Source organism: Phyllobates terribilis, unplaced genomic scaffold (assembly GCF_046119375.1).
Source record: "Phyllobates terribilis strain yellow unplaced genomic scaffold, ASM4611937v1 Scaffold_5__5_contigs__length_657084704, whole genome shotgun sequence".
Taxonomy (NCBI): Eukaryota; Metazoa; Chordata; class Amphibia; order Anura; family Dendrobatidae; genus Phyllobates; species Phyllobates terribilis.
In genome coordinates this window covers 132,366,871-132,438,959 of record NW_027362765.1, presented here as the reverse complement: position 1 = coordinate 132,438,959, position 72,089 = coordinate 132,366,871, and positions in this window count along the sequence as shown.

Here is a 72,089-nt window from a genome sequence, read left to right as displayed (position 1 = left end):
TACTGCTCACTGCTACGACGAACTGAGCACATCAAAGCCAGCTAAATGGAGCTCACTGACAAGACATGGGTGGTTTGCACACTGTGCCGGCAGAGACTGAAGTGAGGCATAAATGTTCTTAACCTGAGCACCACCTCCATGAAGAGGCATCTAAATGCAAGAGCTGCAGTGGAGTACACTCCTGAAAAACCAGGAAAGATCTGAGCCTTCTCCTGCTCCCTCGGCCTCTTTGTCATGCTCACAAGTGAATTATAAAAGGGTACCAATACATTGGGATTGCGGGAACCACAGTACATGATTTGCAGCCGCCACTACTTTTCCAGGCAGGCTATCCCTGCCCTGCACAAACATCTTGTGGACAAAATCAGGTGTGCACTGTGCAACGCCATCAGTGGCAAGGGTCTCATAACCGATACATCGAACAGTAAGCATGGGCACTGATGTTATATCTCCCTAATTGCCCACTGGGTAAATGTAGTGACAGCTAGGCCTGAGGCAGAAAGCAATTTGGCGCATGTTCTACCTTCACCGAAGATTGCTGGATGTTTCTCTGTCCATCTTGCCTCCTCCTCCAACTCCGCTTCCATCATCGCCTTCTCATCTGGTCAGCATAGCACCTGCACCACTTCAGCACAGCCAAGGGGAAACGGCAGCATGCTTTTCTGAAACTCATCTGTTTGGGGGAAAAATCCCACACCGCACAGAAGCTGTGGACAGGGATCAAACAACAGACCGATGAGTGGTTGGTGCTGCTGAACCTCAAGCCCGGCCAGGTGGTGTGCGATAACGGGCGAAATCTTGTAGCAGCTCTGGGCCTAGCCAGTTTGACTCATATCCCCTGCCTGCCGCATGTGCTGAATTTGGTGGTGCAGAGCTTCCTGAAAAATTACCCCAAGATGTAAGAGCTGCTGCAGAAAATGAGGGCCATTTGTGCGCGCTTTCAGTGTTCTCGTCTGTGCTACAGCATCACTTCTGCCTTCCCGCTTACCACCTCGTATGTGATATACCAAAAAGTTGGAACTCCACCTTGCCCATGCTGGAATGTGCATTACTATTTCACTCCTATGCCTCCTTGAAAAAACGCTTTAGGCTATGATGGATGAGGTGGTGGCACAGGAGGGAGAGAAGGAACAGGGACGATTCACAGCATTATCAGGTTAGTCGTCCACACATGGCTTGGAGGGTGGGTTCCTGTACCAAAAGAGGACAGGAACACAACTGTCTCGCAAGCGGACAGTTTTGGAGGAAGAGGAGGAGGAACCGTGTTTACGACAAGGTGGCACTTAAAGCAGTTCACGAGCATCACTGCAGCGTGGCTGGGGGGATACAGAAAATACAGACGATACAGAAGACATAGATGATACACCTACCACCGAAGACAGCTTGTTGTTGCCTCTGGGCAGCCTGGCACACATGATCCAATACATGCTGCTGTTACTGCGCAATGACTGCTGAGTTACCCTGATTGTTACCAGTGCTGATTACTGGGTGAGCTCCCGGCTGTATCCCTGCTACAAGGACAATATACAATCCTTACTTTGGTTACTGAAGCGGGATCGGAAAATGTGGGAATACAAGCTGGTGGATGCACTACTGATGGCGTTCCCTGACATTGGGGGCTCAGTGGAAGAACAAGGCAGAGGAGGAGGAGGAAGTCGCCAATGTAGCTGGGGCACCTGCACCACCTCGGAAGGGAGGATTAACCTGGGAAAAAAGTGGAAAACCTTCTTCAGCACACCACAACATCCAGCACCACCATCTGATACGGTACATATTAGCGAGAGGCAACGTTTCAACAACATAGTAGAACAGTTTGTGTCCATATGTCTCCACATACTGAATAATGGGTCTGCCCCATTTAACTTCTGTATCTTCAAATTTTTACAGATGGCCTGAGCTTGCCTTCTATGCCTTGGAGGTGCTGGCTTGTCCTGTGGCAAGTGTACTGTCAGAAACCTGTCCACAGCCAAGGTGGGCAAGCTCACATTTATTAAAATTAACCAGGCGTGGATCCCACAGGAATTGTCGGTATGTTTGGCTGAATAGGGAAGTATACCATCCGTAGCCACACATTGTTATATTCCACCACAGTTTATTCATTCTATTTGCCATTACCAATGTTTTGGTAATTGAAATTGAAAAAAAAAAATGCAACAAGAGGCTGTTTTAATGAGTACACCCACACAGTCTTTTTGACAGAGTACTCCCACAGAGACGGGTGCAGAGTACACACACAGAGACTTTTTGGCAAAGTACACACACAGAACATAAAACTGTCCTTCACTCGAGCTGGGTCCTGTCCCTACGCTAATCAAGGTAGAATGGCGGCGGCACCCGTGATCCGGCATTTATACAGTTAGGGTCACATGGTGCGCCGGCCAATCACAGCCTTGACAATATTTGATATGGCTGTTATAGCTCTGGAAGTAACCACAGCCTAAAATCTTGCTGGCTGGCTGCGATGCAGCCTTTCAACAAACTTTATTCAGCATCCAACAATAAACCAGCCTTCCGGTAAAAAGTCTGTGTTCTGGGTTCGGTACCGGACACTAGGTACTGTACCTTGTACGAACCCTGAACTTTAACGTTTGGGTTCGCTAATGCCTAGCCTTAAATCCTTTATTTATTTAATCCTATTTTTCATTTATTTATTTTTCATTTATTTCACACATTATACCTTCCATTAGGTCATAAAAGACGTTTGTGCAGTGTTGAGGGATATCATTTTAACATTTAAATTCAGTTATTTAAATCTGATTTCCCTGTAACTGGGTCTAGTATATTAGCCCCAGTTAGAGTGGAAATTCAGCATCCTGTCTCTGTAGTAGAGAACAGTGATCCATCAGGAGGATTCCGGCAGGATGTGCCAGAGATGAGGAAAGATTGCCATCTGCTGGCCAGGCGAAATCAGGCGGAACCAAGTGTTGAAGAGTTGAAGGGGGAGCAAATTTAGATACCGGACCTGATCAGGTGACCTCCAAGAAGAATTCCCTGGATATAAAAGTCCAGAGCGCCAAGACAAGGGGAGATTTGGTGCCAGGTTGCAGAGTGGAGCAGACGTGCTCCAGAGGGACTGCCGAGTCCAGCATGACAGGCCTCCTGCGCCGCACCAGAGCCAGACATCGCCTGAGAAGTTCAGGACTCCACACAGAAGCACCCTGAGCCCCGCGCATGTTGGTCAGAGTCAGGCCCTGTGCTCCACACTGATTAAGTTTCCGGAACCTGACGCCGTCTGTCAAGAGCCGAGGTCTGGATCCCCTTACCCCAAGCGTGAGAGACTACTATCGACGGTCAAGCTGAGAAGAGCTGAGAGAGGGCTGCAACAGGAGAGATGCACCAGCAACAGCGGAGGAATCGCACAAGTGAACAGGGCCGTCACTTCCAATTCTCACTCACAGTATCGGGGACAGTTGGGATTAGGATCTCAGGTTGGGTGGGGGTCGGTTGGTGCGTGGGAGGCTAAATGGGATCTGATAGACTTTATCCGGAAGAGACTTGCGGCCTAGCGGGAAGAACCAGTGACCCCCGCTAGGGCCATATAAAGAGAACTCACGTGGTAACTCCCATGACTGGGTGCATCACACTTTTGCAAGGAACTTACCGTTATTCACTGAAAATATTTCTTATTGTTTTTCCAAGTTGCTGTTTATTACCCCTGTTACTAACCCCCTTGCATAATAGTTGTTATACATATAAAGTGGTTATATCAATCCCCGACTGTTCCTGCCTTGTGTCTCTGTGTTGCATTGCGGCACCTGTATTACATCTCCATGACTGGGTCTCCAAGGACCTAGAAGTTCATGCACCCTTCCTACACCCAGCGATCACAAGGCTACTGGGTACAAAGGAGGAAGCAATGTGAGCACTTCCTATTACTGTATAAACAGCACTTGTTCATTGCTGCATTTAATAGGGATAATAAGGCAGAGATGGCAATAAACTATCTCTGCCTACTTTATCTGACAGCCGCCTTGCTCCATACTCCAGCAGCTACATGATCACATGCAGCTGCTTTACTATGCAATACCAACTTAGAATATCACTGCAGAGTATAGCATGGACCGCCCAGACATTTATAACTTAAGGGCATTTCGGAATTAGTTATGACCCCCATAAACTCTCACCGCTGAACCCGCTAAATTCGCCAAGATTGTTCATCCATCTACCTTTCCCTCAACTGATCAAGTTAGGGAAAAGGTTTCAGCCACTTGAATTTCAATGTCTGATTCTTGTGGTCCATAGAGAAATAAGCCACTGCCAGAGGAAACTGGCAGCAGCTCACCCATATAGAATACAAGACTCTTAACAGAACCAAATGTTCCTGTGTATGGGTTATTCAAAACAGAGAGCTTTCAACCAAATCATTAAATAATGGCAAGCTTTACTCTTAAGGAGACAGTTTTTTTGCCAGAGGGTTCACCTAAAAACTTTCTCTGTAAGGTAGGTGCCATCTCACGTATTACCGGCAAAAAAAGCTAAAAACACTGAAAAATAAGCTGATAAGTTATCTGGTTGCTTGGACGCTCAGTGAGAATCTGTAATCTGCAAGGGAACCATTCCGTGAGGCTATGTGCCCACGATGCAGAAATGAAGCAGAAAATTTCTGCAGCATTTCTGCATCTCCCTGGCAGAAAAAAACGCATGCAGATTGTGCATGCGTTTTTCCTGCAGAATACATGCGGATCCACATGCGGGTTCACATGCGTTTCCGCATGCAGATTGACAAGCACTTTCCAGGCGATAGCATCACTTGGAAAGTGCTTGACACCTAGGTCACACTATATAAATCCATGCAAACAGCATAGATTTATACAGTGTGAACCGTAAAAATTAAAACAAATAAAGCTATACTCACCCCCGATGCCCCGGCGTGGCTGCAGCGCTCGTTCCTCTCTGCTTCCTGGCTGCCGGCATATCGCGAGACAGAGCGGTGAAGGGCCTGCGGTCACATGACTGTGACGTCACCGCAGGTCCTCAAGCGATGCCGGCATTCAGAGAGAAGACGCCGGACAGGTGAGTATAAACTTTATTTGTTATTTTATTCTTTTTTTTACAGGTACAATGGTACCCAGGTCTGGATGAGAGTCTCCTCTCCTCCAGAACTGGGTACCATCCGCACTTAGAGACGCATAGAAGCCGCTTGTAAAAATGTACAGTCGCGGTTTCTGTGCGTCTCAATGCAAGTCAATGGCGGGAGTTCCGCTGCACTTCCGCAAAATTAAATGACATGCTGCGGATTTTTGTACGCAGCATAAACGCTGCGGAAAAATCCGCAGCATGTGCATAGAACATGCGGAATCCCCTTGGGGACCATGGGGTGCGGATTACCTAGCGGTTTACAAGAGTTTCCGCTGCGGAAATTCCGCAGCATAAACGCTTGAAAAACGCTACGTGGGCACACAGCCTGAGTGTTTAATTTTCCTGCAGCACCCCAACAGGAGAAATGAAGCAAAATGAAGCCCATTGACCTGAAAAGGCTCTCCATATAATGTACAAATTTGTTAAGTACTCCAAAATGAGAAGTGCTCTTTGTAGCTGCTCTTCATTTTAGATAATAATTAAGGATCCTTTCTATTAAGCTAATCTGTATATGGATTGTATTAACCAGAGAAGCTGCCTAAGGATCCAAATTATTCCAAAAATATTGGAAGCACGCTTTATGGTATCACAATTGTTCCCAAATTTTTTGCCCAAGCCTTCAGAACAATATACGGTAATTGAAAACTGATGCTACACACACCTCTATGAAGTGCATGATGGTGGGGTGTTTGGTTCACGAGTAAGAGAAAATAACTGAATTTCAGTCTCTCCAACCCTGCTACTATGCGTTTTATAAGTTAATATCCATGTAATTAGAACTTCCAGAATCTACGTCCTGCCCTTTGATCACAGTTGTGTAGAGCTTAAGTTTATCTATGCATTGCATGCAGATTGATAATGACATAAGTTTACATTACATATATGGTTTTATGTGTGAGTGCTATACATTTCCCTTAACTCATTAACAATATGTATAGAGATTTAATGCTGAGGCTGTGAACTATACTGATCATCAAATTAATATGAAATCATTATCACCTTAGATATTTGAGTGTTTCAGTTTGCAGTACATTAGCTAGATGGGAAATGCTGTATATTAAACAGGTAAAAGGCCCAACACATACACTTACCATTTTCTCTGATAGAGATGCATGTCATACTTTGACTCCAGTGGATTTTGTCAATTACACATTTAACTTTAATATGGTTCATCTATTTGTAAGATATAGAGGAGCCCCCGTGGTCCAGAAAACGAGCAAAAAAGCATTGAAAAATTGCAACATTTTTGCCCAACTCAGAGGTGCGTAAAAAATTTGTAATTTTTGAAGTTTTCACACCAGCTTTGCCAAGCTTCACCAAAACAAGTTGAGTTGTTTCTTATGCCAGAAAACGTACTCCAGTCACTGAGTGGAGTATGATTTGTGGCGCGGTGCACGGAGGCACCTGCCACTTGTCAGACTCTCCTGATTTATTAAGAAGCGAGCGCCACTTAATGAATCAGGAGCGTTTGATTCCACCCTATCTTCTTATCAGGACTGGTGTGAAAAACAGTGATTTTGATGAGTCAAGGCCTTAAAAATGCTTTCTTTGTGCACAGTGCCTTTACATGTTGCTCAAATAACAACTGTGTCATGTAGGGTGTGGTTACCTGACTATGTCTGGTACAGGGCAGCTTAGGCCTCATTCAGACATTGTGACTCACAGTCTAAGTATGGACTGCGATGCATGGACTGCCATTGGTTTACTGAGCCCAACTTGACAATCTCCTATATGCCTGTGATGCTATTAAGTTCAGATCGGGAGACCTATGGCCAGTCCGTACATGGACTTTGTTTCACAGACATCTGAATTCGGCCTTAGCTGAAAGATGACTCTCCCCCAGCTGAATCTACCTTATGGTCATGTACAATGCCCGGACAAGGTGCTTCGGTGTCCTTAGCTTAAAGATGGATGACTTTCTTCCAGCTGAAGCTACCTTATGGTCATATACAGGGTCCAGACAAGGTACTTCGGTGTCCTAGGCAGATGATAGAGGAGAGGCTCAACAGGGAGTGTGTTTTCATAGTTAGATATGGAATCATTCATTGCTTGCAGACCATTTACACAATACCAAGGAAAAATAGTGATATTCATCCCTGTCATCCTATATTTTAAATGTCAGACCCAAGGACAGTCATGGAAACTAATATTACTTAACTATAATGGGGGCTGTTTGGTTTCAATTAAGGTGTGCAGCATTTGGCGGGTACTCCAATTGAAGCTAAACAGACCACATTATAAAGGATTACGTATGATGTTTTTTATAGCCATCATGCAACAATTCAGTTGGCAATAACACTTATGGTGGTTCTGGTGCCATATTCCTATATGGATAGTGGTTCTGGTGACATATTCTTGTCCTGATGGTGGTTCTGGTCTCGTATTCTTGTACTGATGGTGGTTGTGGTGACATCTTCTTGTAGTGATGGTTGTTCTGGTGCTGTATTCATGTACTGTTTATAGCTCTGGTGATGTATTCATGTAGTGATGATAGTTCTGATGCTGCATTCATCATCAGAACCATCATTAGTACATGAATATAAAACCAAAATCATCACAGTACATGAATACATCAACAGAGCCATCAAGAGTACATAAAATGGCACCAGAACCATCATCAGTAAGTTAATAGGTCGCTAGAACCATCATCAGTACATGAATACATCACCAGAACCACCTCAGTAGATAAATGCATCATCAGAACCTCCATCAGAACATTAATACATCACAAGAACCACTGTCAGTAAATAAATACAACACCGGTACCATCGTCAGTACATGAATACATCACCAGAACCACCTCAGTAGATAAATGCATCATCAGAACCTCCATCAGAACATTAATACATCACAAGAACCACTGTCCGTAAATAAATACAACACCGGTACCATCATCAGTACATGAATACATCACCAGAACCACCATCACTATATGAATACATCACCAGAATCACCATCAGTACATGAATACATCACCAAGCTTAGTACAGCAATCAATTGTAATTTCAAGTCAGACCCAGATACATTTGTATCTCCTTAGCCTACAACTTCCAGAATGTCATTAACAATAGTAAGGAGATGCTGAGAATTGTTGTTATCAGTCTGTTATCAGACTGTGGACCATACAGGGACAACAGTACTGATGAGATATAGTCAGTATCAACAAGTAAGTATTTAAGTACCTTATAGACAACATCTTCTCTAATTGAGTAGTTTCTTTCTTTTCGTCTCCATCTTTTCCAGATGCCATAGTGACTTTTCACATGCACAGCTCTTCTCTGCAGACTTCCCTCTTCTCCGGTCTTCTGAAGCACATTCCATTATGGTGCTTTTAAAAATAAGAGTGTTATTAAAATGCCCTGTGCATAAAAGTATCTGTCCATATTATGACCTAAATAAGCCTCCTATGGTATATGGCCTCCACACTATCTGCCCTAGTGAGCTACACCCACCACACTGTCTGCCTTAATGAGGTATAACCGCCACACTGTCTGCTATTATCAGCTATAATTTCCCCACAGTCTGCCTCTGTGAACCGCGGCTTATACTATTGCGGTCCCCTCTTCACTGTTTTCCTTTACACTCTCTATAGCTTCACACTGTCGCCCCACCATGCTAATCTCTCTCCATACTGTTCTCCCAATTCACACTGCCCCCTCTCCATATTCATACTGTGCCTCTTTTTCACACTATGTCCTCATCCTGCCCACCACGTTGTCCTCTTCAAACTGTACCCCCTCTTCACACTGTCTTCCTACATGGTATGATGGTCACCACAGCTGCCCATACAGTAAAATATCAGCCCCAAATATACACTATGATGTCCATCACAGCCCATCCATGCAGTATGATGTCCACCATAGCCACCCATTATATAGTATAATGGTCCCCACAGCACCCCATACAGTATTATGGCCCCCCAGTCACTGATACAGCATAATGGCCCCACAGCCCCTTATATACAATATAAAGTCCCCCACAGCACCCTCTGCAGTATGATATCCACTGCAGCCCCCAATATATGGTATAATGTCCCGCACAGCCACCTATACAGTTTGTTCACCATAGCCCCCAATATAAAGTCCCCAACAGCACCCTCTAAAGTATGGTCACCCTCTTGTTATGTCCCCGCAGCCCCACTTGTAATTTCCCCATAGCCAGCCCCCTCTTGCAATGTCCTGGCAGCCAGCCCCCTCTTGTAATGTCCCCACAACCAACTCCTCTTGTAATGTTCCAACAGCCAGCCCCTCTTATGTCCCCATAACCAGCCCCTTATATCCCCATAGCCAGCACCTTATGTCCCCATAGCCAATCCCTCTTGCGATGTCCTCACAGCCCCTCTTATGTTGTGATAGCCAGCCCCTTATGTCCCCATAGCCAGCCCCTCCTGTGATGTCCTCAAAGCCCCTCTTATGTCCCCATAGCCAACCCCTTATGTCCCCATAGCCACTCCCTTATATCCTCATAGCCAGCCCTTCTTGAAATATCCCCATGGCAATGTCCCCATAGCCAGCCCTTCTTGTGATGTCCCAACAGCCCCTCTTATGTCTCCATAGCCAGTTCTAACCCCTCTTGGAATGTCCCCACAGGCCCTAGGTATAATAGCCTCCATTCATTAGGAAAATAATAGAATAAAAATAAAAAAGCTTATACTCACCTAATCCAAGCTCCCTGTCCAGCGCAGCTCTATTTCCTCTTCCATCTGGTGCAGCAGTGGGCGCTGAATGGCGCCATTACATCTCTGCATTGCGACATCCTCTGCATGTGCCAGAGTTCCCGGCAGAGCAGGGAGCTGATTACAGCTCTTCTCCTGTCCCGGGTGGCATCTACATAAATGAAATTAGCGTCTTACAGATGTGAATACAATTGAGTGCAGGGAAGGAGCGACGGCTCGGGCACAGGCAGAGAGAGGGTGAGCAGTCTCAGTGACTGACACTGCTCCACTGTGTGCCCGGGACCTGGCCATCACTGTGCTGAATGCATGAAGCCGGAGGAAGGTGATGGGAAGCTTCAGGCATTCAGCAATGCTTTCTCTGAAATGCGTCCCCCCTTGGGTAGGCAGAAGGTAGCCCCCTAGGCAGGTGCCAACCAGCCTAGCCCTCATTACGGTCCTGGTCATGTAAGGCAAGGCCAGTGTGGCCAAGGGTTTTGTATAATGCAAAGCAATGAAGAGGACAGGAGGTTAGGAGAGAATCCCTATGCTAAATGTGACAGAGAACTGTGTACAGCGAGGCAGAGGGCGGGTGACGCCTAAGAAGAGACAGGTGTTGTTTGGTGTAGTCAACATGACTCTCCTGTATGTAACTAGAAACATCTGATCTGTGTGAAGTTTTTCAACAACTGGAAATGTGACACTGTGAAGGTGGGGCTTCCATTGCCAGAAAGGAGATGCTGAATTGTGTCTGAGCTAAAGGGCTGTAGTGATAATCAGAAAGTCACAATACTGCTAGGCTGCAGTTTTACTTAGCGGATTAAAGTCAAACATTTACCTGGTGACACATTGACCAGTGGTGGGTGAGACACAAGGGGCTTACTAAAGACAGTGACCAATTGGAACTGGAATCAGTTCTGCCTCTGCTTTAGTCTCTGCATTACCACTGTAATGCATTGTACTATTATGAAGCGATTTGATTTCGACATTGGAGGGGATAAAAATAATCAAGTTTTGTTTTTCTCTTGCAACCGGCCTTTGTTTGCCTATATTTGCTACCTCCCTATCAAAAACTGGTGTCTCATCTGTGCTTTACATAATGGGGGGCTGGGAGTACCATCGATGGCCAATATGGATTTCATGGCCTGTGCAGAAAGAGTTCCTAGTTCATATTTCCATCATATCCATGGACATTATGAAGACGCACTTATCCATGTCTTACCTCAGATATTACAACATTAGCAAAGAAAACCCATAAGTATCCCACAGTAATTAGTGGCATAGCTCTACTGTAGTACATGTGGAGGTAGCAATAGCAGCTGGGTCATGGTGTCTGAGAATTCTGAACACGGGAAAAGTTAAAGAGTTCTATCCATCAATGCTGTGTCAGTAGGGTCTGACCTTTAGGACCCCCGGAGAGCAATACAAAAACATTATGATACTCCTCTGAGCTACTACAGCCGCTCATACTGATAGGGACGCAGTACCTTCATTGAGTATCCCAGAAGAAAGGTCATCAATATCATCCATCTCGTAAAAGTAATGCCAGAGCTATGGTGTCTAAGAAGTGGTGCCTTAGGAGGCGGCAAATACCCCACTGCCGCATAAGAAGCCACCAGTAGTACAAATGTCACATAGAAAGTAAAGAGCCTTTATGGTGGTTACCATTGATGGAATAAAACTGCTGGAAGCATTTGGGGCTACTCTAGCATTAGGTTCAACTAGTACCTCTGTAACCACCCTATTCTCATTAAACCCCTGCCTGCTATCAATGTTCTCTACATAAAAACTTATTGTCAGCACAATTTATGGTATATATGACAGGTATATCCTGAAAGTATTTCACATCTTGTGCCTTTAGTGCTTTCTGGGACATCTAGTTTGTCATAAGATTATTGTATAGTCCCTTGTGTAAACACAACTATCCTAAGGACTCAAATAAGCAAAGTAAGATTTTTGCAGATCCTGAACAAGCAGGGTTTGCTAGATAGCTTTTGTCATGGGTTTACCGCAACAGAAAAGAGCCAAAAGATCATAGCTTCTTAGTTCACGTACTGCATTGAATAGAAGCACTTCTCCCTCTTATTAAATGATGCTGGTTTCTTTGAGCAGTACAGAAGTTAAACTGTTCTGCTTTGATTCTCTGTAGCTTCCTTCTTGGAATTTCTCAGCTGTGCAGTATCAGCCACTCCCCTCTCCTACATAGTCACTGCTCTGGCAATCTGTATTGCCAGTGTGAAGTCTTGTACTGTCTAGTGAGGAGTGGAGGATTCAGTGTTCGGTAAAGGCTTTTAAGGAGAGTTGTTCTGTGATTGTTGTTTGGTGTTTTGGCTGTGTGCATAGTCCCTTCCTCTTCTATTTTTGTTTACCTTCCTAATCCCTTCAGTGTTTTACCTCTGTTATCTGTGAGTGCATATTTTGTATGTTTTAGGCTAAGTGCCCACGATGCAGAAACGCTGCATATTTTTTCCGCTTCTCCCTGGCAGGAAAAACGCATGCGGATTTTACATGCATTTTTCCTGCCAGGTAGAAGCATTTGTCAAGCGTTTTTGCATGCATTTCTGCATGCGGGTTATCAAGCACTTTTCCAAGCGATTTTAGCATCACTTGGAAAAGTGCTTGACAACTTGGTCACACTATATAAATCCATGCAACCGGCATGGATTTATATTGTGTGACCAAGTAATAGTTAAAAAAAAAGAATAAGAATGGTAAAAAATAAAGATTATACTTACCTTCCGATGGCCCCCGGTGTTTTCTCCGCTCCATCTGGTCTGTTGTATGGGTCGGGGTGGTGTGAAAGGACCTGCGATGATGTCATTGAGCCATGTGACAGGTCACGCGACCGCCGACGTCAGAGGTCGCATGACCTGTCAGATGACTAAATGACGTCATCGTCATTATCATTGGGGACCATGGGGCATGTATTACCAAGTGTTTTTTAAGCGCTTTCGCTGCGGAAATTCTATGGCAAAAACGCTTGGAAAACGCATAGTGGGCACGCAGTCTTATATTTTCATTTATCCCTGTACGTCCTTTCCTTGTTTGTCTGGTTTGTGTATTTACATACACTATTCCTCCCCATTTCCTTGTGTGGGGGAAGGAACAGAGAAGGGCTGATTCAGGAGAACAGCAAGGTACGTGACCTCAGCATCTTCACCATTAGAAGTAACCTTGGGATCAGGTATCGCTAGGGTGTCCCTAACATTAGGGACAGAGTAGGAGCCCCTGGTTCTGGGTTATCAGACAACAGTTTCATGATAGTAACACTGGCCCATACTATTTTTTGATTCATCAAGGATCCTATTACTGCTCTAACTGGGCAACTGCAGCAGCTCAGTCTAGAGGTGGCAGATCTTCGCTCTGTTGTTTTGCAGCAACTGAACTGTCCGGTTTTGGGACTGCGACTCCCGAACAGCCCCTGGTGTAGCCCAAGATCGCTTTGCCTGACAGGTTCTCTGGGGGCCGTGATAAGTTTGTTGTCTTCAGGGAAGCCTGTAAACTACACTTTAAGTTGCGGCCTCACTCCTCTAGTACTGAGGAGGTGGGTATCGTAATTTCACTCCACCAGGGTCACCCCCAAGACTGGGCATTTGCTCTTCTGGACGACTCTCAGTCGCTACGAATGGTTAAGTAATTTTTTCAGGTGCAAGGTCAAATATACAATGACCTCGACCATATCTCCCTGGCCGAGTCCACAGTACGACAGCTTCGGCATGGAGACTGGCCGACAGAGGAGAATAGCTCAAAGTTTTGCAGGTGGTCCACCAATACTAAGTGGAATGACCCCGCATTCTGTAGTCAGTTCATTCTAGGGTTATCGGTAAGGGTAAAAGATGCCTTTGCCCTGCATGAGACTCTGGTTTTTCTGGAGAAAGCCATGTCTCTTGGCATCCGGGTGGACCACCGTCTTCATCAGAGACATGAGACACTCTTATTTGCGGGGATCTGTGGTCAAAGGAACCTTGGTCTGAGGCTACCATGAAGCCCATGCAGTTGGGTGGGGCAGCAAGTTCTATGGGTGCAATGGTAGTTCGGCGTAAAGGGAGAGTATGCTTTTTCTGTCGTGGAAAGGGTCGTTTTGTGGATACGTGTCCTTCCATATCCCCGGTAAACAGTCACCGGAAAACTAAGGTGCCCGGGTTGCGAGGAGGTTGGCAATTCGGGTGTACTTATTTCCTCTGTTGGTAAATCTCAATTTTTTTCTACCAGCCAAGATCCATCTCGGCAAAGATAAGGTGATCATTTCTGCCTTTTTGGAAAATAGGGTGGGATTTAATTTGATCTACGCTGGGTTTGTCCAGGCCAAGGGCCTCAAACCACAAGTATTATATAAATCAATACCCATTATCGCTATTAACTGTGCACCCTTGAGCCAGTTTATTTTACTCAGGTCTTTTGGATGTTGCATCTACAGGTAGGGACTATGTGCTCCGAATTTATAGACTGTTATGTGCTAGAGGGCTTGCCATCTCCAGTGGTTCTATGATTACCCTGGCTTATGATACACAACCCTGCGGTAGACTGGCAGATTCAGGAGGTGGTTAAATGGAGCAAGTATTGCCAAGAACACTGCTTGGGCACCCGGCTAGCCAAGGTGGGTACCCAATCTCTGCCTGTATACCTGTCTGATTTCGAGGCTGTGTTTTCAGAACAGACGTGTCAGGAACTTCCTACACATCGTCTTTATGATGGCGCCGTTAACCTTATTCCTGTGGCTAAGCTGCCACAAAGCAGATTATACAACATCTCTGGTCCAGAGAGGCAGACCATAAAGGACTATATTGCTGAAAGTCTAGCAAAGAGTCATATCAGACCTAGTTCATCTCCCGTTGCTGCAGGGTTTTTCTTTGCCAAGAAAACAGACGGGGATTGACCCTTGCTTAGATTTTCGAGAACTCAATCTGATCACCATCCGGGATCCATATCCTCAACCTCTCATCCCAGACCTCTTTAATCAGATTGTGGGAGCCAAATGGTTCTCTAAACTAGGTGTCAGGGAGGCTTATAATTAGTGATGAGCGAATATGTTCGAAATCCGATCTCAAATGTTAAGTTCGACACGAATGTGGCACATTCGGATTCGTGATCGGAAAGGCGAGCAAAATTTGATAAATTCGGGAAAATCGGTAACGTTCGGTGAATTTACGTGGTTACGTGATTGCGGGGCAACTACTGCGTTTTTTACAGTTTTGCTAGCATAGTCCTTGCGTATGATGAGTGGAGAGACGTAGCAGGTGAGTGGGTGGGCTGGTGAAAGCTCAGAACAGGTCAGATGAGCAGCTCGCTGTTTTGTTTTTTTTTCCTTCCTGTAGGCGGTAATTTTAAGTCAGGAAAGTGCGGCTAGCCAATCAGAGCGCAGGAAGAACCCACAGTGTCCCAGACACTAGGGCTTCTGTAATTGGCTGCTGAAATCACATGTCCTCTCCATATAAAAACCGGCCATGTTCCCTCAGTGCCATTTTATGCATGTCACTGAAGGAGATAGACGCTGCTCAGTATGCTCTGTCCTGTGTAATGAGAGATATTAGCTAGATAGATGGGCGCTTCTGTGGAAGTCAGATAGTGTAGATAAGTCCTGTGCTGTGTACCTGTTCAATCGACCTTGCAGCCTTTTTTTTTTGTTTTTGTGCAATTACTGAGATTGTCACAGAAAGAGCAGGGTCTATGGCTCAGAACAGTGCTGTGCATCGGTTGTACTGTGCTCCATGCAGACCTTCAATCTATTTTTGCACTTGCTAATGTGATAAAGCAAGCAAGCCCTTGTAGGCCACTTTTTGTTTTTGTGGGGTTGAAATTCAACTATCTGCAAAGCTTGTCAATGCAGAGGTTCTGAGTGCAGAGCACAAAAAAATATTTTTTCATTTGATAATATGATAGTGCAAGCTGTATTAGCCCAGTTTATCATTTTTTTTTGGTGGATGAACTTCAGCTTTATGCACAGTAAAACAAATATTTTTTTGCTGTTGCTACCCACAGTCCACCAAAGATTTTTTTGTGTCACAGACGTGTTACACTCTGCTATAAGCCACCTAGTGCTTTTAGTGGCGGTGAAATTCAACTGTTTTCAGAGTGAAAAAATAGATTTTTTCTGTTGCTAGCCACAGTCCACCAAAGATTTTTTTTGTGTCACAGATGTGTTACACTCTGCTATAAGCCACCTAGTGCTTTTAGTGGCGGTGAAATTCAACTGTTTTCAGAGCTTGTGCAGAGTCAAAAAAATCTATTTTTTGCTGTTGCTAGTGTTATACAGCAGCCTAGATTAGAGTTTGAAATAGTTTGGAGAATATCTCCTATGTTATACAGGTGTCATCCACAGTTAAAAAATACTTTGTTCGGTTCCTAACGTTATACAGCAGGGACATCTCAGTTTGAAATAGATTGGAGAATATCTCCCATGTTATACAGGCCTCATCCATAGTAAAAAAAAATACTTTGTTTGGTTCCTAACGTTATAGAGCAGGGACATCTCAGTTTGAAATAGTTTGGAGAATATCTCCTATGTTATACAGGCATCATCCCCAGTAAAAAAATATACTTTGTTCGGCTTTTAACACTATACAGCAGGAACATCATAGTTTGAAATAATTTGGAGAAAATCTCCTATGTTATATAGGCGTCATCCACAGGAAAAAAAAATACTTTCTTCGGTTAGTAACGTTATACAGCAAGCCACATCTTACCTTGTCATTTAGTGCCGCTGAAATTCAGGTGTATGAAGAGCTGTTGCAGAGGAAAAAATCTATTTTTACTTTGCTAATAGCGTGCTCCTACTACAGTATTTGAGCAACATAAGTGGGAAAAAGAGAGGTCATGGTGGAAGGAGGAATAGGCTTGGTGTTCAAGGTATAAGTGGGGTAAGTGGTAATGTTAGTGAAAGCACTAGTGAACCAACACCATCATGTCCTATCCAAAGACAACTGACAACTTCTGTTACTGGACGGCTACTCCACTCCCTTTCTTTGGCAGCCACACAGCGATACGCCTTGTTGATAAGGGCCAGAAAGAGCAGGTGCTCCAGTGGATGGCAAACACTGCTTCAAGTGGCCTCTCCTCTTCTTCCTCCACCTCAACATCACACACAGTACAGTCCACAGAGGTGGCACCCCAATTACCCTTGCTTCCCCCCATGTCACAACTGTCCAAGTGCCCAACTGACTGTAGCGAACCACAGATGGGCGAGTCTGTAGAACTGTTCACCCATTCTATACAATGCGCATCAGAAGTGTACTCCAAACATTCACAGAGTCAAGAAGAGGAGGAAAGCATCTGCACCGATGCCCAAATTTTTTTTATGTTGGATTCGGGGCAGGATGGAGTAGGATCTGAGCAGGTTCCTGACCCTCGTCACCAGACGTTAACCACCGGGGAGGGAGGTGATCCTGATGAGACTAAGATACCCGAGGCTCATGCGGACTGTACTGTGCTGTCAGGGCAACAAGAGTAGAAGGGTCACTCTGAGGGCGAGGAATCGGATAACATATTGGATGATGACGAAGTTGAAGATCCTACTTGGTGTGAACCCAGAGTCACGCAGCTGAGTAGCTCATCTGAGGAGGTGAAAGAGGAAGATGAGGAGGTTACCTTTCGCCCTACGGTGCAGATACGGAGTGATGCAAGTATGAGGAGCACTGAATCCTTAGCCTCCACTATGGCTGTGGCCAGCAGCGGTCGCAAGTCTGCAGCTCGCAGGGGCGGCAAGAGTTGCCTAGCCTGGGCCTTTTTTGAGACTGCAAAGGATGAGCCAACTCATGTTATCTGCAAACTTTGCAAGAAAAAACTCAGTAGAGGGAAAAAGTGCAATCATTTGACTACTACATGCATGAACCTTCACATGCGCAATCAACATGCATTACGCTGGGAATCTCACTGCGCTAAAATGAAGACCAGCGGATCTCAACAACCATCAGCTGCCCCATCAACCGCATCCACTGCTTCTTCCTCCTCCTCTGTTACTGTGCCAAGTATTGGCATGCAGGTCTCCCACCACAAAACTTCTGGTTCTCTACCCGCTCCAGTCAGGCTGAGTGAGAGCCCGTCAGCTGTAACGGAAGTGGACATGCATGCTATGTTTGTTTCACCGAGCACACCACACGTTTCTCAATCCACCATAACATCTGTGCCTGCACCTCACTCACAGTCCAGCAGTTTGTCCATTTCACTGTACTCCACCCTTTTTCAGCACCTCAGCCAGCCCTCGGTACTGCAGTTGTGGTCATGTAAAAGATTGTTTCATCATACACATGACAAAGCTAAGAGGTTGAACTCCACCTTCTCAAATCTGTTGGCCACAGAAATGCTGCCTTTCTGCCTGGTAGATACAGACAGTTTCTGAAAACTGATGGCCGTCGCAGTCCCCCAGTATCAGTTGCCCAGTCGCCATTACTTCTCTAGGAAAGCTGTGCCTGCGCTACACCAGCATGTCGCAGACAACATCGCCCGTTCCTTGACTAAATCTGGTAGGGTGCATTTCACCACAGACACCTGGATGAGTAAGCATAGCCAAGAGCGTTACATCTCGCTGATTGGGCACTGGGTGACTCTGGTGGCCGTGGGTACAGGCGGGGAAGGGACTGCTCCACACATCTTGGAATCCCCAAAGCTTGCCAAAAAAACCTGTGTATTTCACACTTCCTCCACTGCTTCTGCATCCTCCAGCTCCTCTAGGGCCTCCGCCTGCGCAATCAACCTCTGCCTTAATGAGACATGCGTTCCAACAGTGCAGAGCGAATCCACACCATCTCTGTACTGCGCAGCCAGGGATCACCACAATCCGGCAGTCCTCAAATTAATATGCCTTGGAGATCACAGTCATACAGCTGAAGAGTTGTGGACAGCTCTTCAGGCTCAGTTTCAGCAATAGCTGTCTCCGCTGAACCTGGAGCCAGGGAAGGCCATGTGTGATAACGGTGCGAACCTGTTGGTGGCCCTACGCTGAGGCAAACTCACACACATGCCTTGCATGGCTCACATCCTCAACCTGGTGGTACAGCGATTTCTCCGCCACTATCCCGGCCTGGATGAGCTGCTTCAGAAAGTACAGAAGCTGTGTGCTCACTTCCACCGTTCGCATCCCTCATGTCATCGACTTGCATCCATACAGAGGTCTTTCTCCATGCCAGTTAACAGGTTGATATGCAATGTGCAGATGCGGTGGAATTCCACTCTGCACATATTGCAGCAACTGTGGCAGCAGCACGAGCCCTGACGCAGTATGTCATGTCATATAGCCTAAGCCAGCGCAGTATTGACGTGGGGCATATCACGTTTATGGAGTGGGAACAGATTAAGGACCTCTGCAAGCTTCTGCACAGTTTTGAAATGGCTACTAAACTAGTTAGCGCTGACAATGCCATCATCAGCATCACTATTTCGGTCATCTACATGCTGGAGAAGACTTTGAATAGCGTGCGGCAGGAGGTGGTTGTCCCAGAAGAAGAGGAGGACGCAGAAGGGATAAGAATGTCTCAAAGTTCCAGACTGTCGTCACACAGACGGATGTCAAGTGATGGTGGCTTCCTGCGATTGAGGGGGTTTGGTGATACCAGACACACTGTGAAGGTGCAAGAGCCTAGGAACAAATGGAGGAGGAAGAGGTGATTGGCGAGCAACAGTCAGAAGACAAAGAGGATATTAATCCCCTCTCTGTTGAACATGGTTGGCAGTAGGGGACAGAGGAATTATGCATCAGTGTTACGCAGCAAACAATAGAGTCTGGCCTTGGACCACCTGGAAGAGCCCAACATATGAGTGCCTTCTTGCTGCACTTTCTGTAACATGATCCCCGTATAGTTAGGATTCGAAATAATGCTGACTACTGGGTTGCCATTCTGTTAGATCCACGTTATAAGAGTCAATTTTGCCAGATGCTTCCCACCCTGGAAAGGGACATGCTAATGTTGGAGTATCGAAACAAGCTTTTAAGCAACCTTAATAGAGCTTTTCCCCAAGATAGGAGTGAGGCACACAGTGTGCATCACAGCTGTAGTCTTTAACCTCCGGCACATCAGTTCGTCAACGCCAAAACATTAGCAGCAGAGAACGTGGCAGAAGCAATTTCTGTGACTGTGAGTTCTTTCGCACATTTTTTAGACCAGCTCATACTCCAGCACAACAGAGTACAAGTCTGACATGTGGAGAACGACTGGAGAGGATGCGAGAGGACTATCTAGAGCTCAATACGAATACCATCAGTGAGGATTTTGACCCTTTTACATTTTGGTCTTCAAAAATGGATGAATGGCCTGAGCTCGCCCGTCACCCCTTGGAGCTTTTATCATGCCCGGCAGCCAGTGTTTTCTCAGAACGTGTGTTCAGCGCTGCTGGTGGTGTCCTGAGGGATAAGCACACCCGGCTGTCCCATGAAAGTGTTGACCGCCTAACTTTCATCAAGATGAACAAGTCATGAATCTCAAAGGACTTTTGCACCCCAATTGCAGACTGTACAGAGTAGGCTATGTTGTAGTTTTTAGTATGCTGCATTGATCTTGTGGAATTGCAGTCTGTGATATGGCTTGTGTGCCTGCTCTTGCTGCGGTTGCAGGTTTTAGGCCCTAGTTTTTGGAAATGTGGGGGATTCTGATTGGGTCTCCATCTATTGGGCTGGCTGTAGGGGAAGAGGTGTCGGTCCCCATTATACTACTTATACTCTAGTGAAATTGATGCCACTTTGGTGGTTTTAGGCCCAAATGTTTTCAAATGAGAGCAGTCCTGATTGGGTCTCCATCTACTGTGTTGGCTGTAGGGGAAGAAGTGTCGTTTCTAATTGTACAATTTCTTCTGTACTGAAATTGATGCCACTTCGGTGGTATTAGGCCCTAATTTAGGGAAATGTGAACACTCCTGATTGGGTCTCCATGTGCTGGGTTGGCTGCAGTGGAAGAGATTTTGGCCTACTTTACAATAGTTATACTCTAGTGAAAATATTTTTTTAGGGGTACACAGACCTGATAAACTCAACATGGCTATACAAAGCAGACTGCATCACAGCTTAAAATTGTTTGGGGCAGATATTCTTCTCCACACAGGGGAAAAAAAAAGGTTGGCTCTGAGCAGCTTCCTGACACTCGACTGTACTGTGCTGTCATGGCAAGAAGAAGAGGAGGGTGACTCTGAGGGCGAGAAATGGGATATCACATTGGATGATGATGAGGTTGCACATCCAACTTGGTGTGAACCCAGAGGCATGCAGCTGAGTAGCTCATCTGAGTAGGTGGAGGAGGAAGACAAGGAGGTTACGTTGCATCTTATGGCGCAGACATGGAGTGGTGCAAGCACGAGAAGCACTACATCCATAGGCACAACCGTGGCAGTGACCAGCAGCGGTCGCTGGTCTGCAGCTAGCAGGGGCAGCTAGGGTTGCCTAGCCTGGGCCTTTTTTGAGACCGTAAAGGATGAGCCAACTCACGTTATCTGAAAAGTTTGCAATAAAAATTCAGTAGAGGGAATAAGTGCAATAATTTGACTACTACATGCATGAACCTTCACATGCGCAAACAACATGCGTTACTCTGCAATCTCACTGCGATAAAATGCGGACCAGCTGACCTCAACAACTATCAGCTGCCCCATCAAATGCATCTGCTGCTTCTTCCTCCTCCTCTGTTACCATGCCAAGTATTGGCATGCAGGTCTCACACTGCAGAACCTCTGCTTCTCTACCTGCTCCAGTCAGGCTGAGTGAGAGCCCGTCAGCGGTAACGGAAGCGGACATGCATGCTGTGTTTGTTTCACCGAGCACACCACACGTTTCTCAATCCACTGTAACACGTCCCCCTGCACCTCACTCACTGTCCAGCAGTTTGTATGTTTCACTGTACTCGGCACTCTCTCAGCACCACAGCCAGCCCTCGGTCCCGCATTTGAGGTCACGTAAAAAATTGTTTCCTCCCACACATGACAAAGCTAAGAGGTGGAAGTCCACCATCTCCAATCTGCTGGCCACGGAAATGGTGGTGTCAGGCTCTAATTTTTGGATTTGTGAACACTCCTGTATGGCTGCTTTTTTTACTGAGGAGGTAACCGGAGAACCTGAAGGAAACCCCCGCAAACACTCGGAGAACATACAAACTACTTGCAGATGTTGTCCTCTATCATCATAAAGGAGTTAGCTCGTTGTCTAGGAGACCGACCACTGCTGCTGTCTACCTTGTGAACATTGTGTTGAAGCTTGCAAGGTGTCACGGGTTTACCGTAACAGAGAGGAGCCAGAAGACTGCAGCGTCTGATTCCTCCCACTCCTGCAGTCATAAAGAAGAAGCCTTTCGCCTTCATATTAGGGGTGAATCTTTTCAGTTGTGAGCTCCTGGAAGCTTAACTAGATTTAGGCTCTCGACAGATTTGTCCCATGCATCTCCCCTACTGTGATAACGCTGTACCCCAACACATCAGACTGTCGCCTACCGTGGAAACCTTGAAAAGGAAGCTGACGATCCACTTCTTGTGGCAAGCGTACAATCTGCGGTAACCCTCGCTCCAGCATACCGTTGCATGACTTGCTGTACCCTGACCTACTGTATCCTCACCCATCCCTTGTAGATTGTTTGTGCGCCCTGGCGGGCAGGGTCCTCTCTCTACTTGTACCAGTCTGTGACCCCTTTTGACATGTAACGTGCCACGGAATAAATGTCGCAGTAATAGTAATAATAATTATAGTGATAATAATTATAGTACTTGTACTCTGGGTCAATTTATGGCGCTTTCCAGCTATCTACGCTTAATTTGATGTGTTTTTGCAGCTTTTGGGCCTGTTTTAAGGTATTGTGTATGTGTTTTTTTTCCCCCCATTGAATCCTATGGCGTTCGGTAACATTCGACGAACATTCGACAAATAAATCGGCGAATATCGCAAATTCGGCAATTGTAATCCCAATCGAATGGTGAAACATTCGCTCATCTCTACTTATAATCTCATTTGCATCAAGGAGGGGGATGAGAGGAAGACAGCCTTCGATACCCCTGGGGGACATTATAAGAACCTAGTAATGCCATTTGGGTTGACTAATGCTTGTCTTTCAACACTTTGTAAATGACATCTTTAGTCACCTGGCAGGCAGGTTTGTTGTGATCTACCTGGATAACATTTTAATTTATTCACTTGACTTCGAGTCACATCAATTACATGTCAGACAGGTCCTTCAGATACTCAGAGACAATAAATTATTTGTCAAACCAGAGAAATGCATGTTTTCGGTTCAGCAGATCCCTTTTCTGGGTTATTTTTTAGCATCCACCGGCTTTCGCATGGATCTGGCTAAAGTCCAGGCGGTACTGGGCTGGGATTGTCCCAAGGACCTAAAAACCTTACAAAGGTTCTTGGGTTTCGCCAACTACTACCAAAAGTTTATCAAAGGTTTTTCGGTGGTGGACAAACCTTTGATGGATATGACGACCAGAAAAGGGAAGGACTTTTCCAATTGGTCCAGTCTGGCCCAGGATGTTTTTGATACATTGAAAAAATGTTTTGCGTCTGCGCCAATCCTTATACAGCCTGACGTCACTCAACCAATTATTGTTGAAGTTGATGCGTCTGAAGTTAGGGTGGTGGCTGTATTGTCGCAGGGTGCGTCTCCTAGTAAATTACGTCCTTGTGCATGTTTTTCTCAGAAACTATCATCTGCTGAGAAAAATTATGACATTGGTAACAGGGAACTCTTGGCAATTAAGTGGGCTTTTGATGAGTGGCCTCATTTTCTGAAAGGGGCAATACATCCAGTTATGGTAATCACTGATCATAAAAATGTATTGTATTTAGAATCTGCTAAGTGTCTGACTCCTAGACAGGCAAGGTGGTCTCTTTTCTTCGCCAGATTCAACTTTTTTGTGATGTATAGATCGGGGGATAAGAATGTTAAGGCGGATGCCTTATCCCATTGTTTTCCTTGGGGTGAAGATAATTGTGAACCGGTACCTGAACTACAGAAAGAAGTAGTTATTGCTGCTATAAGTTCTGACCTTGAAAAAGAGGTTATAGAGGCTCAGAAGGATGTTCCAGCTGCCTTTTCTTTAGGTAAACTGTTCATACCTGTGAATCTACATCTTAAAGTTATAAATGAACATCATGATTCGGTCTTAGCTGGACACCATGGAAGAAAAGCCACCTCAGATCTCCTTACCCGGCGTTTTTGGTGATCTGGGGAGCATCAGGATGTTCGGGAGTATGCACACTGCCTGTAGTGTGTGTTCACATTCTAAGACCCCTCATACTCTTCCGTCTAGGTCTCTCCAACCATTGGCGATTCCCAGTAGACCTTGGACTCATTTATCAGTAGATTTCATTACTAGTAATGAGCGAGTATGCTTGCTACTGCTCGGTGCTCGCCCGATCACCTCACTGCTCGAGATGCTCGGCGCTCGCCGAGTATTTCCGTGGTTGCTCGATGGGAGCACGGGTCCCCTCCCTGCATGTTTGGCGCTCTTTAGAGCGCAAGTCAACATGCAGGGATTGCCTGCCACTCACTGTAATGCCATAGCCATGTTAGTTGTGGCATTACAGTGATTGGATGGCCGCACAGCGTCATCAGGTCTATATCAGACCTGGCGCCGCCATGCTTGTCACAGTCACTCCGGAATCAGGCAGAGTAGGGAGAGGTGCTGCTGCATCAGGGAGAGATTTGCTTGTGTATTAGGTAGTGTAGGGAGAAAAACCATACATTACACATATCCATCTTAACGAACAGTCCTTTTGAGGACTAACTAATCCATCTGCAGAGATATCAGGCAGGCAGTGTATATAGGCAGGCAGGCAGGGTATATAGCAGACTGCAGTGCATATAGCACAAGAGGCTCCATTCCAGTTCTGCCTTCTGCTGCTGTTAGATATTTCTATACAAAGGCCCAGGTCTCAGGGGCCAGGAATACTCTTTTTTGGATCTTAATCCTCATTATTTACTTAAAAAGCAATCCAGAGACCACCGTGTTTCTGCGCCATTTGCCTGTTGGCACTGCAGAATACAGCCAGGTCCTTTCCATATTACAGCGCTAGAAATCCAGCCATTTAAAACTGTGTTTTCTCCGTCACACAGATCACATATACGTTTTCAGAAAATACTGCCATTTCTGACCTTCATTAAAAATTTCTTTCAATGTGTCAGTGAAGCAATTCACACCAGTTTGCTGTTCAAACTACTTACCTACAGGCCAGGTATTTAAAACTCTGTTTTCTCCGCCACACGGATCACATATACGTCGTCAGAAAATACTGCCATTTCTGGCTTCCATTAAATCTTTTCTTTAGCGTGCCAGTGAAGCAATTCACACCAGTTTGTTGTTCAAACTACTTACCTACAGGACAGGTATTTAAAACTCTGTTTTCTCCGTCACAAGGATCACATACGTTGTCAGAAAATACTGCCATTTCTGGCCGTTATTAAAAATTTCTTTCACTGTGTCAGTGAAGCAATTCACACCAGTTTGCTGTTCAAACTACTTTCCTACAGGCCAGGTATTTAAAACTCTGTTTTTTCCGTCACACGGATCACATATAAGTTCGCTCCAAACTCAGTCATTAGTAGTGAGCATGGAAGATACTGTCCTCCATTTAAAATGGGCAAGGCACATGGCAAGGGACGGGGAACTGGACGTGATGGTGATGGTGCATGCAGAGGCAGAGGAAAAGGCCGTGGGCAAGCTGAAATTGTGCCACAACAAACACTACATCTTCTCGCCTGATCTTCCTGTCCCAATTCCTAGGGGACCGTAGCACACCACTATTGAACCCAGAGCAGTGTCAAAAGGTTGTTGGTTGGATAGCGGATAATGCTTCGAGTCACTTAGCCACCACCACCACCACCACCCTATCTTCCACACGGTCAAGTCTCTGTAGCCGTGAGTCTGGACCGCATATTCCTCACCCTGATCCTCTTTCTTCCCACCATGCCGAGTGCCCGGAGACAACTGATCCCACACTTGGACACTCTGAAGAGCTGTTCACTTTTCCACTTATAGATTCGGGCCTCTCGCCCATTCCACTTGAAGGGGGCAAGAGGAGATTGCGTGTAGCGATGCCCAAATATTTGAACAGCCACGGTCACACGAAGGCGACGGTGGGAAAGTGTCACAAGAGGTGGACGATGATGAAACACAATTGCCAGAAAGTCAGGAGGAGGACCAGGGAGCGGAAGTGGAAGTTGAGGTGGTGGATGATATAGTAACTGACCCAACCTGGCAGGAGGACATGCAGAGCGAGCACAGCAGCACACAGGGGGAGGGAGGCAGAGCACCCCAACAGGCAGGAGGAAGCAGTGTGGTGGCCGCAGACAGAAGACAGGCAACTGTTCCCCGTAACATCAACACGAAGGAAGTTGCCAGTACAACTGTTAGGTCTTCCCGAGTCTGGTTGTTTCTTAAAGACTCTGCCGATAACCCCAAAAAGGCCATTTGCACCACCTGCCAGGCCAGCATCACAAGGGGTGCCAAAACGACCAGCCTGACCACCACCAGCATGATCAAGCACATGTCAGCAAGGCACCCGACTTTGTGGGCCGAACCCCAGGGTCCAGGAACAGTGTCTGCAGGTGGCACCATTGCTTCTTCCGCTGTTGTGCATGCAAGCCAATCCCCTGTCCATGGTGCATGCGAAGATGCCTCCTGCCCTGCACCTGTCATTGCGCACTCTCAAGTAGCAGCATCAGGATGCATGTCCATGTCCTTCTCCCAGCGCAGCGTTCAGTTGTTCATACCCCAGTCCTTGGAACGCAAGCGCAAATATGCAGCCAACGCCCCACAGGCCACACTACTAAATTCTCAAATTTCATGACTGCTTGCACTTGAAATGTTGCCTTTTAGGCTCGTGGAGACGGAAGCATTCCACAACCTGATTGCGACGGCCGTCCCTCGGTACTCGGTCCTCAGCTGCCACTATTTCTCCCGGTGTGCAGTCCCCGCATTACACAAGCACGTGTTCCAAAACATTAGCCGTGACCTCAACAACGCAGTTACCGGGAGAGTCCACCTAACCACGGACACATGGACAAGTGCTTGTGGACAGGGATGGTACATCTCGCTGACGGCACACTGGGTTAACATAGTGGAAGCCGGGACCCAGTCGGACCTTGGGACGGAACACGTCCTCCCAATGCCAAGGATTGCGGTCCCTAGGTCTATCAGGGTTGCCCCCATGGTCTACAGCTCCTGCACATCATCCTCCTCCGCCTCCTCCTCCTCTTCAGCCTCCATCTCCAAAATGACCACATCAGTCACAAGCTGGAAGCACTGCAGCACTGCCTCTGCCAAGCGGCAACAGGCTGTGCTGAAGCTAATATGCTTAGGTGACAAACCGCACAATGCTGAAGAGTTGTGGACTGCTCTGAAAGAGCAGGCAGATCTGTGGCTCACACTGCTGAACCTACAACCAGGCATGTTCGTGTGTGACAATGGCCGGAACCTGGTGGCAATTCTGAGACAAGCGAGCTCACACACGTACCATGCCTGGCCCATGCGCTTAACGTCGTGGTTCAGCAGTTTCTCAAATCCTACCCGGAACTGGCAGATCTGCTTGTTAAAGTACGCCACCTGTGTGCCCATTTTAGAAAGTCAGCTACAGCTTCCGCCACCCTTGCCGTGTTTCAGCAGCGTTTGCAGCTTCCGGCTCCCAGACTGGTGTGTGATGTCCCCACGCGTTGGAACTCTACACTGCAGATGTTGGGAAGGATTTGTGAGCAGAAGAGGGCAGTTGTTGAGTACCAGCATCAACAAGGCTGTCGGTATTCAGTTCAGACTCCACACATAAGACCTCAGGAGTGGACATGGATGTCAGACATATGTACCATCCTCCAAAACTTTGAGAACTCCACCAAGATGGTGAGCGGCGATGATGCCATAATTAGCGTCACCATCCCGCTTCTCTGTCTTCTGAAACGCTCTCTGCTCACAATCAAAGAGGATGCATTGCAGGCGGAGCACGATGAGATGGAGCAAGGAACCATACTGGGTGATTACACACAGCCAAGCCTCATCTCATCCCAACGTGGATTGGGTGAATATGAGGAAGAGGAGGAGGAGGAAGGACAGGAGATAGTTTCATGCACTATAGACGGTACTACCTGCACAGCTGTCATACCGTCTGTTCAGCGTGGATGGCCAGAGGACAGAGAGGAGGAGGAGAGCATGGTCAGACATCCTCTTGGTGAGGACTTGGAAGTCTTGCCTGTTAGTACTCTGGCACGCATGGCTGAGTTTATGTTACACTGCCTTTCCCATGACCCTTGCGTTCTCAAAATTTTGGGTGACAGTCATTATTGGTTGGTGACTAGTGTTGAGCGATACCTTCCGATATCAGGAAATATCGTATCGGATTGGATCGGGCCGATACCCAAAAAGTATCGGATATCGCCGATTCCGATACCGGAAACCAATGCAAGTCAATAGGACACAAATATCGGAATGAAAATAAACCCTTTCTTTCCTTGTAGGTTAATTCTACATGAAGTAAAACAACTAAGAATAATGTAGAATGACATGAAAAGCCGGCAATTCATCAGCGCATACACCGGTACCCGACAATTTACAACAGAAAGAATAGAGCTTCACACATAGATTAGGTAGATAGAACCATGTCAGTCACATATATATGAGTGACAGTGTTGATTACTGTGCTTGTCATTTAGTGTAAAGGATTTATTTAAAAAAATAATTGTGTTTTCATGCACCGTCTCTTTAAAAAAGCCGGCCGGCAATTCAGCATCGGTACCCGACAATTTATAACAGACAGAATAGAGCTTCACACATAGATTAGATAGATAGAAACATGTCAGTCACACATATAAGAAGCACAGTGACAGTGTTGATTACTGTACTTGTCATTTAGTGTAAAGGATTTATTTAAAAAAATATTAGTGTTTTCGTGCACCGTCTCTTTAAGAAAGCCGGCCGGCAATTCAGCATCTGTACCCGACAATTTAGAATAGAAGGAATAGAGCATCACACATAGATTAGATAGATAGAAACATGTCAGTCACATATATAAGAAGTACAGTGATAGTGTTGATTACTGTACTTGTCATTTAGTGTTAAAATAAAGGATTTATTTAAAAAAAAATTGGCGTGGGGTTCCCCTTAATTTTAGGCTCTAGCGGAGGTTAAGCAGACAGCTGGGGCAAATGTTTGAAGCCTGGGAAGGGGGTAATACCCACGGAGCTTCCCAGGCTACTGATATCAGCCCCCAGCTGAATACCTAGCCTTTACTAGCTATTAAAATGGGGGAACCCCCCCCAAAAAATAACGTGGGGTCCCCCCTAATTTAATAGCTAGCAAAGGCTAGGCAGACAGCTGGGGGCTGATTTTAATAGCCCAGGAAGGGTGCCATGAATATTGGCCCCCTCCCAGGCTAGAAACACCAGCCGTCAGCCGCCGCAGAATTGGCGCATCCATAGGATGGGCCAATTCTGGCACTTAGCCTCGCTCTTCCCACTGCCCTGTAGCGGTGGCAGTGGGGTAATAGGGCTGGGGTTGATGTCAGCTTATAATGCCAGCTGACATCAAGCCCAGGTTAGTAATGGAGAGGCGTCTATAAGACACCCCCATTACTAACCCCATAGTCAAAGTTAAAGAAAAACACAAACACCCAGAATAAAGTCCTTTAATTGAAATAAACACACAATTCTTTATTGTTCTAAATTAAACCATACTCACCATCACGCCCATTCCAGCTGAAGCCAACGATCTCCTGCAATAAAAGAAAAATAATAAACCAACCTCATCCTTACCTTTCCATGGTTCCCACGACAGCTTCAGCTCTGCTACATCGAGATGACAGGCTGGACCGCAGCAGAATGCTGCCATCCAGCCTGTCATCCCGCAGACACTGAGAAGCGCAGGCATGCTTGCGCTCCTCAGTGTCTGGCTGTGACGGCATAAAGATGAGCCGAGGTCATGTCCAATCAACTCAGCTCACCTCATGCACGTCACTGACAGCGTGGGAAAATTCTCCTGCACTCAGCGCTTCAGCTTGAGAATTCTCCCACGCTGTCAGTGACGTGCATGAGGTGAGCTGAGTTCATTGGACATGACCTCACCTCATGCACGTCACTGACAGCGTGGGAAAATTCTCCTGCGCTCAGCGCTTCAGCGTGAGAATTTTCCCACGCTGTCATTGACGTGCATGAGGTGAGCTGAGTTCATTGGACATGACCTCGGCTCATCTTTATGCCGTCACAGCCAGACACTGAGGAGTGCAAGTATGCCTGCGCTTCTCAGTGTGATGCTTTCTGCTGCGGTCCAGCCTGTCATCTCGATGTAGCAGAGCTGAAGCTGTCGTGGGAGCCATGGAAAGGTAAGGATGATGTTGCTTTATTATTTTTCTTTTATTGCAGGAGATCGTTGGCTTCAGCTGGAATGGGCGTGATGGTAAGTATGGTTTAATTTAGAACAATAAAGAATTGTGTGTTTATTTCAATTAAAGGACTTTATTCTGGGTGTTGTGTTTTTTTAAATACTTTACTAGAAATTCATGGTGGTCATGTCTAATATTGGCGTGACCCCATGAATTTCGGGCTTAGGGCCAGCTGATAATGCCAAGCTGGCCTTAACCCCTTTATTACCCAGTGAGCCACCGCACCAGGGCCCTGGATGAGTTGGGTACAGCGCCAGAAGATGGCGCTTCTATGAACGTGCCATTTTCTGGGGCGGTTGCGGACTGCAATTTGCAGCGGGGGGGACCCAGAAAGCTTGGGTCTCCCTGCGCTGCGGATTCCAGCCCCCAGCTGCCTAGTTGTACCTGGCTGGGCACAAAAATAGGGCGAAGCCCCACGCATTTTTTTTTTTATTTATTTCATGAAATTCATGTAATAATTAAGAAAAAAAGGGCTTCCCTATATTGTTGTGTCCAACCAGGTACAAATAGGCAGCTGGTGGTTGGGGGCAGCCCGTTCCTGCCTGCTGTACCTGGCTGGACACAAATATAGTGCGAAGCCCCACGTCAATTTTTTTTTAATTATTTCATGAAATAATTTTTTTAAAAAAGGGCTTCCCTATATTGTTGTGTCCGGCCAGGTACAAATAGGCAGCTGGTGGTTGGGGGCAGCCCGTTCCTGCCTGCTGTACCTGGCTGGACACAAATATAGGGCGAAGCCCCACATCAATTTTTTTTTAAATAAATCCTTTATTTTAACACTAAATGACATTTGAGGAGTTAATAAAGATGCAGTCCCTAAATTATTATTTATTTTTTAATTAATTTTTCCCAAAACTTTTGACGTGGGCTTCGCCATATTTTTGTATGCCAGCCAGGTACAGCATTCAGCTTCTATGAACGCGTCATTTTCCGGGGTGGCTGCGGACTGCAATTTTCAGCGGTGGGGGGGCAGAAAGCTTGGGCCTCCCTGCGCTGCAGATTCCATCCCCCAGCTGCCTAGTTGTACCTGGCTGGACACAAAAATAGGGCGAAGCCCCACGTATTTTTTTTTTTAATTATTTCATGAAATTCATGAAATAATTAAGAAAAAAAGGGCTTCCCTATATTGTTGTGTCCAACCAGGTACAAATAGGCAGCTTGTGGTTGGGGGCAGCCCGTTCCTGCCTGCTGTACCTGACTGGACACAAATATAGGGCGAAGCCCCACATAAATTTTTTTAAATTATTTCATGAATTTCCTGAAATAATTAAAAAAAAATTGACGTGGGGCTTTGCACTATATTTGTGTCCAGCCAGGTACAGCAGGCAGGAACGGGCTGCCCCCAACCACCAGCTGCCTATTTGTACCTGGTTGGACACAACAATATAGGGAAGCCCTTTTTTTCTTAATTATTCCATGAATTTCATGAAATAATTAAAAAAAAAAAAAACGTGGAGCTTCTCCCTATTTTTGTGTCCAGCCAGGTACAACTAGGCAGCTGGGGGATGGAATCTGCAGCGCAGGGAGGCCCAAGCTTTCTGCCCCCCGCTGAAAATTGCAGTCCGCAGCCGCCCCGGAAAATGGCGTGTTCATAGAAGCTGGATGCTGTACCTGGCTGGCATACAAAAATATGGCGAAGCCCACGTCAAAAGTTTTGGGAAAAATTAATTAAAAAATAAATAATAATTTGGGGACTGCATCTTTATTAACTCCTCAAATGTCATTTAGTGTTAAAATAAAGGATTTATTTAAAAAAAAATGGCGTGGGATCCCCCATAATTTTAGTCTCTAGCGGAGGTTAAGCAGACGGCTGGGGCAGATGTTTGAAGCCTGGGAAGGGGGTAAAACCCACGGAGCTTCCCAGGCTACTAATATCAGCCCCCAGCTGAATACCTAGCCTTTACTAGCTATTAAAATGGGGGACCCCCCCAAAAAAAATGACGTGGGGTCCCCCCTATTTTAATAGCTAGCAAAGGCTAGACAGACAGCTGGGGGCTGATATTAATAGCCCAGGAATGGTGCCATGAATAATGGCCCCCTCCCAGGCTAGAAACACCAGCCGTCAGCCGCCCCAGAAATGGCGCATCCATATGATGCGCCAATTCTGGCACTTAGCTTCGCTCTTCCACGCTGCCGTGGTGCGGTGACAGGTGGTAATAGTGGTGGGGTTCATGTCAGCGCCAGCTGCCATGAAGCCCAGGTTAGTAATGATGGGCGTCTATAAGACACCCCCATTACTAACCTACAAAGTGTTAAAAAGAAAAAACACACTACACCCAGAAAAAAATAATTTATTTTAAATAAAACAGACCATTTTATTTAATTCTTAGCTTACTAAAAATAATAGTTACCTGTCCATGTTCCTGCGCTGATCTCCCATGCACAGCTGTCACATCTGGAGATGGTGACAGCTGTGCATGGCTGCTGTAAGCTCACGCTGCCGGGAACATGTCCGCTCCCGGCAGCGGGAGCCCCTGACTGAGGTCACCGGAGTGCATTCAGTCAGCGCTGCTCCGGAGACCTCCTTTACGGCAGTGCTGTACCGTGGGAATTTCTCACGATACAGCAGGGCCGTAAAGGAGCTAACCGGAGCAGCGCTGCCTGAACTCCGGTGAACCCTTACGGCCCCGTCATTCTAGCGGCGGCGGCGGTTCAGAGCGGTCACATTCTATGTGGCTGCTCTGAACTGGAGATCTTCGTGGGACACTCGTGGACTACTACGGAGGGGTAAGGATAAGGTTGTGGTTTATTATTTTATATTTTATTACAGGAGATCGATGGCTTCGGGGAATTAGGTGTCTAGGTGAGTATAGGTGTAGTTTTTTATTTTTTACTTTATTTTAGGTGGCGATCGGCGGGGACAGGTAATGTATGAACTAATTTATTGTAGGTAACCACTGGCCACCAATGACATGTATTTAACATTTATTGGGGACACAGTAGGGCAATTTATATAGCAGGATCAGGCTGATGGGAACTACTGCTCCCATCAAGCTGATCCTGCTGGCACGAGTGGACGGGGGACAGACATAGGCCGATGGGAGTAGTAGTGTCACATCGGCCTATGTCTGCCTGCACGCACAGACACCGCGCACACCCGCACAAACATCGCACAGACACCCCGCACACACACGCAGACATCGCACACACACCCCACACACAGACGCACAGACACCCGCACACACACTAATCATGACCGGTCTGATGGTCTGGGAGGTGAGGCTGACCTGTGCGGCTGTGGGAAAGTTCATGTGAGTTCATGCAGTCAAGCATGAACTCACATGAACCCTCTGAGGGCACCCGGCTACTTCAAATGAACAGCTGATCAGCATCACCTGATACCTCAGCTGTTCATTTGAAATAACTGGCGGGAAAGTGCAGCACAGAATGGGAAAGCCGGCGGTGAAGTCTTTTCATTGCTGGCTTCCCCGCCCGGGTCCTTCGCTCCCCACTCCTTGGTGCTGCGCTCCCCGCCCGGTCCTAACTTGCGATCGGGATGGGAGGTGGCGAGGGGAGCGGAGGGTCGGGGTGGGAGGCTGCGGGGAAGCAGTATGGGGCTGTGTGATTGTTTAAAAGCCGGCGGCTTTTTACCGCGCGCCGGCTTTTAAACAATCAGGAGAATTCTCCCCCGCTGGGATGGCATTCTGATGACAGGCTGGATCGCGCTGCCATCCAGCTTGTCATCCTTCACAGACACTGCAGAGCGCAGGCATTATGGGAACTTCCGATTCCGGTATTCGATATTGTAAAAGTATCGGAATTAAGTATCGGAATTCCGATACCGCGAATATCGGCCGATACCCGATATTTCAGCATCGGAATGCTCAACACTATTGGTGACACTTCTAGATCCACTCTACAAGGAGAACTTTATATCTCTTATTCCTGAGGCGGACAGGTCTACAAAAATGGGGCTGTACCAGAAGGCCCTTGTTGCGGAACTATTAAAAAAATCCCATCTGAAAACGCTGGCGGCAGACGGCACACTGCATTGGACATCCACGGAGTTCAGGCGAGAGAGACACAACTTCAATCCAGCAGAGGCAGGGGAACACTGTCAAAGTTCTTGGAGAGTTTTCTCAGACCCCCCCATCGCACAGGCGCTGAGGTGCAGGGTACTCTCACAAGGAGTGCAAAGTTTGGAAAGATGCTGAGGGAGTACCTTGCCGACTGTACCAACGTCCTCTGTGATTCCTCTGTGCCTTATAATTATTGGGTATCCAAGCTGGATACATGGAATGAACTGGCTCTCTATGCCTTGGAGGTCCTGGCCTACCCTGCCATCAGCGTTTTATCAGAGCAGGTTTTTAGTGCCACTGGTGGAATTATAACTGATAAGCGCATCCGCCTGTCAATTGAAAATGCTGACAGGATGACTCTTATAAAAATGAACAAGGGCTGGATTGGGCCAGACTTCTCAACACCACCAATGATAGCAGCGTAACATAAACTCAAATCCAGTGTCTTTTCTTGGGAGGTGTATTCCCATGCACCTTTTCACACCCAGACGTGGGTATACGCTTCCTGATTTTGGCTATTTTCTCTTGTCCTCCTCCTTCTCCTCATCCTCCACCACTATATCACCAGGGTGACCGTGATCCGTGATGCAACACCCACATAATTTTTTTAAAGGGTGTTTATGACGCCCATAAAAAAAAAATTATACAGTATGTTCATGCATACCCCCCAGTGGTAAATGTTTGTCAGCTCATACACTTGTGCAAGTATAGGAGGCCCGCTCCTTTCTATTGGGAACATTTTTTTATGAGGCCCTCCTCCACGTCTCTTCCAAGGGGCATTGAAGTGCCTCCAAATTTTTGGCAGCCCTTGCATTCACTGCATAGGCCAACACTATGGGAAACTCTCTCCTTTCTAATGGGAATTTGTTGTTACTGTGGCCCTGCTCTATGTGTCTTTAAATTCTTAGTGGGGTTTTTCCTAAATTTGGTCAGCCGTTGGACTCACTGCATACCCTATAACTGTATAGCAGACCCTCTCATTTCTAAAGGGAACATGTCGTACTTGTTACTGTGGCCCTGCTCTATGTGTCTTTAAATTCTTAGTGGGGTTTCTCCTACATTTGGTCAGCCGTTAGACTCACTGCATATGTGGCACCCCAGTGGTCCGGTTGCCACAGTGGCATTGCCTCCCTCATAAGAGGTGATGCCATGCCTGGAAGCAAGGAGGGGTCCCCTAATCAGGTTTTGCTAAGTATGCAACACTGTCCTGGCTCCAGACCAGCAAGGGGAGATCCTCCCCTTGGCAACTGGGATTTGGAGGCGGGGTTAGTTAGTCTTAGTGTGAGGAGTTGAAGTGAGGACGTCGAGGAGAGAGGAGCTGGGGACTGGAGCTGGGTGGCAGTTCACCCCAGAAGGAACCAACACAGAGGAACCGGACACGGGAGTCTGAGGTTGTGGGGCACTGAAGGCCCAGCAGCAGAAACCGGAGGGCAGGAGACTGCAGGTCTCCAGGCCCCAGCAGACGCCCGGAGGCTCAGCAGCACCGCAGGGCCCAGCACCGCCACGTGGGAGCGACGCATCAGCAAGGCCTGAGCTGCCTGCCATACGGGTGAGCACAAAGACGTTGCACCCAGGGATGAGGGCCACCGCACAGCTACAAGCAGCAGGGCCAAAGAGATTAGTGGAAAGGGAAGGCCTCCAACTTCACCTGGTGAGGTGGATTCCTTACTTGCTTCCAGGCTGCCCGGACTTCCACTTCTAGCCAGTACCCTTGTCCTGGTTTGCCTAATCACAGCCAGTAAAGATAAGAGGAAACCGCCATTAAGTTGTGGACTGATTATTGCTGCACCATCAAACCCTGCCCTACAACACCCAGCATCACCTATAACATCTACACTGCCCTGGAGCTAAGCTCTACCTGTGGAGAGCCACACCAGCTTTGCTGCACTAACATCAGCGCCAGAGGACCTGCTCCGCAGCGGCGGTTCCCTTTAGCCGCATACCACAGGTGGCGTCACAAACTTTGTACATAAAAACGATAAAATACCCTTTTTACTGACCGCCCTGGGACACGGACCGGGTCACCGCCACTGTGACATCTCCCCAAGCAACGACCGGCCCGGCACCGAGTACCCCACTGCCCAGGGGGCGCGTCACATACCCTATAAATGTATAGCAGACTCTCTCATTTCTAATGGGAATTTGTCGTTACTGTGGCCCTGCTCTATGTGTCTTTAATTTCTTAGTGGGGTTTTTCCTAAATTTGGTCAGCCGTTAGACTCACTGCATACCCTATAACTGTATAGCAGACTCTCTCATTTCTAATGGGAATTTGTCGTTACTGTGGCCCTGCTCTATATGTCTTTAATTTCTTAGTGGGGTTTTTCCTAAATTTTGTCAGCCGTTAGACTCACTGCATACCCTATAACTGTATAGCAGACTCTCTCCTTTCTAATGGGAATTTGTCATTACTGTGGCCCTGCTCTATGTGTCTTTAATTTCTTAGTGGGGTTTTTCCTAAATTTGGTCAGCTGTTGGACTCACTGCATACCCTATTACTGTATAGCAGTCTCTCTCCTTTCTAATGGGAACATGTCGTACTCGTTACTGTGGCCCTGCTCTATGTGTCTTTCAGAGTCCCTCCATCATCAATGAAACAGGATGTGTCTGATGATGTGTCACACACCACATTGCCAGATAAGGTTGTAAAATGTTAAAATGACATTTCCCGGTGAATGCAGTTGCCTTAAAAAATAACGTAAAAAAAAACAAACAGTAGGATCTTTCTTTAGTATAAAAACAGAGTCGCCAATGTAACCTCAATGTTCAGCTCCTGCACCTCCTCCTCCATCTCCGAAATGACCACATCAGTCACAAGCTGAAAGCACTGCAGCACTGCCTTGGCCAAGCGGCAACAGGCTGTGCTGAAGATAACATGCTTAATACTTAGGTGACAAACCGCCCAGCGCTGCAGAGTTGAAAGCTGTAACACAGCAGCTTGATCTGTGGCTCTCACCGCTGAACATACAGCCAGGCATGGTCGTGTGTGACCATGGTGATGGAGAAATGACAGCTGGAGTAGATACGGTTTCCATCTATGCCAGTCTTTTCACCGAGCTAAAGAATATGGCTGTGGTGAAATACAACTCCTGGAGTTGGGGAGGTTAGGGGTAATGTTGTGGGACCCGTGCTTGTAGAAGGCGGAGACGACACCGGGAGAAACAGTGGCGGCTGGGGACCGAGTATGGACACCTGGCCGCCGCCGGCATGAGGTTATGAAAAGCTTCCGCCTCCACGAGCCTAAAAGGCCACATTACAAGTGCAAGCAGCTGTCAAAAATTTGGCAGTATAGTATTGCCTGTGGGTGGGTGGGTGGCTGGTTGCATACTTGTGTTTGCGTTCCAAGGAATTGGGTAGGGACAACTGAACGTTGCACTGGGACAAGGACGTGGACGGTGATTGTTGCAAGTCTGCAATGACAGGTGCAGGGCGGGAGGCATCTTCGCATGCGCCAAGGATCACTTATGATGGGCACACTTTTAGGCAGTGACCTGGGAGTCAGAGATGCTTCCAGAGGTCTTCCCCATGCTGTTCCCATGTCTTTTCAGCACTGTATGCATGTGTCTGATGATAAGTCACACACCACATGGCCAGATAAGGTTGTAAAATGTTAAAATGACATTTCCTGGTGAATGCATTTGTCACGGTTGAAAGCAATGCAAAAGTGCAAAAACGCATCAAAAACGCTACGTGTGAACATAGCCCAAGGTGTGGAGGAGTATTTTTGTTTTTGGTTATTTATTTTGCCTTATATACAAGTCATTACCCTGGAAAGGATGTTCCTAAACATATTTCCCAGGAAAATTCATTTTGGTTTCTTTTTTGTATGTTTTGTTGTGAGTCCATAAAAGTGGCGTAATACTCTGCCAACATTGTTGACAGCAGTGATCTGGGAGTCAGATGCTTCCAGGGGTCTTCCCCATGCTGTTTCCATGTCATTTTAGCACTGTTCCCATCGATTTGGGCAATTTTTAGGCCCTCTGCAGACCTGAAAAATGCTCGAGTTTCCCATAGACTTACATTGGGCTCGTTGCTCGGGTCGAGTACCCGAGTGTTCCAATTTGCTCGACCCGATCAACGACTACCCGAGCATTTTAGTGCTCACTCATCACTATTCATTACTGATTTACCAGTACCTGCAGGTAATACAGTTATTTTGGTAGTGGTGGACAGGTTCAACAAGATGTCTCATTTTATTGTACTATCCACTTTACCCAATGCCAAGACCTTGGCTCAAATTTTCATAAAAAAAATTGTAAGATTACATGGGATTCCTACCAATATTGTTTCAGACTGGGGAGTGCAATTTATTTCCAAGTTTTGGAAAACGTTTTGCACTCGGTTGGAGATCCATCTGTTATTTTCCTCAGCATTTCATCCACAGTCTAATGGACAGACTGAACGCGTTAACCAGAATCTTGAGACTTATCTTAGGTGTTTTGTGTCTTAGAATCAGGAGGATTGTGTTACTTATTTACCTATAGCTGAGCTTGCGGTAAATAACCATTGTCATGAGTGTATTGGTAAGTCACAATTCTTTAGGGCCTACGGTTTTCATCCTCAGTTCAGCTCATTTAATAGGAATTTTTCCTCAGGAATACCTGTAGAGGAAAAATTTTCATAATCTATTATGTCTGTGTGGTAAGTGGTTCTTAATAATTTGAAGACAATGGGGTCCAAATATAAGAGTGTGACTTATCAGAGATGTGTGGTGGGTACGGACCTGTGTGTTTCTAGAATCATAGAATCATAGAATGGTAGAGTTGGAGGGGACCTCCTGGGTCATCTGGTCCAACCCTCTGCTCAAAGCAGGATTCACTAAGTCATCTCAGACAGATGTCTGTCCAGCCTCTGTTTGAAGACGTCCATTGAAGGGGAACTCACCACCTCTCGTGGCAGCCTGTTCCACTCATTGATCACCCTAACTGTCAAAATGTTTTTTCTAATATCTAATCTGTGTCTCCTCCCATTCAGTTTCATCCCATTGCTTCTAGTCTTTCCTTGTGCAAATGAGAATAAAGATGATCCTTCTTCAATGTGACAGCCCTTGAGATATTTGTAGACAGCTATTAAGTCTCCTCTCAGTCTTCTTTTTTGCAAGCTAAACATTCCCAAATCCTGTAACCGTTCCTCATAGGACATGGTTTGCAGACCGGTCACCATTCTGGTCGCTCTTCTCTGAACTTGCTCCAGTTTGTCGATGTCTTTTTTAAAATGTGGTGCCCAAAACTGGACGCAGTATTCCAGATGAGGAATAAAAGAGGAACCAAAGAGGAGTAAAGTCTGATAATGACTTCACGTGATCTAGACTGTATGCTTCTGTTAATACATCCCAGAATTGTATTTGCCTTTTTTGCTGCTGCATCACACTGTTGACTCATGTTCAGTCTATGATCTATTAGTATACCTAAGTCTTTTTCACATGTACTGTTGCTTAGCTCTATTCCTCCCATTTTGTATATGCTTTTTTCATTTTTATTGCCCAGATGTAGTACTTGGCATTTTTCCCTGTTAAAAACCATTCTGTTAGTTACTGGTGTTGGTGACTTTGTGTGGATATATTCAAAGAACATTAAGTTGAAGGTTCCCTCTTGGAAACTGGGTCCCAGGTTCATCGGTCCTTACAAGATTGTGTCCATCATCAATCTTGTAGCATATAGCCTTGCTTTGTCACCTACTTTTAGGATTCGTAATGTGTTTCATCAGTCTTTTCTCAAAATATATGTTGCGTCCTCCGAATTATCACCACTACCTCCTTCTCTGGTCATGGTTGATGGGAATTTGGCATTTCAGATAGCTAAGATCATGGATTCACGCTTGGTTCATCGGTCTCTTTAGTATCTATTACACTGGAAGGGTTACATTCCTGAAGAGAGGATGTGCGTACCATCATCTGAGGTCTATGTGGTTTGGTTGGTTCGGTCCTTTCATAAAACACATCCTGATAAACCTGGCCGAGAAGTTCCAGAAGTCCCTCTTAGAAGGGATGGCACTGTCACAGGTTTACCACGACAGAAAGGAGTCAGAAGACCGCAGCGTTTGAGTTCACATACTCTTGCTTTGAATAGCAGCATTTCTCCCTCTTATTAAATTGTGCTGGTTTCTTTCAGCAGTGCAGGAGTTAAACTGCTCAGATTTTAGTCTCTGCAGCTTCCTTCTTGGAAGTTCTCAGCTGTGCAGTATCAGCCACTCCCATCTCCTATATAGTCTCTGCTCTGGCAATCTGGACTGTCATTGAGTGTCCCAGAAGAAAGGTCATCAAAATTATTGGTCATGTAAAACTAAAAAATCCCTTTCAGTTGTTAACTTGATTTCTGATGTGAACTGGAAAATAGCATCTAGAGTGGATTCTACTGTTTGAATACAAGAAAAGGTTAATTTGCTAACTAAAATTTTGGATATTTTCCCTGCCTCACACATTCCGGAATTTCAAATGAAAATCTTCTACTGTTAAGTTTGTTTATCCTGTTAAAGAACAGTGCTGCTCCCTGTGGAGAGTCACGGTTACTGGACTTCCCACTGCTTCAGCAGATGTTACCTGCCAGACACTTAAATGAATATGTTTCATATTATTTTCAATTGGGGAAGATTTTGTAATGTTAAAGTGAGCAAAGAAGAATGATTGCGATTAAGATGGAACATTATTTATCAAATCCACAATGTAAAAAGAAGGCGATTGAGCGTACATTCACCAGAACACGAATTCACTCTGCAGGTGTCATAGATTAACTTAACAGTGTTGGCCACAACTTAATAAGTTTAGCGAAAAACACGAAGACAAACTTTGACAGTATACAGATTGCAGTTTGTCAGTTTATTTTTACATAGTACTTCAATAAATTATTTGAACCTATAAGACACATACATAACTTGTAGCTCATGGACATCAGTGGCCAAAACTTTATTCATAGTACTGGTTATACGGTTCAGAAGGACTTTTTGGCTTCTAATTTTGACAGAGTGTGACATGTGCCTTCCCTCCTGAAAAACAACGTTTGTAAAATGTGAGTTATAACAGGTGGTTTTATTGTATTTTATTGAGTGATATAATATGAGAATTTCCATAGAACCTTATAGATACTAATTGATGCCTTTATTGTCAGATAATGTAACTAATGTACAATGTGAGTAATGTATAGTGAATAGGAAAAGTATAGAGTTAGATCTAGGACATAAGATTTAGTATAGGGCTAAGACGTTAGGTTAAGAAAGGAAAATATGCAGTGGTGGGCATATTAGTAGTAGGAAATAGTGTACAGGTTAGCATATTGTTAATATGTTTGGGACCAGCCCAGCATGGGAGGGGAAAGGGTCATACAAAAAAGAGAAGCACTTCCTGATTAGATCAGATAGAGATAGTGTTAGAGAGAGTTCAAGGGCAGAGGGCTGGAGGCACGAGAAGTACGTATTGTCCTGGCAGTATGAGAACGACGGCAACTTTCTTCGAACATCTCTTTAACGTCCGGGGCCTATGGCCCGAATTAGGCACTAGGAAAAGTTTATTATTCCCTTCCATCAAGTGGAAGCCAGATGGGGAAGTGTGTGAGGGAGACGGGACAGGTCTTGAGAATACTGAAGAGCCGAACGTAAGATCCCGAGGACTGAAGGAGCGAGTAGGTCAAGGGTTAGTTCAGGCTGAACAAACATAAAACATGGAAATGTACAGTGCTTTGTAATCAATTGAACTCAGACTGTTAAGTAAATTTAAACTGGTTGATAAGAACCAAGAGTCCCCTGATTTAAGTGCGGCTGTTCCTGGATCCAGAAACCTGGAGACAGCGGAGGCTTCCGGCCAAACCGTGAGTGTTCTGCATTACACACACAGCACATGTGAACTGGGACACTGTTTATTTCTGTGGTGACATCACCTCTGCAGCCAAAACACCAAGCAACATTGGAAAGCTGACACTACACCTGGGGAGGGTGAGTATTTGCTCTGTTTGTGTTACATCTGTCACCAAGGCCACAGGCTCAAAAAGGCTACCTGAGACAGACATGGCACAGGCTACTCTGTCTAGCAGATTCCAGGGAAACCCCGACCTTTACCTTTTAACTCCTATACAGGGATTTGGTCTTACAATGGGGTCCAATGGATTGCTTAGACGGAAGGGCTAATGTCTGGAAAAGTGAACAAGGGAAGGTCGCCAAGGTGAGTCAAAGTCAAGAGATCACATCAGGAACATCGTAAAACAAGAGGATAGTCAAAATTCACGCCGAGGTCAGAAAAGAGGAGGAATCAGGAGAACCACAAGCAAGGACAGGAGCACAAGTCAGGTAGCAAAACTAATAGACTGTCAGTGGAAGTCGGAGACCCAGGGGTTTAGATAGTAGGCAGCCACGCCCAGGGCTCTCAGAAAAGAGCAATCAAAACCAGACACTAAACCCCATAATTCCCTGATCGCATGGCTCAAAAGTCTCAGGAATAAAACAGGACTTATGCCATCAAGCATCACCTGCAACAAAGGCGCAAAAAATCTGCTGATTCTGCAGACGATTGAGTGTAGAAGGTCACCCCCCATAGTTTTAGTATAGTACCTTGTATTTCGTGGTCCATGTGGAAGCCTCATATTAAAGAGGATTTACCTTTTAATCAGTGTCCATTACAGCTATGCCCATTTAATTCCCACACATCGGCATTGCTTCAGGATGAGGGTGTTGCAGTGTGCAACCTTCTACTTATCGACAAGTCTCTGGAGAGGAAACGTATTTCATACTTTTTCTTTAACTTTCTTGACATTTAACTAGTCATGCCTTAGGCTGTGTCCTCCATGCTGGAGGCAGAGAAATCATTTTTTTGCTTTCTCTTCACACTCCTATGAGTTCTATACCGAGATATCCTCATTAGTACTACTGGTAATTCTGGCGTGATTGTTGTCTGCAATATTTATACCCAGTGGGCATGCAGCACATCTCATCCACTTTGTGCTAGCATTTCTCCAACGCTCTTTTTAACTTAATGTTCTCTATAATAAAGGATCTTTGTGCTCCCGGGACAACGTGCTGCATTGTGCCCCTGTGTTACTGCTGAACAAAACAAAACTCTAATTGTGTAAATTAAATTATTACCCGGCCATGGAATTAATCAGTTGGGACCATTAATCAAGAACAGAAAGATAGCTGGTTTCCAATTCTGCGATTTAAGACATCTCAGAACCGGTTAACATCTTATTAGTCGTCTAATGTCTTAGAGACTATCGGCATTGTGTTTTTTGTTTTTTACTTCTATTGCCTTGATAGTTTTTTAAGATGACATAATAATCTGCGAGTCCCGAGGAACAAAGAGTTCTAAGATCTTAATCTTGCTCTGTTCTCACTAGGTAAAGTTCTTCGATAAATATTCTTAAGCATTTCAAAGGTTGAGAACAGGGCACAGATACAGTAATGACATTACCACTGGTGGCGGGCTGATGGTGTAATTAGAACCAGCGGCTCAGCAGTCATTCCATTGATTCTCATCGCCAAGTATTCCTTAGTGATCTACACAGTATGAAATTCAAGATGTCTGTGTTTTGGTATCATGAAAATGGATCTGAAACGTATTCCTCCAGCAGCTGATAGATGTTGATATGTTCTGTCACCTTCTATGTCCTTCTTTATTCCATCCTCCCGATTCTTTCATGAGTTAACCTGTAGGGTTAAGTTGAGTAGGATTAAAAGAGGTTGTACAGAATTACAAAAATATTGTTGCTTTCTTCAAAAACTAGGGCCATATCTTTCCATAGCATATACTGTATGTGGGAATGCAACACTTCTAAAATAGTCATAGCCTAGGAAAAAAACAAAATGAGCAAATACTCTGCAATAAGTAAATAGTAATAGTACATATAAATAATATAGAATACTTAGTTGACACTATTTTGATCAAAAAAACGTAAAAACCTTCCCACCATGACAAGGTCCTATCTGTAGAATTTAACCTCTCTATGTGCCAGCAGGCCTCAATAGACGGGACATAGCAAGACTCAGGTCTGATTGTTTAAACACCTACCCGTAGAAAGCTATATAGACTGAACAAACAGCCCAAAAAGGAGGAGCCATGCTCCTATATGTACAAAGTACAAAAAAATAAGGCGAAACCAAAGAAATGAGCTGCGACACATCTAGGTATAAGTACAAAATTAGCAAATACTCTCCAGTAAGTAAATAAATAAATAGTAATAGTGCATGTAAATAACATAGGGTACTTAGCTGACACTGTTTTAATAAAAAAATAGTAAAAGTCACCCCACTGCAACAAGGTGTACCCAATCAGGATGGTCCTGTCTCTAATGTTTAACCTCATTATATGCCAGCAGTCCTCAATAGACAGGGACAGAGCAGGACCCAGACTGTTTAAATACCTGTTTAAAATAGTAAAGTATGAAACTTCCTCATATACTTTTTCTCCACCATTCCTGGACTGATGATCCCCTCTGTCCAGCATCATTTGTGGTTTGTAAGACAATACAATGACATTTTATAATACATTATATGACTATGACAACCAATCTCTACTTATAAGAGCAATTTTACCACAGTTACGTCATATCTCATGGCAATGATCATTTCTTGTGGTCACAAAATGTGTCATCATCACTATGAACAGCACAAAACATTTAAAGCGCACCTGTCAGCAGGATTGTGCTCAGTAAACTACATACACTGTCAGGTGGGCGACATTACACTGATTAATATGATACATTGGTTGATGAAATCTGTCCTGTGGTTCTTGTGTAATTTTTACTTTCAGTTTGGAGATAATGATATGCTTGTCCTTCGGCGCGGCCTGTGGGGAGCGATCTATGTGGTGCTCTGCTTACATATTCATCTGTATGCTCTTATGACAGCTCACTGTGCCTTCACTGACCTGCCTCCTATTTAACATAATACATCTAGTGTAGTGCGGGGCTAGGTAAAATAGGAGGCAGGTCAGTGAAGGCAGAGTGAGCTGTCATAAAAGCATACAAATGAATATATAAGCAGAGCACCAGATAGAGTGCCCCCCCACAGGCCGCCCCAAAGCAAAACCACATACACCTGACAGTGTATGTGGTTTACTGAGCACAATCCCGCTGACAGGTGCGCTTTAACAACGTTTGTTGGTGGAAAAACATTGTGAAATTTTGCCCATACTGATGTCATGTTTTGTCACAGCGATTGTTCACATAATGTTGCATCATTCTGGGCAACATTGTGCAACAATAGAGTAAAGAGGGAAAATTGATAATGTACATGTATTAGGAGGTTAACTTGCTTACTATTCTAGACCTTTGTTTCATATCTTCGAACCCACCTTTAAGCGCAGTAAAGCACACACTGGATGAATATTTTCACTTTATTATCTGCCCAATATAGGAGAAGGTTTAAAATCCAGGCTGGACCAGTACAATGTAAATGTAATATTTTGAAAGGTGGTTAAGGTATGTTCATCCAACAATTACCTTCACTTTTCTGAGGACATTGTAAGCTGCTGTGCTGTAGTCCGAAAAAGAAACAACTCAACTGAGATAAATCAGCACTTGATACTCCAGTGCGACGTGAAGCCTCTCCCTAAAGTATTGAGTCCAATCCATGATTCAATCTCTTTATCATTCTTTGTTTATTATATTGCTTCAGAAATTACAAATGTTGTCATAGTATATTGGTTTGCCAAAAATTAGATAAAGTGGGGTCCCTGGCATTCTTTTAAATCTAGTTGTATTGACCTATTTTATAGGGTATGTTCATAACTCATACACCCAAAATGAATTTTTAGCCATTGGATATAAGACTTTAGCAATATACTGTTATAATTACAAGTTATTTGACTTGGGTTGATTCGGTATGCATCTTTTATCTTTAAGAACTATTCTTTTACAAGTTCACTACTCTTCTTCCTCCTTAAACATACTCCCCCTGCTCTATTCATTCTCCATGGGGTTGCTGAAAAAGCCGAGCCCCATGGTTGGCAGCCCAATAGAGAGTTCAGCAGTCTACTGGAGATAAACATTCCCTGTCATCTCGAGCACTGCAGTTCCCAGTGTTTGAACCCCCAATGATCAACAATTGGACAGATATAAACTTGTTTTCACTAGAAAACCCCTTTAAATACTACAAAGACATTCACTCAAAAGAGGTGGCAGAATTTTCTGTTGTTACCCCCATTGGGATGAAGCAACCTGGACCAATAAATACACTACATACCTTAGCGAGCGTGCCGAAGGGGTTAATAGAACATGCTTGATCATCACTAAAAGACATGCATATGTGTCTTTTTATATAGTGTATGTAAACTTCTGGTTTCAACTGTATGTGTAATCGATTGCACTACATACAATGCTAGAAGCAATCTCTGTTCTCTGCCAGACACAATTCAATGCTGTGCTTCATGTCTCCTTGTTCCTGAATGTTGGATATTTTTCTTCAAATCTTCCACAGTTTGAGGCTTGTTCCAATAGACTTTTCATTTGAGGACACCCCAAAGAAAGAAGTCTGGTGGTGTCTGATCTGGCACCACAAAGACACACTTCTCAGTGCTATGCACCATCATTCTGATGAGAATGTTGAATGCCGGAGCGAATGGGTATGGGGTATGCACCTGGAGGTCGCAAAACAAGGCTAAACGTTGTGACGCATAGCTGGCGCCTACCTCATTGCTCCGACACGGAGGCATTGTGGCTTCAAAGCTCCATACATTAAGGAGCACATTACACTTTTTTTGTTCAGATTGTTTTGTCCTTTTGAGAGTTATTGTGGCGCCCTGCTGTGTATTGGTGCCACAGATCCCAGAGGGGTGAATGGACGGATTCCTCCACAAGAGGCCCTCGTAGCATTCACACATCTCCACCTTCCACCTCAGACCACCAGAGGGAGCCCGTTAGGGATATAAAAAGGGAAGGTGGAGCTAGGCAGTTCAGTCTAGTCTGGAGTCCACAGAGAGTGAAGTCTGTGAGAAAGTCAGTCCAGCCTAGACTCAGGGAGCTCAGGTTAGTGAGCCTAAGGCGTGCCGACTCTGTAAGAGCGGTGAAGAGTAGCAAGGCCTGCTGCCAGTGTGAAGCCTAGCGAGGGCCCCGAGCGTGGCCGAAGCCAAGTGGAGAAAGCGAGCTACATAGGGGGGAGAGGAGCTTAACCAGCTCACCCCACAACCACTTACCGGACACCGGGTCCGCGTCTGCAGGGATCCCTAAGGCCCAGCAGAAACAACCGGAACCCCTGGCGAACTATATGTCCCAGGAACACCAAAAGCTGACTGTCATACCAGGGTCAGGAGTCACTGAGGCCCAAGAGACCAGGGAGTGTGTTCTCCAACAGAAGGCCCTACCACCAGGTCAGCAGGTGCAAGACAGAGACCAAGTTAGGCCTAGCTCCAGGCAGGTCATAAACTTAAAGGAAAAGGCAAGAAACAGGATGCCCCACACTGGGGAGAGTCCTGATATGCACCCTTCACCTTACAGTGCCCTGGATCGTGCCTGAAACACTACCAGTAAAGGTACTGAAGTGAACTCCGGTGTGCGTGCCTATTCTTCTACCCTTCCTCTGACCCGGCTGGGTCCCCTTTGTCCTGCATCCCTTCTCCTATGCTGCCCTGAGGCCAAGCACCACCTGTGGGGAGCCGCACCCACTAAGCTGCCTGAACACCGGCCTCAGAGGACTGTCGCAGCGCTGGTGATCCTCACCAGACACCACGGGTGGCGTCACGAACAATTTCCCCTTTTCCATACACCTTTCTCCCATTCCTTCCCTTGCCTTTAAGAGTGACCCCAGGGTACGGCCCTGGGAGCCGGCCACCGCGGCATCCCCCAAAACCAACAACAAGGCCCGGGCGCAGAGTCGTCCACATCCCCTGGGAGCGTCATCTCTTCCTGGCGTCACAAACAGCATTCTGTGCCCGCTGCAACGACGGAGTGTTGTGCCCGTTGCCACCGGGTACTGTGCACCTTTAATCAGAACTATGTATTTAACTGTGGCGAAGATCGCCGCCATTGTTGTGCCGCCGAGCGGGAAGAAGGGCGTAACCGTGGGAAACTGAGAGGCGTACCTGCTGAAGCGCGCGAAGCTCCGGACACGCCCCACGCCTCGACGTCAAACCAGGAAGTGCCAGGTCCCGGAAGGAGCCCTGGTGAGCACTCTAACATAGGACGCAAGCGACGCAAGGTCCTGAAGAAGACCGTCACCTGAGGAGCTGCGGCCTACCGGAAGAAAAGAAGGTAGGCCACGGTTTGCTAGGGGGGCACCAGAATGTCCGAAGAACAGCACAACGCCGGAGTACCGGTTAACCGCCCTGATGTTCAACCCGCGCTCGGCGCCGAGCAGGCCGGAGCAGCCGCTCCACCAGCAGGGCTTGAAAGCCTTGTCATACCCATGGTCCTACCGTACATCCCTGGAGCGAAGTGGCTCCCCCAGTACAGTGGCAAACCAGATACCCTGTCTGGATTCAAAAGGAAAATATGCGGTATACTGGACATGTACTCTATGACAGGCAAACAAAGAGCCGCTGTTGTATTGGGACAATTGACTGGTGCTGCGGAGCGAGAAGTAGATACCTGGTCGGCCGCAGACCAGGAGTCAGTGTCTGCAATCTTTAAAAAGTTACAGACTGTCTTTGAGAATCGTACTGAGACAGACCTCCGGATGAGGCTCTACAACTGCTCTCAGCAACCGGAGGACAGTGTTCGGGACTATGCCTGGCATTTACAAGGGGCCCTGCGAGCTCTGAAACAGGTTAGTCCAATCAGCATCGATAATGAAAATAAAATGCTGAAGGAACAGTTTATCCGGGGACTGAGGTCTCGAGAGGAGAGCAGGACTGTGCGTTGGTGGTCCCTGGATCATCCAGATGCCACCTTTTGACACCCTTAAGGACATGGCTATAAAAGGACTGCAGCCCCTGGAAACAACTGCTATCCAATGTTACCAGGGTGGGGCCACCCCAGTGCCTGCAGCGTCCACCTTTTCCCCGGTGGCTGCTGAAGCCAAGGTTCCAGCAACGTCCCCTAGTGAGCTGGACAGCCTGCGCACTGAAGTGCATCAGTTGAGCAAAACCCTGACCACTGTACTGAGTGCCCTGCAGCTGCAGACGGAGCCCGAGGAGGAAGGGAGGATCCTGCTAGCCGACAGCCCTGAGGATGTCCCCTGGATGAGAAGGAAGAGGAGGACAACGCCACCCCCTGGGAGGACCAGCGATCAACGCCGCCCGCCGAAGGACCCTGTCTGCCACCGCTGCCACAAGACAGGTCACGCCGTCCGGAGCTGTCCTTTAAACAAGCAAACCCTGGGGCCGAGGGCCGACACCCAGGAGTAGACCGCTCAGGCCCATCAAACTGGTACCGCAGGTTCGTGGGAGGAAGACCTTTCCTGTCCATCGTGCTGGACGGCATCGCGACACCCGCTCTGCTGGACACAGGATCTCAGGTAACCATCATGCCTGATGTCCTCTACAAAAGATTCTGGTCCATAGACTAACTTCACCCACCAGATCCAAATCTTTCCGTGTATGCCTCAAACGGCCTCCCCCTTAACCTAGTCGGGGTTAAGGATGTGGCAGTAAAGGTGGGAAGAGTGGAACTGAAGGACCAGGGACTAATTGTAGTAGAGACTAATCCTGATGATACAGACTTGTATATGGTACTTGGCACAAATATTGTTAGTAAGTGTTTGGGAGAAGTGTTGTTCTTGCTCCAACAGATAGCTGACACTGCCAGACCAGGGCAGAGAAGGGCGCTCCAGAAAGAGATCCAAGCCCTTATGTGCCAGCAACAGGTAAAGCTAACAGGCGGTGAAATTGGTAATGTACGGGTGACAGACCCGGTACCCATTATGATTCCCCCGATGAGTGAAATGCTGATTTGGTATAGAGCAGCAATAGGTCTCAAAGGACGGAGCTACCAGGCGGTAGTAGAGCCCCTTAGCTCGGAGCATAGACCAACACTCTTGACTGCCAGAGGGGTAGTGGATGTACGCAATGGGAGGGTGCCCGTACTCCTCCTAAACTATGGGGAGGACGAGGTTAGATTACCACGCTATGCCACTGTTGCCAAACTGTACACAGTAAATAACAACTCCACACACATGGCGGAGTCCTTAACCTCACCAGACGAAGTGGAGGATAATGACCTGGCAACCCAGGTGGAGGATTGGTGTCAACAGCTCCATGTTGGGACAGACAGCACTCCTGCCCATCAGAAGCAGGGTGTACACCGGGTGGTTCAGGAATATGAGCAGGTATTCAGTAAACACCCATTTGACTTTGGGAGGATTAAGGGGGTTCAACACCATATCCCCACAGGTGACCATCCACCCATCAAAGAACGTTACAGGCCTATACCACCAGCACACTACCAGAAGGCGAAGGAGATGTTGCACGACATGAAGAAGGCAGGGATAGTAAGGGATAGTTGTAGTCCCTGGGCAGCTCCCCTAGTTCTAGTCAGGAAAAAGGACGGAAGAATGAGAATGTGTGTAGATTACAGACAAGTAAATCGCATTACACATAAAGATGCATACCCTTTACCACGTATAGTTGAAACCCTGGCTGCCTTAACCCCTTAACAACATTAGACGTACTAATACGCGTCTGTGCCCTGGGACTTAAGAGCCAGACCGGTATTAGTACGTCATCGCGATCGCGCGCGCACACAGGCTGTGCGGGCGCGATCGCCACCGGGTGTCAGCTGATTGTCACAGCTGACACCCGGTACTATGTGCAGGGAGCGGTCCCGCACCGCTCCCGGCACATTAACCCCCGCAATGCTGCGATCGAAGTCGATCGCAGCATTGCGGTGGCAAGGGGAGGTGATCGCAGATACTCACCTCCTCTTCCGGCCTCCAGCGCTGTCTGCCGTGGCTTCCAGGATGTTGCCATGATGACCCGATGTCGTCATGGCAACATCCGGGTCACCAGACAGCAGGAAGATTTTTTGGACATGCGCAGTGCATCTCCAAACTATCTTCTCCCTGTCCAGCGCTGACAGCCTTAATGGCACAGGGATGGTGCTGCATTCCTGTGCCATGCAGGCGATCAGAGAAAAAAAAGTGACAGTCCCATAGTGGGACAAAGTAAAAAAGTATAAAAACTGTCAGAAAGTGAAAAAAAAAAAAAAAAAATTGTAAAAATATAAAAAATAAATAAAAAAAATAATCCACCAAAAATAAAAATATAATGTACCCATCAATAAATATTATTATAAAAAAACAAAAAAACAAACAATAAAAGTACACATATTTGGTATCGCCGCGTCCGGAGCGACCTGACCTATAAAACTGTCCCACTAGTTAACCCCTTCAGTGAACACGGTAAAAAAAATAAATAAAAAACGAAGCAAAAAACAATGCTTTATCACCATACCGCCAAACAAAAAATGGAATAACACGCGATCAAAAAGACGAATATAAATAAAAATGGTACCGCTGAAAACATCATCTCGTCCCACAAAAAACAAGCCACCATACAGCTCCATCAGTCGAAAAATAAAAAAGTTATAGCTCTCAGAATAAAGCTATGCTAAAAAATAATTTTTTCTATAAAATTGCTTTTATTATGTAAAAGTGCAAAACATAGAAAACAATATAAATGTGGTACCGCTGTAAACGTACTGACCCGAAGAATAAAGCTGCCTTATCAATTTTACCACACAGAATAAAAAAAAGAAAAAAAACAATTCCTGAATTGTTGGTTTTTGTTTATTCTGCCTCCCAAAAATCGGAATAGAAAGCGATCAAAAAATGTCACGTGCCTGAAAATGGCACCAGTAACAACGTCAACTCATCCCGCAAAAAACAAGCTGTCACATGACTGTCTGCCAAAATCTGAAAAAATTATAGCTCTCAAAATATGGCGATGCAAAAACTAGATTTTACAAAAGATGCGTCTTTTAGTGTGTGACAGCTGCCAGTCATAAAAACCCCATATGATTCTGGTATCGCTGTAGTCTCACCGACCCGAAGAATAAGGTCGTCTAATCACTTATACCGCACGAGGAAAGGCGTAAAAAATAAACTCTCGGATTAGGGTTGGGCTAGGGTTAGGGTTAGGGCTGGGTTTTGGGTTAGGGTTGTGATGGGGTTGGGATTTTTTTCAAAAGTAAGAAAAAAAGATGACGATATGGTGACTAGTGTTGAGCGCAAGTGCTCGCTACTTGAGTTTGCATCGGGTGCTCTGGTATGCATTGAGTATCGTGGGTATTTGAGTGACATGCTCGAGTCTCCGCCCCATATGCTTTGCGGCCAAAAAAACTTTGCGGGGATTGCCCGCCATACACGAGCGATCCCCGCATGTTTTTTTTTGGGTGTCTAATAAACGTGAAACATGCGGGGCAGGGACTCGAGCACGTCACTCGAGCACACGCAGTACATGGTGCATACCTGAGTACCCGATGCAAACTCAAGTAGCGAGCACTTGCGCTCAAGACTAATGGCAACTTATTTAATATGATGACCTAATGTTATCAAATTCTGTGTCGTACCTCTGGGTTCAAAATGTTCACTATACCCCTTAATAAAATCCTTGAGGGGTATAGTTTCCAAAATGGGGTCACTTGTGGGGGAGCTCCACTGTTTAGGCACATCAGGGGCTCTCCAAACGCGACATGGTGTCCACTAACAAATTGAATGGAAAATCGGCTCAAATTGTTAGCGGATGCCATGTTGCGTTTGGAGAGCCCCTGCGTGCCTAAACATTGGAGCTCCCCCACAAGTGACCCCATTTTGGAAACTAGACCCCCCAAGGCACCTATCTAGATACATAGTGAGCACTTGGAACCCCCAGGTGCTTCACAAATTAATTCGTAAAAATGAAAAAGTTTTTTTTTCCACTTTTTCATTTTTACGAATCAATTTGTGAAGCACCTGGGGGTTCCAAGTGCTCACTATGCATCTAGATAGGTGCCTTGGGGGGTCTAGTTTCCAAAATGGGGTCACTTGTGGGGGAGCTCCAATGTTTAGGCACATCAGGGGCTCTCCAAACGCAACATGGCGTCCGCTAATTATTCAAGCAAATTTTACAATCAAAAAGTCAAATGGCGCTCCTTCCCTTCCGAGCCCTGCCGTGCGCCCAAACAGTGGTTTTTCCCCACATATGGGGTATCTGCGTGCCCAGGGGAAATTGCACAACAAATTTTGGGGTCCATTTTTTCTTGTTACCCCAGTGAAAATAAAAAAATTGGGTCTAAAGTAACATTTTTGCGAAAAAAGTTAAATGTTAATTTTTTACTTCCACATTCAAAAAATTCCTGTGAAGCACCTGAAGGGTTAATAAAGTTCTTGAATGTGGTATTGAGCACCTTGAGGGGTGCAGTTTTAGAATGGTGTCACTTTGGGGCATTTTCTGTCATAAAGACCTCTCAAAGTGACTTCAAATGTGATGTGGTCCCTAAAAAAATGGTTTTGTAAATTTTGTTGGAAAAATGAGAAATCGCTGGTCAACTTTTAACCATTCTAGCTCCCTAACAAAAAAAAATTTTGGTTCCAAAATTGTGCTGATGTAAAGTACACATGTGGGAAATGTTATTTATTAGGTATTTTGTGTGACATATCTCTCTGATTTAAGGGCATAAAAATTCAAATTTTGAAAATTGCAAAATTTTCTAAATTTTTGCTAAATTTCCATTTTTTTCACAAATAAACGCAAGTGATATCGAATAAATTTTATGAAAATCATGAAGTACAATATGTCACGAAAAAACAATCTCAGAATCAGGGGGATCCGTTGAAGCGTTCCAGAGTAATTACCTCTTAAAGTGACAGTGGTCAGAATTGTAAAAATTGGCCTGGTCATTAATGTGCAAACCACCCTCGGGGTTAAGGGATTAAAGTCTGCAAATTACTTCTCCACCCTTGACCTCACTAGTGGGTACTAGTAAGTAGCTGTTGCTGAGGAGGATCAGGAGAAGACGGCCTTCACCACCCCGATGGGACTCTGCGAGTTCAATAGCATGGCGTTTGGACTCTGCAACGCCCCCGGAACGTTCCAGAGATTGATGGAGTGCTGCCTGGGACACCGCAACTTCGAGACTGTACTACTATACCTGGACGACGTTATAGTGTACTCCAAAACGTATGAGGACCACTTGAAGCACCAGGCGGAGGTATTTGAGTCGCTGTCCCGATATGGGATGAAGCTGAAGCCCTCAAAGTGCCACTTTCTCAAGCGAAAGGTACAGTACCTGGGGCACATCGTTAGTCCAGAGGGAGTAGCACCAGACCCGGAGAAGGTCACTGCCATACAGAAATGGCCGGAGCCGAAGAGCCTCAAGGAGGTACATCAGTTCCTGGGACTAGTCAGGTATTACCGGAGGTTTGTGAAGGACTATACCATGAAAGTGGCGCCTTTGCAAGATCTCCTGGTAGGACAGTCCGGGATAGGCAGAAACCCCCCGTTCCAGTGGGGTAACGAGCAAGTTGAATCCTTTGAGGTGATGAAGGAGATCCTGACTGGCGAAGAGATCCTAGCCTACCCTGACTACAGCCAACCGTTCCTGCTGTACACTGATGCCAGCAATGAAGGATTAGGAGCTGTACTGAGTCAGAAGCAGAATGGCAAAGAGAAGGTGATCACCTATGCAAGCAGGAAGCTCCGCCCGACCGAGAGGAACCAGGAGAACTATAGCAGCTTCAAGTTAGAGTTCCTGGCCCTGGTCTGGGCCATCACCGAGCGGTCCAAGCACTACCTAGCCTCCAGTAAGTTCACTGCCTTCACTGATAACAACCCCTTGACTCATCTGGAAACAGCCAAGCTAGGAGCCATGGAACAACGATGGATGGCTCGGCTGTCAAACTACCAATTCACTATTAAGTACCGGGCGGGCCGCAAGAACGCCAACGCCGATGCCCTGTCCAGGATGTCTCACCAGTTGGACACTGAGGAAGAAGTGCATGACCTGGAGGAGATTGAGCTACCTGCCTTCCACCGTAATGGAGTGGTCCACGAGCAACGAGCCTCCAGGAGGCATCGCGGTAAGACGTTAAACCACCTGCCTCACCACAGCTGGAAGGAGACCCAGGACAGCGACCTGGTTGTCAGCCGTATCAAAGAGCTGATAACCCAGGAAGGTTCCTCCCTGGAGAAGGACGCGTCTCTACAAGCCAAGCAGCTGTGGAATGAGAGATGCCGATTGTTCATCTATAGAGAGAAACTGTGCCAGAGGTACGTCAACCCTAAAACCCATGAGATGGTATGGCAGATAGTGGTGCCCAAGACAGACATCCAGATGGTGTTGGAAGCCTACCACGATCAGGCGGGGCACTTTGGCTGGAAGAAGCTAGAAACCCTGCTGAAGTGTCGGTTTTATTGGGTAGGAATGCGCAGTTCCATTGAGAGGTGGTGCCGGAATTGTGGGCCCTGTAGCCTCAGAAGAAAAGACTACAGCAGCCAGAAGCCACCCCTGCACCCTGCAACCCATCAAGACAACTCGACCTTTGGAGATCATGGCCCTGGATCATGTCAAGCTGTCACCCAGTAAGTCAGGATATTCCTATGCCCTGACCATGGTGGATCACTACTCCCGGTTCCTGGTGGTCGCCCCCGTCAAGGATCTGATGGCAGAAACTGCGGCGAAGACGTTTCAGGCGTACTTCTGCAGGCCTCATGGATACCCGGAGCAGGTGCTGACAGATCAAGGCCCAGCCTTTGAATACGAACTGTTCAGGGAGTTCTGCCATCTGTACGGGTGTAAAAAGATCCGGACTACACCATACCACCCCCAAACCAACGGTGTCTGTGAAAAGATGAATCACATCGTCATCGACCTGCTGAAGACCTTACCACTAGAGGAGAGAAATCAGTGGCCAGACCTACTACCTGACCTGGTAGATCTGTACAACCACATACCTGTGAGTTCCACCAATTGTACTCCAGCATATCTCATGCAAGCTAGACCCGGGAAGTTGCCCATGGACCTGGAGCTTGGTGTAGTAGAACCAGAAGCAGATATGTCCACTGAGGACTGGATCACGACCAGACAGGAGCAGTACAGAAGAGTACAGGCCTGTGTCGAAGACAGTCTCACTCGGGTAAGGGACAAGCAGGAAGCCCACTACAATAAAAGTGCGCCCGCAGAACCCTTCACACCAGGAGAAGTGGTATTAAAGAGGAAAAGGAGAAACCACAAACTTGATGACCAGTGGGAGAGAGAACCCTACACTGTGTTAAATTCAAGATTTGATAATAGGAAGACTTGTTTTATTAGTAGAGACGGAGGAATAACGACTGCAACGGTATCTGGAGAACATCTGAAGTTGTCTCCCGACCTGCTAAAGTCCCAGGAAGAAGTGCCTCTCACCATACCGGAGGAGCCTAAAGAAGCAGTACTCCATACTGACTTGGTAGATTTTCCGGCAGATTGGCCTCAACTAGGAGGAGCAGTAATAATACCTGTGATCCACTTCTTTCAACAGCCAGAAGACCCTCCACAGCAAGTAGAACCTGTAAGTGCTTCAGAAGAGCCTGCTCAAGAAGAATCCCAGGAAGAAGGATCCCCGGTTGGAGCAGAGCAAGAAGGCCCAGTCAATGGTATACTTGCCAGTCCTGTAGAGAGGTTAAGGCAACCCTGCAGTTCCCCAACACTTAGAACTGACGGAATAGGAGGTAGTGCAAATACTAGTGCCTCACGCATCCCAGTACCACGTAGGTCGACACGTAGCACACGAGGTCAGACCCCTGTCAGATACAGAGAATAAAGAAGGAAACTCTGACAGTGTAAATAGTTGCCCCTGGGGCCTTATATTGTGTATTTTCATGTATGAATTTCTTAACTTGTGTTTTGCTTTATAATGGACAATTTAAGTGATATGGACACTTCCCTTGTTATCTCTAGTTACCCGTAAGGGTACATAAAGAACTTTGTGGCTGAGGACAATGTGCAGCCCAAAAATTATTTCTTGTAAATAATTGCACTTCCTGGCGTGCCCCTTTAGGTGACCTCAGAAGAAAAACCTGTCTGGTGTGGCACAAGCGGAGGTCCAACTCAAAATCACCATGCCCTGCAGCCACCCCAGGGCCTACGTGGAGGGTTTGCTTTGGACAGGTCCCTCAAGCTACCAAGTACTCTACCCTGTGAGATGGACATCCTGTCGGGGAACCTCACCGGAAGAGACTTGAATTCTGGGGTTGCTTATTGAAATGTACATATCTATATATTATTTATAATGTTTTATATGCAACGTTTAAGCAAAGTGCCTCCCATAAAGGGAAGAGTTATTGTATTGTTGTTATAAAAATGACTTCAGTCCGGGAGTACTGAGCTTTGCTAGGGGGGAATGTGGCGCCCTGTTGCGCATTGGTGCCACAGATCCCAGAGGGGTGCATGGACGGATTCCTCCACAAGAGGCCCTCATAGCATTCACACACCTCCACCTTCCACCTCAGACCACCAGAGGGAGCCCTTTAGGGACATAAAAAGGGAAGGTGGAGATAGGCAGTTCAGTCTAGTCTGGAGTCCACAGAGAGTGAAGTCTGTGAGAAAGTCAGTCCAGCCCAGACTCAGGGAGCTCAGGTTAGTGAGCCTAAGGCGTGCCGACACCGTAAGAGCGGTGAAGAGTAGCGAGGCCTATTGCCAGTGTGAAGCCTAGAGAGGGCCCCGAGCGCGGCCGAAGGCAAGTGGAGTAAGCGAGCTACATAGGGGGCAGAGGAGCTTAACCAGCTCACCCCACAACCACTTACCGGACACCGGGTCCGCGTCTGCAGGGATCCCTAAGGCCCAGCAGAAACAACCGGAACCCCTGGCGAACTATATGTCCCAGGAACACCAAAAGCTGACTGTCATACCAGGGTCAGGAGTCACTGAGGCCCAAGAGACCAGGGAGTGTGTTCTCCAACAGAAGGCCCTACCACCAGGACAGCAGGTGCAAGACAGAGACCAAGTTAGGCCTAGCTCCAGGCAGGTCATAAACTTAACAGGAAAAGGCAAGAAACAGGATGCCCCACACCCGCTCACTGGGGAGAGTCCTGATATGCACCCTTCACCCTACAGTGCCCTGGATCGTGCCTGAAGTCCGGTCCCGGGTGCCCCACGGCCCAGGGGGCGAGTCACATCCCTTCTCCTACGCTGCCCTGAGGCCCCGCACCACCTGTGGGGAGCCGCACCAACTAAGCTGCCTGAACACCGGCCTCAGAGGACTGTCGCAGCGCTGGTGATCCTCACCAGACACCACGGGTGGCGTCACAAACAATTTCCCCTTTCCCATACACCATTCCCCCATTCCTTCCCTTGCTTTTAAGAGTGACCCCAGGGTACAGCCCCGGGAGCCGGGCACCGCGGCATCCCCCAAAACCAACAACAAGGCCCGGGCGCCGAGTTGTCCCCATCCCCTGGGCGCGTCATTATTACAGAATATTCAAGGCATCTTTCAAGTGAATCTTCATGCACAATAATATCTGCTGAACCTCATGTGCCCTTTTGTGGCTGAAGCCTATAATCATTTTATTACCTGGACCTACCAAAGGATCCTTTTTGTCTTCTGCTGTCTACTCCAACCTTGTGACATGAGGTGATCAGCTGTGTCTTGCTACTGGCCTCAAATAGACAGATGCTGCCAAAAATTCTATCCAACTAAGAATAATGTGACTCTAGCTGCATCACTAAAGTCAACAGCTCCAACTGCATCATTAAAGTCTGTGGCCCCCTTCAGGGCAAATGTCCATATCCTATTTCCAGGGCTTTAGACGTAAACCCTGATAGAGCCACTGACAGTAGGCTAATATGCAATGTGAACATAGCCTAAGACTACATCAGAAGGCCATACTTTGGTATAAAGCAAAGCTATTAAAAGAGATAGGTAATTTTTAATTGTTTAACATTATTTAAAGGGAACCTGTCAGCACAAAAAACGCTATTAACCTGCAGATATGTTGTAAATCTGCAGGTTAATAGCGTTACTAACCTGCTCATCACCTGGACTTAGCCGAACGCTGCGGAAAGAAAATTAACTCCCCCCTGCAGGGTTCTGGTTTCAGTCACGGGGTGGTGCCAGGGCTAGTTCAGGCATCACTCTAAGTATATTGAGCGGCCGCTTTAACAGCGCCCCCGGCCCTGACTGACACTTGCACTGCATTGGGTGCCGGCTGTCAGTCAGGGCTTGGGGCGCGGTTAAAGCGGCCGCTCTGTATACTCAGCGGTGTCTCAGAGCAGTGACTGAACCAGTGCCAGCACTGCCCCCGTGACTGAAATTGGAACACTGGGGGGGAAATAAAGTTTATTCTTTCCCCCACAGCGTTCGGCTAAGTGCGGACGCCGTGCACTATAATAACGCTATGAACCTGCAGATTAACCACATATCTGCAGGTTAATAGCATATTTTGTGGTTCCCTTTAATATCCCATTTTACTTGAAATATTAGCTTGAAGCTCCTGCGAGCTGGTGCAAAAACTGTCAACTGCCTTGTGCCCCTATATGTAAATATAGAATCGATTAAATCCATTTGTATTAGGGTTTTCCAAGCGGTTGACAAAGCATGGCTAAATGAGAATTTGCAATCTACGTTAAGTTTTCCTATAAGAAGCAGATTGAGGAAGCCTCACCTTCATACTTGAACAGTTGTTTGCACTAAGAAGCTTACGGAGATATAGCATCATCGATTTTAATGTTTTCCATCATTTAACAACTGAAGAAACAGGGAGAAATAACAAGGTCTGACCACCATGCTTTATTTTTTTAAGGGAAGGGACAGTCACATTAGCAATCACAAAAGTCTTTTAAAACTTATCATAAAGGACTAAAATAATTACAGTTCATACTGGCAATGTCCAAACAGTAACATTGCCTGCGCTCTGCAGTGTCTCTGAAGGATGGCATGCTGGATGGCAGCGTTCTGCTACCATCCAGCCTGCCATCTCAATGCCATCCCAGCGTGGGAGAATTCTCCTGCTCAAGCGGTGACGTCATTTGCCGACACCGCATGCGCAGGGGAATTCTCCCACGCTGTCAGTGACGTGCATGAGGTGAGCTGAGTTCATTGGACATGAACTCGGCTCATCTGGATGCTGTCACAGCCAGGCACTGAGGAGCTTCACTGAGGAGCTTCTCAGTGTCTGCGGCATGGCAGGCTGGATGGCAGCGTTCTGCTGCGATCCAGCCTGTCATGTCAATGTAGCTGTGCTGGAGCCGTCCTGGGAACCATGGAAAGGTAAGGATGAGGTTGGTTAATTATTTTACTTTTATTGCAGGAGATCTTTGGCTTCAGCTGGAATGGGCGATACGGTAAGTAGAGTTTAATTTAGAACATTAAAGTATTGTGTCTTTATTTCAATTAAAGGATTTTATTCTGGGTGTTGGTGTTTTTTTTAACTTTCACTATGGGGTTAGTAATGGGGGTCTTATAGATGCCTCTCCATTACTAACCTGGGCTTGATTTCAGCTGGCATTATAAGCTGACATCAACTCCAGCCCTATTACCCCACTGCCACCGCTACAGGGCAGTGGGAAGAGCGAGGCTAAGTGCCAGAATTGGTGCATTCTATGGATGCGCCATTTCTGGGGCTGCTGACGGCTGGTGTTTCTAGCCTGGTAGGGGGCTAATATTCATGGCACCCTTCCTGGGCTATTAATATCAGCCCCAGCTGTCTGCCTAGCATTTGCTAGCTATTAAAATAGGGGGGACCCCAAGTCATTTTTTTGGGGTCCCCCATTTTAATAGCTAGTAAAGGCTAGGTATTCAGCTGGAGGCTGATATTAGAAGCCTGAGAAGCTCCGTGGGTATTACCCCCTTCCCAGGCTTCAAACATCTGCCCCAGCAGTCTGCTTAACCTCCGCTAGAGACTAAAATTACGGGGAACCCCACGTCAATTTTTTTTTAATAAATCCTTTATTTTAACACTAAATGACAAGTTGAGTAACCAACACTGTCACTATACTTATTATATATGTGACTGACATGTTTCTATCTATCTAATCTATGTGTGATACTCTATTCTTTCTGTTCTAAATTGTCGGGTACCGATGTATGCCGCTGATGAATTGCCGGACCGCTTTTTTAAAGAGACGGGTGAATGAAAACACTATTATTTTTTAAATAAATCCTTTATTTTAACACTAAATGACAAGTACAGTAACCAATACTGTCACTGTACTTATTATATATGTGACTGACATGTTTCTATGTATCTAATCTATGTGTGATGCTCTATTCATTGTGTTCTAAATTGTCGGGTACCGATGTATGCCGCTGATGAATTGCTGGCTTTTCATGTTTCACTGTGAGCACTGTTCCCATCGATTTAGGCAATCACTGTAATACCACAACCACCATGGCTGTGGCATTACAGTGAGTGGCAGACAATCCCTGCATGATTGGTGCTCTAAATAGCGCCAAACATGCAGGACGGGGACCCGAGCTCCTGCCCGAGCATCGCACAAGTACTCGGCGAGCTCCGAGCATCTCGTGTACTGAGATGCTCGGGCGAGTACCGAGCAGTGGAGAGCATGCTCACTCATCACTATTGTGCACCCATTAAAATGCTGCTTTTAGAGATTGATAATGGCATCTAAATGGTCAACAGCAGTGATCGGAGCTTAACTCTAGTCACTCCTGCTAGAGACAGATGCTGGCTATGTAGCATAGCTGGCTTTTACTGTGCGTGGAGACAGTTCAGTTCCTGATCCCTTTCCACACTTGCGAACCCCAATGTGGACATAGGGGTACGTCAATATCAGCTAGGAAGTTAACCAAGGGATGGAGGAAGATTTGAATAAAAAGAAGGGGTGTTATGGATCCGGGTGGTGGAACCTCTGTGCTGTGGTGCAAGGAGGGACCAGAGGGGCGTAACTAGGTATCAACTCGGACCGACCAAGGCCGTACAGCGGCTCAATCGACTCCGTGACCAGGGAAGGACCGAGCAGAGGGACCAGGTGCTACTCTGGGAACCGACCTTGTATGAGAGCAGGTGACTCCCACGGGTCAGAAGGCAGAGACTGACCAGTACAGCAGATCAGCACGGCAGGCAGGCTGACGAGAGATCCGGGCAGACGGGCTGGCAGACACGGCAGGAAGCTAGCAGGAGCCTCTAGGTAGGCTGTCAGGTATACACGGCAGGTGCAGGCAGGAGCCTCTAGGTAGGCTGTCTGGTGGTCACGGCAAGTGACAGGCAGGAGCCTCTAGGTAGGCTGTCAGGTATACAGGGCAGGTGCAGGCAGGAGCTTCTAGGTAGGCTGTCAGGTGGTCATGGCAAGTGACGGGAGGGAGCCTCTAGGTAGGCTGTCAGGTGGTCACGGCAAGTGACGGGCGGGGGCCTCTAGGTAGGCTGTCAGGTATACATGGCAGGTGCAGGCAGGAGCCTCCAGGTAACAGGCAAGTTCTCCAAGTAGGCAGGCTAGCCTAGCCCATAGACAGACTGGCGAGTTTGAGCAGAGGCAGATCGTCGGGCTGGAGAGTGTCCTTGGCAGGCAGAGACAGGTAGCAGGTGGAGTCTCCGGATAAGCGGACTGGCCAAGCCCATAGACAGACTAGTGGATTGGTCTGTAAGCAGACTGTCGGGCTGGACTGGTAATCAGGCTGGCAGACTGGACTGATAGTCAGACGGACTAGACTGGTAGTCAGACAGGCAGCAGGACCTGTGGGCTGAAGCAGAGTTTAGCATACAGAGCAACAACCTTGCACGGGCACCTCCATATTGGAGGAGGTGTCTTTTATAGGGGAAGTGCTCCTGCCATTGGCCGGGGACTTCTTAGGACGGCGCGCGCGGCACCTTTAAGAGGGCGGGAGCGCGCGAGCCCTAAGCACAGGGCCAGGGAAGCTGCGTGCACCAGCAGCAACTGCAGGGAGGCCAGAAGACGCCGGGGCAGGACCGCGGCGGTAAGAGGGACGGCGTCTCTGCCGGGCAGGAGGCAGAGACGCCGATGCTACAAGGGGTTTGGGTAAATATTGTAGAAGTTTGCTCCCCGTCTAGAAAAAAATGTTTGAACCAAATTTACTCTCCTGATCCTGCGATTGGACTGGATCATTATTCAGAAAAATAATTTTACACATTTATGTAAGTATTTATTGTATGTTGCCTTCTTTTGAAACCATCAAATGTTCCTGGTGTCACCAGCTCATGAGATAGACTAATCCATAGATTTACAATTCTCATGGTAAAGAAGGCGTATTGCCTCTCTAAATTGAACCTTTTTTCTCCAGATGGAGGGAATGCCCCCTCATTTTTAGAAGAAATTTTACATGGTATAACTTTTTACCATTTTTTTTTGGGGCCATTTATATTTTTGGACACATATATCACGTCACTACTCCCAACCCCTTAGACATACAAGTGCTTCTCACTAAATTAGAATATCATCAAAAAGTTAATTTATTTCAGTTCTTCAATGCAAAAAGTGAAACTCATATATTATATAGAGTCATTATAAATAGAGTGATCTATTTCAAGTGTTTATTTCTGTTAATGTTGATGATTATGACTTACAGCCAATGAAAACACAGAAGTCATTATCTCATTAAATTAGAATACTTTATAACACCAGCTTGAAAAATGCACCCTATCAGCGCTGCCTTTACTCTTCATGTCTTCAGAGAAATCAGGTATATCTGGAGGAAGTGTGAGCTGCTGCTCTCTCACTTCCTCGGGATGTATGTGATACATCTGACGCGCCCCCTGGGCCAGTGTTGTTTGGGGGATACCCGGAGCCGGATCAGATGGGGGTTGTAGTCTCCGAGTGGCGATGACCCGGTCCGTGCCCAGGGTGTCAAGCTCAGTGTGTGGCAGTCCTACAGATGTTGCTGGATGTTCTTTAGTGTCGACTACGCCACCCGTTGATTTGCGGTCAATACGGCCGCCGCTGCAGCAGGGTCCGCTGAGGCTGGTGGTGTGTGTGCAGCTTCTGGTGGTATAACCCCCAACGGGAGGGGTATAGCCTCAGGGGGTCAATTGTAGAGGGTGGTGGTTGTGGTGGTGCAGTGAGGATGGTATTAAGACTCGGAGTCGGGCTGTGCAGTTCAGGGTTTTTACTTACTGCTGTTGTTCTGGTCACTCCGGCCTTGAGTGACCGCCCGAGCCGTGCTGCGTCCACCAGGTCCTGGACTCGGCCAACCCCCAGGTAATTCTGGAGCGTGATCCTGAGCTCCCTTTCTGACGTTCCTTTTCTCTGGCCTTCCCCACCAGGGATCCACCTATGTCCGGCTCCCTCGGGTCTCTTGGTGGGTACACCTCTTCTGGGTTCCCTGACCCTATACTTGGTCTGCCTTCCTGGTGGATTTAGTGGGGGGTCGTGGCAGATCCTGCCCACAACCTCCGGTCTCTGGCTGAGGATTAGTGCCCTCCACCAGCTTGGGATCCGGTACCCTTGTGCCAACCCTTCACCCTGTTGCTTGTATTTGGGCTCTTGGGGTTCCCTCTTCTTCCCCTCTAGGTCCTTCTGACTCCTCTCTCTCTTCTTTCAGGACTGCTTGACCCTCTACAACAGACTGACTAGTAGCTGTCTGCCTGTCTGACCCTGATCTAAGATGGTTCCCACCTTATATACTCCCTCTATGTGTGAGCTCAGGTGACCAGCACCCAATGAGCTCCTAGCATTACCCAGACTGCTCCCCCTATCTGCCCCTACACTACTGGGATGTTCCACCCCCCTCCCACTCCAGCCAGGGACAGACACTATCGTACCTGCACATAAACTGGTGGGAGTACCGTCGGTCTGTCCCCCGGAAATGGGATGTATGTAGTGTATGCAGCCTACTGAGCTCAGTTCCACACTCCATCCTTACCCGGGAGTGGAATATCACACCTCTGGCTTGAGGTGCAATACCCCTGTAGCAGCCGAATCCTCAGGGTGCTACACATCCAAAGGCTTAGAGTCTGAAGCTGGGATCGCGTGACACAACAATGTCAAGCAATCTCAGTGAGGGTCAGTGTGGACACCTCTGGAATAGAGCCAGTACCAGAGGTGAGTAAGTGTTATTATTTTACTGGGGGCAAACATAGGGCTCGAGAAGAGGTTGTCGGAGTAGTGGATAACCCAAGTTAAACCTTGTAACTTATGAATATCTTCAATAGCCTGCACCATACTAACATAACTGGGTGTCATATGCAAAAATAGCAAAACTATAAATCCCATCTTCTATATCTATATAAATAAAATTGTAAATGTTCGTTTGTTCAAAATGTTAAATCTCCGAAAGATCTTCACCGATTGCTTTGAAATTTTGACACAACTATGTTTTTATATACCAGCTGTTGGATGTAAAAGCAACTGTGAGAGGGGGGTGTTACGAGCTCAGTCCCAGGTTGACTTTCCCAGGCCGCCTGGCATTCTTCCCCCCTTAGTGACATCTAATTCATAACCCTTCTCCCTCTCCTTCATTCGCCCCAGCTGCTGCCTGTGCTCTGCTCTTTTCATGTCCCCCGTGGGGGTTGAGGGAAGGGGAATGATGAGACCGTCTGTTTGAGGCCAAAAAACGCTATTGCTCATCACCACCAACGCCTGAGAGGCGGATGCCTCTGCTCTCCAGGACCACTGCTGCTGTGGCTTCTTCTTCTCCGGAAGGTGAGTCTTATTTCCGACTGCGCAACAACAAGCGAGGGAGGGAGGGAAGGAGAGAGGGAGGCGGCACGGAGAGGCGCAGGCCGCGGCCTCCGCTTTGGGCGCTGAGCAGGGCCCGAGCCTCACAACAGTGGGCGGAGAGCGAGCGAGTGCAAATCCCACTGCGCCACCGGCGGGAGCGGCACTGTGATCAGGCCGGTACCGGCCCGGGACATGTCAAGCGAATCACCCCCTCCTACTCTGCCGCCGCCTGCCTTCATCTCTGCGCCCCCTCCTGTCACATTCCCTCTGTACTAGGGAATTGCATAACTAGCAATCCCTGATATGACCGGCTCCATTGTGACACCTGACAGCAAGTACCGACCTCTTTAGTGACCTGTGCAGAGTACAAGCCTGCAGGGGTCACAGGATACAAGCTGCCACCATGCCCGCCTGATGGGCATAACTAACAACAGTGCCAGCATTGCCCCATCTGATATATATATATATATATATATATATATATATATATCTATATAAATAAAAATAGGAGAAGAAAGCAGAGGAGAGACCAAAAGAACAGAGATATCAGAGAAGATAAATCAGAGAAGAGAGATGTGGAGAGCAGAGAGATCAGAGGAGATAGAAGATAGAGGAGGCATATCAGAGAGATGACTGGAGAAGGGACACAAGAGACAGAGATGACGGGGGCAGAGCAGTGCTGGGCAGTGCGGCTCCGCTCAGCAAATAGATCCGTCTCTTATGGATCCAGATGTAATAGGTGATAAGCGGGTGAATATTCGGGGAACCTTCACCCCGTCCTGATGATGGAGCGGTTACATCCAGACTGGTACACGCTGTTTGACCGGGTGATGGCAGCATCGGGCCAGTGGTGGCTGACCAGACTATTCTGTTCTGCAGGGTCACAGGAGCCAGGCACCATGTCTCGCCAATGCTTGGAGGATGCCATCCTCAGATCCAAGTCGTTAGAGGGCTCCGGGGAGAGCGTGGATGAAGGCTGCAATAACCACCAACAAAGCTCAGGGCCAATCTTTAGAATTGTGCGGTTTAAATCTAGACACGGATTGCATCTCACATGGACAATTATATGTTGCGTGTTCTAGAGTCGGCAAACCAGACAATCTCTATATCTACACAGATAATGGAACAAAAAAAAATTGTATACCCACAAGCATTGTGAAATTAAATATTTTAGAAACGTGCGCTTTTTGTTTTCTTTCTTTTCCATTTAACCAGACTGAGCCACAGCAACGCGTGGCCGGGTACAGCTAGTTATTAATAAATAAGTTGAATAATCACGGAACTAAGCATTGAATTTAGGGTAGACCACTTATAACTAGGGACCGTTCAGAGAAGCAGTCATTAACCAAAACTCTCTGTATGTGTTCCTTGAGTCAGTTTTGGAGTCAATTACGAACCTGACTTTCTAAATCTATCCACTTTGATTTAACCACAAGATGTAAAGTGGGGTACAAATTCAAACACCTATATATCCACAGCCGCCCATCTGTCCAGGCTTCTACTCATGTCTTCATAAAATCAAACCAGATTAGTTTTCTTAGTCCAAATAGATTTGTCCTTTATGTCCATTTCTAAACCCGGCCTTGTGGGTAGAAAGGAAAAACAAAAGGCAATTTACAGACTCAAAGTGAAAACGTGGTGCATAATCACTCTCCAGTACAGCAATCAATGTCTTAGTCTTTAATCCACCTGGGGTAAGAACCTAACAGAGATAACAGAACAAATAATATATATCACAGTAAATAATGTAGAAAACTCTTTTCGATGTCACATTGGAAAATAATAGTTTGTTCGTATTTGCAAATAAGTGAACACAACTCCACTTTAAAGATGATTAAAGAATTGTAAAGCTGCCAATTACTCCGATAATTTGTTTAAACAAAACATTTTTCCCACTCGGCGGGGAAAAGCCATAAATAAACGACGCTTGATGTTCTCAAGTCTGAAAGCCCCCTCAGTGTAGCTTTCTTTTTAACATATGCAAATAACATTAAGATGGATTGTAATGGTGGCAATGCAAGTTCTTTTCATATTAGAGAAGGGGTCTAATGGGAAGATAAAAACATTCATGGTAATCTAGATGTATTGCTATCAGGGTGCTAATAAGCTCAGTATTACATCACCACAATATCTCTATTAGATCAACTAAACCATCAGAGCAATGGACACTAATGTTCTGTCTGTAGAGGCCTCACTAGACATCTAGAAGAATGTTCGAGAGTGTGGGTGCACACATTTTACGTCACCCAATTAATTTTTGCCTATTGACTCTTGTGGTTTCTCAGTTTGTTCACAAGATACATTGTTATTTCAGTAATGGGCTTCCTGTTTTACTTTGCAATTATTCATTGTATCTTTGTCCTAGTAGATTTTAAATCTTCAATCACTTTTACATTGTGAATTAAATTCAGAGTTGACCAAATAAAGCCATTTAACAAAAAAAATTGTGGTCAACAGTTTCTCAATTAAAGATTCACTTATCTAAGTCCATGCAGGCTTATTACTTCTACCTTTTACTGGCTTCTTGTAAAGGTACAGTGGACTAAGCACAAATTGATGCCTAAGAACAACCAAGAACTGAAATATGTTCCATTGTTACTTACCCCCATCTGAGACATCTGCCCATCACCTAACCCCTAATAGTTGTTTATGACATCCCATAGTTTATGGTACTGAAGAATCAGAAGTTCACACCATTCGGGATTTTCCATAAATCGAAGGAACATAGAAATCACAAGACAGATGCTTTTCTGAAGTTTACAGGGAAACACTGCAGAAACGATTCTCCAGCAAAGTGGGGCACATTCTATAATATTCAGGAACAATCTTGTAAATAACAAGTTAGCATGGAAGCTTTGCACAAGATGGATGCTTTGGACTCTAGAGCCGAGTTCAGGCACTAACTAAACAGAACAGACCCTGGCTACTCATACACAGCTGAGCTAGCCCCAGCTTGGTCATCCAAAACAGCTATTGTCCATAACAACCACTGATAGTTGCAGTTCTCTGCACACGGCCTGTGCTTTTAATCATGATCACATATATCAGTGCGGGCTCACCCAGACAGATTACAGTCTTTTCTCCCAGAGAAAACTTCATACACAGAAGAGGCACAATCCCACCAGTTGCGGCATCCCCATCAACCCAAGCTTCAGCAGCTTACCAGCTCTAAACAGAAGTGTTCAACTCTGGACACAGTTCACACTGAACAGGCTGTATCTTCCACATGGTTCTCTGAAACTCTCACAGTCTGCTTAGTGCAGTCTCCATTCAGAGATTCAGACAGAGACCCCGACATGTTTCTCTATCTCAGTTACAGATCATATTTTGGCTGACCACTCACCAGTAGCACACTCAACTCTGCTCAACATCCAGTAGACTGACACTCCCTCAGGAGACTGCCACTCCATGAAGCTACTTCCTGGTTCTTAGCAAAACCCTACAGGTATATATAATCATGATCCTGCAGAGCTGGGATTTAACATTGTCCTTCCCAGCTATGCTACAATATATATGACCAAACAAACTGTGCATTACTAAAGGCCATACATAGACAACCCAAAACATGAGAGTATCCCCCCTGCCCTTGCTCTCCATTATATCTACATCTTTTATAACACTTTTATGATTTGGACTTGGAGACAATTCAGCTTAATATTTTTTCCTCTAGATCCTTTCCCGGCCTTTGAGCCTTGATGTCTGCTTCGGAGCTCTATTCCGCAATTTCTTTTTCTTTTCTGTAATTATTTCTCACTGACTCTCCCATTATGGACTAATTATGCATGCTAATTAAGCCCAAATGTTAATGCATTTTTGCATTATTAAGGCATTTTTCAAAAAGAAACACAAAAATAAAAACACTCTACCTCGTGGTTCTTTAATTAACCCTTCTATAATATTTAATTTCATTTTATTGGAACTATTACCATTTCAATGAATATTTAAATTTGATTGCCGCTTTATGTGAGATTGCATTATAAAAGAGTTTGGAAATCCTGGCGAGTATTAACAGAAATGTGATTTTTATTTACATTTATCAAAGAACAGGAAAAAACAGAGGCTTCCCCTGGAGTTTTGCTTTAATTTTCTCATAATCAAACTTAATATCTATTTTACATTACCCATTGTGTGCAAAGCTAAACCAAAACGCGAACCTCTTCCTTTCACACCGATGCCTTTTAGTACATTTTTAATCTAAGTACTACCTAATTCTACATTTACACATCTGTGCGTCACAGACCGTGATGCACAGACTGGCTTTGGATCTCCTGACCTGAACTCAATAGCCTCATAGGCATAAATGAGGCTATCTGGTTACGGTCAGGAGACCTATGGTCAGTCTGTGCATCATGGTCTGTGACTCACGGATGTTTGACTGCAGCGTTATTCAGACACAGAGATGTCTGCAAGGGAATATTTCTGCAAGGGCAGCACCTGAGACATGTTATACAGAGTAGAGACAGTAGTAATACTTGTTGCACATCAGAGCTTCTATTTACCAAACCTTTTATTACAGACTAGTGTTGAGCCACCCCCGTAGTGTTCTGGTTCGGTTCGGTTCGTCAAACACCGGGATGTTCGTGGAACTGTTCGTTGAACACCGTCGAACACCGTCGAACACCGTCGAACATCGTTAAAACCAATGGCAGGCAAACAAAAACACATAGAAACACATAGAAAACACCTTCAAAGGTGTCCAAAAGCTGACAAACTGCTCAGAAGACGCTCTCTTTAAAAAAGCCTGCCGGCAATTCATCAGCGGCATACACCGGTACCCGACAATTAGAACAGAAAGAATACAGCATCACACATAGATTAGATAGATAGAAACATGTCAGTCACATATATAATAAGTACAGTGATAGTGTTGATTACTGTACTTGCCATTTAGTGTTAAAATAAAGGATTTATTTAAAAAAAATTGGCGTGGGGTTCCCCGTAATTTTAGTCTCTAGCGGAGGTTAAGCAGACGGCTGGGGCAGATGTTTGAAGCCTGGGAAGGGGGTAATACACACAGAGCTTCCCAGGCTACTAATATCAGCCCCTAGCTGATTACCTAGCCTTTACTAGCTATTAAAATGGGGGACCCCGCAAAAAAATGATGCGGGGTCCCCCCTATTTTAATAGCTAGCAAAGGCTAGGCAGACTGCTGGGGGCTGATATTAATAGCCCAGGAAGGGTGCCATAAATATTGGCCCCCTCCCAGGCTAGAAACACCAGCCGTCAGCCGCCCCAGAAATAGCGCATCCATAGGATGCGCCAATTCTGGCACTTAGCCGTGCTCTTCCCACTGCCTTGTAGCGGTGGCAGTGGGGTAATAGGGTTGGGGTTGATGTCAGCTTATAATGCCATCTGACATCAAGCCCAGGTTAGTAATGGAGAGGCGTCTATAAGACGCTCCCATTACTAACCCCATAGTGAAAGTTAAAAAAAAAAACACAAACACCCAGAATAAAGTCCTTTAATTGAAATAAACACACAATTCTTTAATATTCTAAATAAAACTCTACTTATCGTCACGCCCATTCCAGCTGAAGCCAACGATCTCCTGCAATAAAAATAAAATAATAAACCAACCTCATCCTTACCTTTCCATGGTTCCCAGGACAGCTTCAGCTCTGCTACATCGAGATGACAGGCTGGACCTCAGCAGAAAGCAGCCATCCAGCTTGCCATGTCGCAGACACTGAGAAGCTCCTCAGTGAAGCTCCTCAGTGTCTGGCTGTGATGGCATCCAGATGAGCCGAGGTCATGTCCAATGAACTCAGCTCACCTCATGCACGTCACTGACAGCGTGGGAGAATTCTCCGAGCATGCGGTGAGCACAGGAGAATTTTCCCACGCTGGGATGGCATTGAGATGACAAGCTGGATAGCAGCTGAGCGCTGCCATCCAACATGCCATCCTTCATAGACACTGCATAGCGCAGTGTCTATGAAGGAACATATTTTTAAAGGTCATTAAGGCACCTACTGTATTATACCCTAGCTTAGTAGAAGATAATTAAAGTTTGGAGTGGTAACATGTAATAGGGGTTTGATATAGTAAAGACCATACAAAAAACACTTAAAAGGGTTGCACAGGATAAGAAAAACATGTCTGCTTTCTTCAGAAAAACAACGTAAGCCATGGTTGTATTCATGTTTTTATTGATAACTTGCTTTCTAAATGCAAAACTAAACTGGTTGTCTGGTAAATAAAAGTTATTCTCTATCCACAGGATAGGTGATATCTTACTGATTGGTGGGGTTCTAATCATTGGCACCCCCAATAATTGTCAGAATGGGGAATTTTTATGCCTTATGGGGCACTTTTATCCAGATTACAAAATGGAGCAGAAGGTAGGATGCCCAACCACTGTTCCATCCATTCATTCTATATGGAGATGATCAAAATAGCTGAGCGCAGCTCTCAGCAGCTCCATAAGGAGTGAATGCAATGGCGGTCGAGAATGAACACCGGTGCTTTATTCTAACAGGTATAAAAGTGCCCTGTTCTGCCTATCGGTGTAAGTGCCAGTGGTCGGACTAGTAAGTTATCGCTGGATAACTTGTTTTCAAAGGACAACCCCTTAA